The sequence below is a fragment of the Pyrgilauda ruficollis genome, unplaced genomic scaffold (assembly GCF_017590135.1).
Source record: "Pyrgilauda ruficollis isolate IOZ18807 unplaced genomic scaffold, ASM1759013v1 scaffold2, whole genome shotgun sequence".
In the NCBI taxonomy this organism is placed as follows: domain Eukaryota; kingdom Metazoa; phylum Chordata; class Aves; order Passeriformes; family Passeridae; genus Pyrgilauda; species Pyrgilauda ruficollis.
The window spans coordinates 4,189,766-4,250,713 of NW_024519206.1; the positions used below are offsets into that span (position 1 = coordinate 4,189,766).

At 35.7% G+C, this 60,948-nt stretch overlaps 1 protein-coding gene across 1 annotated transcript; it reads right to left on the minus strand.

Annotated features, from left to right (window-relative positions):
* Positions 1–715: 715 nt before the first annotated feature.
* On the minus strand, positions 716–59,827 carry COL28A1 (collagen type XXVIII alpha 1 chain). Its single transcript, XM_041466834.1, has 36 exons — positions 59,717–59,827; positions 58,874–59,029; positions 57,847–58,406; positions 57,171–57,191; positions 56,475–56,522; positions 55,228–55,281; positions 54,692–54,733; positions 54,009–54,035; positions 52,863–52,907; positions 50,225–50,269; positions 49,877–49,930; positions 41,572–41,640; positions 40,065–40,133; positions 38,951–39,019; positions 37,958–38,026; positions 37,156–37,224; positions 36,567–36,635; positions 35,177–35,245; positions 34,152–34,223; positions 32,202–32,270; positions 31,569–31,640; positions 30,892–30,960; positions 27,992–28,060; positions 24,115–24,186; positions 22,556–22,624; positions 15,475–15,543; positions 13,266–13,334; positions 9,753–9,821; positions 7,719–7,799; positions 7,593–7,628; positions 7,386–7,422; positions 6,534–7,088; positions 5,128–5,327; positions 2,880–3,096; positions 2,253–2,429; positions 716–1,603 (listed from the first exon to the last, which is right to left on the minus strand). The coding sequence occupies exons 2-35, from the start codon at positions 59,004–59,006 to the stop codon at positions 2,260–2,262; spliced, it is 3,507 nt and encodes a 1,168-aa protein (XP_041322768.1). The 5' UTR covers positions 59,007–59,029; positions 59,717–59,827; the 3' UTR covers positions 716–1,603; positions 2,253–2,259.
* Between the last annotated feature and the right edge of the window lie 1,121 nt (positions 59,828–60,948).

The following is a 60,948-nucleotide window of genomic DNA, read 5'->3' on the forward strand; positions in this document are numbered from 1 at the left end:
CTATTTGTACTTACTAAAGCTTCTCAGCTTTACCAGAAAGGTTTTCAAAAACTTTATAGAAGATATTGCAAACCCATAACCTACATCTTCATATTTATTCCCAAACTCATTATCCCTAGTATTTCTTAGACAGATGTACTTCTTTGTCTGGAGATCTGGAGCTGAACACAGAGCTGATTCCACCCTTGAAGCAACTGCCCAAGCAAGCATAATTAGAACAGTTTTGAAAGATCTTGCAGATTCCTAGTTTTTCTTGCAATTCCAGTGTGCTTTGCTGCTTTGAGTTTCCAGGTGCAGCTAAATGTAAAATGTTCCTGGTAGAAGTGGATCTTCATAGCATGCATAGTACAAGGTAATATCTTTCAGTTTTACTGTTCCATGTCAGACAGAAATTAATTGTGCCCTTGGAGGTTATTTGAATGATCACCTTGTTATTGTATAATCATAATTTTAGTTTTGACTATAAGAACAGGATGTTTTCTGGGGCTGCTCTCATTTTTTTTTAATTTCTAACTTGAAATTTATTTACATGGCCAGATTTTTGGGAGAAAAATTAAAAACTTTAAACTCTACTTCAAGCACAGCTTTCCACAAAATTAGGTTTGCATCCTATTTGTTGCAAAACAAGTTCATTTTGCAAAGTACATCCTGTAATTTATTTACAAATTGTGCAAGTAAGTGTTTGAACATATCAAGAGTTGTTTGTACTGCCTGTGCAGATTCTATTCTTCTGTTTACAAAGAAATAATGATGCTTGACTCTTTACCAGGTATTACTTCCCAATTTAATCACATTTGTTACTTTCAGTTTTAACAATGCACTCATACAGGGTTATGGCTAAAAGTAGAAACATTAATACACATCTTTCAGTGTTTTTCCCCTTTTTATTTTAGTAGCATATATTAGAGAATTAGAGGGAAATAACTCTTTTTTTTTTTTTTTAAACCCAGAGGCCCTGAGAAATTGAAATGTACTGACTAGCCTAAAGGACATGAAGAACCCAGTTTTTAATGTAATTCTGAATGAAAGTCCAACCTTTATAATTGAAACTATTATAATGATGTTAATCCAAGTGTGCTTTAATAATGGAAAAAACCCTCTCTTATTACCCATAGCTGTGTTACTTACATTCCAAAGAAGAACTCTAATCAATGGAAATCTTTATTTGTGTCTCTAAATGCTGTATTAAGAGTGCTAATTTCGGGAACTACTTACTATTGTTTAAATCTAGAGCATATTTTACTCTTCCATGAGACTAAGAGACCTTGGTCATTAAAAACCAAGTATAAACACTTTTGATATTTTACTCCTAAAAATAGAATCTCATTAGTCCCATGTGCAGTAGTATCAAATTACTACTAAATTTGGAGGGAAAAGGTATCTCCCTGTGTGTGTGTATGTGTGACTTCAAGTTATTGCTATGGTGTTGCAGTTAACATACATTATGCAGGAATCTGGTTAATGTGCAGAGAGTAGTGGGTAAAGCAATAAAGCACAGCAGTAATAATTTCAAGCTAACACATTATTTTGGATTCTTCTCAGTCAGTTCTTCCTCAGTACACATGAACTTCCAGCTTCAAGAGCTCCCAACAGAAGTAATTTTCTAGAATAAATAAGAAATTGTTTCATTTTCCTGAAAAGTTTTGAAAAACACGCTCTGTAGCTCAATAAAATTTTCCTATACTGAAAGTTGAAATAGAGTATTTAATGTAAGTTATTTGGGATAAGTTATATGGCTTTTGTAAAGGCAGTTATGCACTACTGATAAGAAAACTCTCTGAAGGCCATGCCTTGCTCACCAAGCATAGGTATCAAAGATAGCCAGTACAGTCTGACATGATTACCAAAATGTAAGGTCCCTCCCCAAAGGAAAATCATAGATTTGAGAAGGACAGCCTTGTAAGTTGTGAAAAGAATAAAACTAAAAAATGGGATAAAGAGTCAGTGGAGAGATGTCACTGAAAGATGGATGCCACAGTCTGTCCTACTCAAGATAAGCGATCTAGAGAAGTGAGTAAACAGGGAGGTAACAAAGTTGGAGCTGGTGACAGTACTGTGTTCCTCTAAAGCAGTTAAGTACCAGTAGTAAAGTAGTAAAGAAAAGGAGTGACTGCAAGAAATGGCAGAAGGGCCTTGTGATATTGACTGCATAGGCTATGAGTTGAAAAGGAAAACTGAGTTTTAATTAATATAAAACAAAACATAAGCAGGAAAAGAGGTGGTTGAGGGAGGACTGGAAGGAGACAACTTACTTATTCATCAATCAACACAGGTTTCTCGACATTCTTTTTCCGTTTCAAATCTATTGTTGTTACCATTACAACCTCCATACCAGAACTGGCCACAAGAATTTCCACTCTTGTCATAAAACCATTTCACCACATAGTTCCAACAATCCCCTGGTTTCATAGGTTCCAAGCACCTTGGATCTGAAAGTGCATCAGTAAAAGTTAGCTTTTTTTTTGGATTCTGGGAATAAGTTATGTTATCTTAGAAGTACCTCCTTCAGTAAGAAAAGCACCCCTTTTGTTTTCTTTCTTGTAGTGCCTGGCCAAATTCCACTTCCATTAATGACTTACCTGAACAGGCCTAAAAAAATGAAGGATTAGTTGGAAGTAAGACTGCCTAAATCCTGATGCAAGAATCAAGCTGCTATTTAAATACCTAAGCAGCGAGTTGGTACACATGCATATCATCTGAGCCCAAAAATCTGTCTCTGACTGTGTGTGATGTCTGTAGACAGAGCACCCAGAAATACAAAAAGTAAAATCTAAATTATATTGGAAGACGGAGTGAGGGTTTGCTTATCTTTCTTTTTTTTTTTTTTTTTCTGGTACAGACTTGCTACCCAGAACCTGCAGACAGTATTTATTACTCACTTTTAGGGCTTCTTGCTATCTCCGTTTGCCATGGAGCTGGCTGGTGACGTTCAGTAGCAGTTCCACCAACGAAAGGATTGACAACTGGACTCGGGGGTCTGATTTCAGATATGTTATAAACTGGGGGAAGTGTCGATTCTCTGTGAGCAGAGGTGGTCACACTGTGGTCCTGAGCAGATGGCAGAGGTTCAGTGTATGTGGACTGCGTTGGACTATGCTGCAAAAGGAGTCAAAATCTTAAAATTCTGTCTGGGCATGGATGCTATGACAAAAACAAATTGATAGAATTATGCAGGAAACTTTTGCTAAACAGTGTGTGAAAAAACACTATTAAAAGCAGATTGGTTACTGTAATTATTTGGTATGGAGTAATAATTTCCTGACCATGAGAGCATGATGAAAAGGCAAATTAATGCCTCTGATTTAGCCACTAAGCTGAATTCATTCAATTTAAGCTAAATTCCGGTCACTACTTAGTCTGCAATACAAATAGAACAAAAAATGGGAGCAATTTTTGGGTAAATCACTGCTGCTTAACATCTAGTACACTCACTGGGCATGATCTGACATCTTCAATCTATTCTATTTCTGGTTAACAGCCAGTTGCTAATCATTAGAATTTTAGAATTTACCTTGATAGAAGTGTTAAACAGTCAACCCTGCTCTTCAAATTGCAACTATTATCTAAAGATCTGCCGAATATTTTAGTATATTCAAGAAGATTTGCAAGGTCCTTAGTACAGTATAGGAAAAACAACTGCCTTAATCAGACATTGACTGAGAACAGAAAGGAATTTGATGCTATTCAATATCTTCCCATTTACAGACCACCACTGACAAAGTCAATTTAAGAAAACTCTTCAGAGTGGTTGGAACTCAGTCTAGGTGAAATGTAAAGGTGCAGACAATTCATCCATCCAGTCCTTTGAATTTTGCATTTCTTCTCTAGGTCTGCAAAAAGACTGTGTTTATTTATGATAGTAATTCAACAGTTTGAAGATTTATCCATAACAACAGCCAGCCAGAACCAAGTGTGTGAGCATCTAATACTATCTCACATATCTATGAACCTACCTAAGAATCCTTTCTGATTCTAATCACATGTTTTATAAAATCAGCAATATCTATGTTTTCATTTATTTTTCTTAATAATATGTCAATAATATAGAATGTCAAAACTGATCCTCAGTGTCTCACAGATCTGTCTAGATATATTATAAGACCAAAACCTAAATTAATCACACTTAACAAAGGAGCTCTTATTCTTGGAAATTAACCTAGGTTTTGAAAGTGAATTATTCAATTATGAATGATATTATATAAACAATACTACAAGGATTAATAGTAGGTAATCCATTGGCTCCTCCACAGTAAGTCAGTAATATTTATTGATCTGTAATCTGTATTCAGTTAATATTTGAATACCAGTATCATGGTCTGCTATATCTATTCCATGCAGCTACAGAGGTTTGTACATCATATATTTCAACCAGTTTATCCATCTGGTTATAAGGACAAGCAAAGCTCATCTTGTAAAGCTCCAAGTTTTTATTGATTATTTTAGGTAAAGCAATGCCCTAAAGAGTTGGCAAATATCCTAATCTGTTGCTCCAACAGTGGCTGAAAAACACTGGAGATCTAATAAGGAAGCTAAGGTGATCCACACCTGCAGAAAATGTCACATATTGCATCAAAGCTCTCCCTGTCCTGTCTGTCTGTGCAGCAGCACTGTTTTGGAGGGAAGAACCTCAGTGCAGGTCAGGAGAAATTTAAATCTGGAGAACAAAGAGTAACAAATAAGGAGTCCTAGAAGTACAGCCCAATGTGGAAAGTGAAAGAACACCAAAGGCTTAATAACTTGGAAATATGGCTGGGAACAACCTGGAAAGTGAGTGACCATGACAAGAAGCAATGTACTAACAATCAGCTTGCACATAAATAAATGTCTTATCTACTGTACACCTGCCACAATAGAAATGTAAGAGTTTTAACTCACTTCTAAAATTAATAAGACCTACAAAAAAAACGTAGTATTTATTGCAACCAAGAGGCAGCATTGCCCTATTTCTTTTGTAAACATTTGTTCTCAACAAATAGGTTCACTCTAACTTGAAAAGATTTTTTCAAACACTTTGGTCTAGTCAAATAACATGTTATTTTCAGATTAATATGTGAATAAATGGTTAAATAAAGAGGGCAAAATATTCAAATAAAGACATATATTTAAAAAACATTTGACAACTCTTACTTGGTTACTCATGGGGTTGCTATCTCCTTCTGTAGGAAGCATATCAATCTCTGAAGTGGTCACTTTAGGTAGCAGGCTATTAGCATCCTTCCTGGCAATTTCAGATTCCAGACTTGGAGAAGGAGATAAAATATTGTATTTTCTGGTGTACGCTGCAGACTCATTCTCACAGATTTTGGTGATCAGTTTATTTTCAAGAACTGAAAAGATTAATGAAATAATGACATTTTTAAAGGGTATGAAAAGAAGTCACAATGATTCAGAACAAGATTTTACTGCAGTATTAGCTCTAAACTTTTAATTACAGTGACTTGTGAAAGACCATCTTTTGTAGTTATATCAAAATGCAAATGATAAGTAATAAAGTAACACAGTCTCTGAACTATTTTATTTTAGTGCCATGTTGTTCTTTTTAAGACAAAACAGATAAATATATCAAGTCTCTCTAGGAAATAAAAGTCATAGCAGAAAAGAGAATAACAGTCAAAAAATGAGGGTGAAGGAAAGGAAGTATTTACACATGAGAAAGAAAAAGAAAGACTGGGCAACAGTTTTCTACTTATTTGTAAAACCAAAAACACCAGTGACTGGGAATATTTTTATGTTGAATGCTGGAGTCTGAGTCAAAGCCTTAAATTTAATTGCAGTGGGAACCAGACCTTAGCTTGGATTTTTCTTAATGCCTTCAATCCAGACTTAACTTCATTCACAATTCAGCATAGCAAAATAAGTTTATGCTCACAAAAAGTATAGGCTGGTCTACATTTAGTCTAGATCAATGTACCTTTTTTTTTTTTTTAATGGGTCATTATAGATTTCCTCTGGATTTTCTCCTGATTTCACCCATAGCCACAGATATTTTTCAAGCAACATACATTGAAATATACCATGTCTATCACATCCCATTCCCTTTGTTTGTGGCTTCACCATTTTCCCCCTGAAACTAGGGTGAAAGCAAAGGTTTCCTTATGGCTTTCAGGGAAAAAAAAAAGAAAGAGTCCTTGCAAGAGAAAGTGGAGGGATTCCAAGAAGGGAAAGACCCAAAAGAAAGAGAGAGAGAGAGTTTGAGATGTTACATCAAAGTGGAAGGAAACCTGCATCTCTCCAGGATGAAACTATGGCCAAGAACAAAAGGACTCTGAAGCAAAGCTGATGCAATCTCTCACAAAAGAAGAGTATCCCAAAGAAGACCTGGGCTTAGAAAACTGATGTTCATTGTGGTTTATTGCTTCTGCAAGAGGTAGAAAATTTGGCCAAGGTTTCATTTGACCGAAGATGATGCGAAACAAGAGTGAGCTTTATCTAAAAGAGAAATAAAAGGTGCCACTCAGCAGGCTGCCTTGCCTGGCCATGGGAGAGGCCCAACATGCTTTCCAGTTTCCTCTTTCTGAAATAGTTTCTTTTACCTGAAAGTGTTACGAAGTCGTCTATCTGGTAAACATGCTCTTCATCAGGGTCTGTTGCAATGAGCTGCATTTCTTTCAGGATGTCATCATAATGAGGATCAGTCCTTTGTACAACCCCAATGACAAATATCTCAATATTTGTAGCATGGGCCTCTCTCACAATAGTGTCCAGCCGTACTTTATCCCGACTGTCCGCCTGTCCATCCGTTATTACAACAGCCACCTTCCTTACTGCCGGGCGCGCTGCCTGGAATAAGTGGATGGCTTCTTGGATAGCAGAAGCGGTGTACGTGCCTTCTCCTAAGTAGGGCATCTTGTCAACAGCTGATTTCAGGTGCTCTTTGTTTGTGTATTGCTTCAGAGAAGACACCAGGTCCACTCTGTGGCTGAAGTTGATAATGCCAATGCGGCTTGTAGCTTGGCTGGCCGAAATCTTGTCAATGAATGTTTTCATAAAAGTTTTGATAATATTGAAGTTATCTGGTCCAACACTTTCTGAGCTGTCAATGACGAATATTAGTTCCAGTGGCGTTGTTCTACATTTGATACCACAACCTAGGATAATCATTTCAGACATTTTATTAGAAACCACCTTCAAAAAATGAATTTAACTCATATATCAGATTTAGTCAGTTAAAACTCAATTAATGAATTAATTTCTAGTTACTGGTACTGATCACAGAGACAGAGCTGGACCAAATTACTTCAGGTATAGTACTGGCAACATAGTGAACATTGTTTTCATATCAGTGGTATCCTGACACACAAACATGCAGAGGAAAATCCATTCAGTCAATATAAATTCACAGTGTTTTATAAGAACTAGGTTTTTTCCCATACTGGAATGCTTACCACATATTTCATTGATAAGTCTGATAACATCTTCTCTCTGAAAAAGAGTTGTGTGTTCTAGTGTTAAGAATGCTGAAATATTTATTAATTTACAAAAATGCAGGCAGTGCAATATCTCATAAACAGCCTTGTGTAAGATCACATAACCTTTAAATAATTTTCCCAGATAAACTGCTATTGCTTCAAATAATATATTTACCTACTTACCGAAAGACCAGGTTCACCTTTTCTTCCTCCAGATCCCTGGAAATGTGTAGAATGATATACTTAACAAAAGCCAAATTTGTCCAGTTTCTACTCTGTAAATTTAAGTAACATGAAAATGTGTTTTACCTTTGGCCCTGGAGGTCCTGGGTCTCCAATCTCTCCTTTGGCACCTTTACTCCCTGTATCACCTTTATCTCCATAGTCTCCCTAAGTTAAAACCACTGTATTAAATACAGTCATAGCTCCAGTTTTGTTGATTGTCAGAGCTGGAAGTAAGGTTCAATGAGCTTTAAAGATAAATTTTCTGGCTCTTTTGGTTTTTTTTAAAATTAATAATTTCTGTTGTATGTATTATAAGGAGAATATCTGAAAGCAAGCTCCCAGAGAAAGCAAAATGGGCAGTAAAAGCATCTTTAAGACATTTCTATGCAAAATTACCTTCGTTCTGGAGGGGGAGTAAAGACATCTGTATGCAAATTGCAAGAATATATAATGTTTGCTGTGCTTCAATTTTCTTGAACTCTGAAACAATGTTTATACTGGACTTATGCTAATTTATATTTAAGGAGAGATAACCACCTCAGACCAGTCACTGTGCTGAAACTCACACCAGCTCTGCATAAAAGCCAAATGAAAACCTGTGAGCCTTCAAAGGACAATGAAGAGGTGTGCTTGGACTGTTAAATCCATGGGAAAATACAATGTTCCACATTTAGAAGCAAATTTGCAAATTTTCCCTCAACTGACTAGACCTTTTTTGACTTCCAAAAAAAAAGTGAGTTCTACATTATGAGACAATTTTCACATAATGCAGGTATGAAACATCATAAATAAGACTCAGGGTCTAAATTAGACTTTTTTTCAAGAAGAAGATTGTGCAGGACAGATTTTTTACTTTTCTCTGGAAATTATAACCAGCTTACATTCCACTTGAAATTTTAAAGCTTATAAATTTATCTAGATTACTGTCCATTTTGATGTTATCCCTATTGCCCAGCCAATGGAATCATAGGGGTAACTCCTGTGTTACAGCCTTCACTGGTGATTGTTACCAATTTCAAAGAACCCTTTTGACTTTATCAATCTGATCTTATTCAAACTGGTGTAAATTTGGAAATTGTAAATAGTTCCTCCACAGCATTAAGAAAACCAGTTTCAACTAAGTAAGGTCTTGGAAGAGAGTTCTTACTCTATTCCACAAAATCATAATATCCAACAAAGGACATTAGTTTCCATTACCAATCCATTAATTGAATCTAACATCACTGAAGTTAACGTCAACATTAATAATAACAGAAAAGCAAATATTATTTGCTGGCTGTGGTGGTGTTACTACTTTCTTACACTTAAATATACTAAAACCTGATCTTTTTGGTACATATACAAAATTCCTGCTGAACTAAACCATTCCTTATCATGTGTGTCAAGTCTGCTATATTAATAGCAAACAGAAAAGTGAGTGTTTGGAGAGATTTACCTTGGGTCACAAAGATTAGTCAATATACAAGATGAATATGACGATCAGTGAAAATATTCCAATTATTATTATTATAATATTGTGGCATTTGGAATGTGAGAGAAATAGAACTAGGAGGCAGGAATTTGAATCTGTGTGAAAGAGCTTGATATTCACATGAAAACTCCCAAGCAGTTAGATGTGAACAGCTAAGTGTAGGAAATTCTCACAATTTTTATAACAAGCAGGAAGTTATTCAGTAAGGAAAGATTCAAGCTTGGGCTTCAACCATTGTAGAAAAAAACAAGCCAAGTAAAGCAAAGCCCTCAAATGACACTAATCATAAAGCAATTACTTTTTTTTTTTTTTTTTTTTTTTTTTTGTCAGAGCCTGGCAAATAAAAGGACATTTTGTAATACCTGAAAAATATGAAAAATATGAAAAATAAATTAATACATAATTTTAATAACTTAGAATTATTCTCCTGCTAATGGGTATGACCACATTCCAGATCCTACTTTGTAATCTGATCCTTAATGACCATTAGGATTTTCACAGACTTCAAAGCTGACAATTAGTAGGTACTCACCATGCTAGCTCTATAAGGTAATGTCTTCTGCTTCTCTTCAAAGACCTGTCACACCAAATAACCAATAAAGGAAGAAAACCCTCTTATCTTTCCTTACTGCAAACCTAGGATTTACCTTTCTTCCAGGAAGGCCATTTCCTACTGATCCCTTTGGTCCAGGAAGACCTTTACTTCCTTTTTCTCCCTGAACAAAATATGAAACTTAAGTTAAAGGAAAATTAATGTAAAATCTATGCTGTTTCTATTCACTTTTACACATTTGTACTATGCAATGAAGCACAAAATTTTCAAGACAAAAATGGTCTAAGGTTGGAGAAATAAGCAATTGGGTATTATTCAGAACATACATGAGAATCTTATAATGCATATAATGAAGAATTTATTCCTGATTAATTTAATAAAAATTTGTCATTCCACTGGAAGAGATGAAAGATAAAAGTAATTAGGTAGTATTAGTATTAGGTAGATGCTGGAGACTGAAAAACAGTGGATAGCTGATCCACCAGGGGGATTTCCTGTAAATAGGAAATACTCCTAAGCTGATGGGATGCAGAAGGCAATTTATTTCACACTGTTATAGGAACTCACAGTAGCTATTTAATCTAATTTCCTTTAAGTCACTTTTTAGCAGGATTGTGTTTCTTGGGGCCCTCATTTAGGTATTAATGCAAATGGCTTTTAAACACAGTGAAACAGTGTGCCAGTTTGTTTCAAGGCTTGCTGTTCAGCCCTGGGACAGTCTCTGATTAACTCCTCTGCAGGTCTGCAGAGCACATACATATGAACTAAAATCAGGATATACTGTGTATTCCAGTAGTCCTTCACTAGTAATAAATGTCAGACCAAACAAAATGGTGCCATTTTTAACTGCCCATTTGACATTGTTATAATGGTGTTGAGGCAATAAAAACTGAATGGGACCTATTGTTCTAAGTAAACTCATACCCATACAGCTGACATTTCTCACAAGCACACATGTGAGTTTCATCCTTTAAAACATCAACCACAGAACCAAATCCTCCTTCCTCTACTTGTGCAACAAGTATCAATCAGCATTAAAAAGGTTTAGCATAGATTCCATAACAGTACACTTAGTAAAATCCAAGATGTGTGCTGTATTAATTTAAAAATATTTATGGCTTTGACAGTTTAATTCATGTACATAATAAATTCAAACCTGACCACCAGTATTACCAAAAGGAACTGAGAGTAGATCTAAGAATGTCTAGACTGTGGTTTTGAAAGGGAACCAAGCATAAAAAAAATCTGTGAATATAACTATCAACATAAAGTAACTTGAAAAGCAACTCATTTTTGGCATTCCATTCTTACCATACGCAGACCGAGATCTCTCTCTTTATATAAAAAAAATACTTGGAGTGATATTGGTAGCTAATGTGCAGGAATAGAGTAACTTTAATCTTATGAAGAGTGGCCAAAAAGAATGAAGTTTGATACGTGAAGAAATAGGAGGACAAAATAGACAAAAGTCAACAAGCATTAGTGTGTGGAGGAAACTGGCATTACCAGAGCAAGCCAGTTGCAAAAGTTGCTCAGAAACAAGCTGTTCCTAAGAATTATATAAAAATAATTATGATTTTTAAAAGCAATTGTTAAGGGAAGAAAATAGAAATGGCAAGACCAATCATACCTACACAAGCCATGGAATACTACAGAAGCAACAGCAGCTGAGTTTGATCCACCATATCATTACAGTTTTGTTTTCAAACCCAAAGACATTTCATAACCAGGACACCTTACTTTCCAGCATCCCTAAATTTCACAGCCTTGTATTGAAATGTGCCTCTGTTTGACGGTGTGTCAGTGAACTGTGTTCTTCCACTGGAAAGCTTCCATAATGAAACTGAGTTCTCTACACTAGTAAAACATGCTTTAGGTATTTTTCCATAGCAATGCCAACGTTCAGACATACATCTGTGTGTATCTAAAGACATATAGAGAGAGAGAGATGGGGAAGAGAGAGTGTGTGAGAGAGAGAGAGAGAGGAATGGGGGGAGGGAGAGGGAGAGAGAGAGGTGTAATATATTACACTGAATATATTTTGGGTAACCCTTATCTTCTCACAGGAACAGAAAATTATTGTATAATCTGCATCTTTTTTAATGTATCATCAGATGCGCTTGATTGCTGAAACATTTTTGTCCAGAATGGCAATTGTGCTTTTATAATTAACCTCACATACCCATAGAATCAACAAAGATATATCTCAAGTATTAGATTCTGGAAACTCAGCAGAAATTGTTATTAAAGGCAGACAGAAAAGAGTTTTCCTGTACCGTAAAGTGATACAAAGATGGCAAGAATTTTTCTCGGTTTCAGAAGAATAGAGCAAAGAGCCCATGGAGATTCAGCAAACAGGAAGAAAAGAAAATAAGGAGTTTCCTATGTCCTCACATTAAAATGTGTATTAGCTTTTGATTACTGATAACAATTTATACAGAGCCAAATTGCAAACAGATCAGAAACAAAGGTCTAGACAGTCATGACTCTTAACCATCTGGAGATCTCTGTCTAGCAAGTCTGGAAACAGGATAAATCAGAAATTATAAAAGGGAGTTATATAATAAGGGAAAAGAAAGAACATAATAAAGTAGATTTTTATGCTATGAAATACCTCAGTGAAAAAAAAAGAAGAACCCTCTGCAGAATAAAACCAGAAATGATGGAACGCAAATATAAAAATAGAAGACATTGAAGATGTAATCAAAGCAAGTTGTGAACAAAATAAATTCTGAAGGAATCTCTGCTTTTCTGGTAAAGCTTGTATGATATAATTCCATGATGGACCAAAGAAAGATTCTTCTCTGAATCATTTTGCAAACAATATACATTTTCATAAATGTGTTTGTTTCAGAATGTCACTGTTTTCCAATGAAGACCTGTTTGCCTGTGAATTCTCTGATGTTTTTAGTATCTACAGCCAAAATCACAGTATGAAGGGGCACCTTTTCTAACCAAATTAGAACAATACTCCTGAGCACAATATCTAGGGAAATATTCAATCATATGCTCAATTTTAAGCACACTGATTTAAGGAAAATAGGAGAAACTTGAGTCGTTCTCCACTGGAGCCTCCAGTTTTAATAAATTTTTCCATGCATATATGACAAGGCAATTTAACAACTGAATGCTCAGAATATGTTGTCACGTTTGTGTTTCTCCTTTTAAGGAGAGAACTCATGGCTGGAACTGGGTGACTAAAAACCCAATTAAGAGTATGTGGGAGACTGTCTAAATTCATTTACATTCCTACATGCGTTTAACTTACTTTGACACTGCCTTTTACAAATTACTGCCTTTTACAAGTGCAACCCAGAGAAAACTATGGATCTAAGCAAATCAACAAGATGTGTCAGAGATAAGCCTTTTGTCTCCAGGTTAAATATATTTTTAATTACAAGAACAATAGGAGAGCAATTGGATGAAAACAATACTGAAAATCCAGCAAATAAAGTAAATATTGCATATTTTATGAATATACAAATTAAATGTAAAATTAATATTTGCACGAGTTCACTGATTTTGTGACAAAGATGGAAAGAAGACATTGAATCTCTTTGAGAAACAGTTTGAGAAATTGAACAGATATCACATTAACCTGGATTACCTTGTCTCCTTGTATACTGATGCCAGGGGGGCCAGGTAGACCAGGCAAGCCTTTACGTCCCATAATACCCTGGAAGAGTCAGTAAAGGAAAAAAAGAATGATTAGGAGGTAAATTTCTGCTAACACTAGGGAAATAATCCCAAAGTCACTGCAAGCAAAAGAAGTAAAACCAGGTCAAAGATTCTAGGTTTGATTCTTCTTTGGTTTATCATTTCTCACTGCGAGTCTTAGTAATTACCCTTGGCAAATTCTCAGGAAAGCAAAGGAACAATTAATTTGAAAATAATCAAAGAATAAAATTTACTCATAGCATAGAGTGATATTCTCCTCATTTTTCCCTACACAGAAGACAGCAGAAACCATACTTACAGAACAGCTTCATGCAACCACAAAAGAGAGGCACAACAGCAGAGGCACAAAGGACCAGAGCTGTAAAGCCTACTGTAAGTCAATCTGCCAGGTATTTTAGCTAGTTCTTTGGCACTGTGGGCATATGCCAAGCTCCTGAGGTGCCACAGTCTCTAGGAGCTCCAGTCATTCAGAAAATCCTAAGTGGGAAGGGATGAGAGAAAAGCCAAAGCAGCGTCTGCTGATTTGTATCAATACAGTCAAAGCCAGGTAGGGCCCTTATGTTTGCACGCAGGCTAATCTAACATTTCAAAGTGACCAAGTGAAGTGTATCTTTCTGATTACATCAAAACTAAATTATTGATTATCCTTTTTTAAAAAATTCATTTTTAATTGAAAAACTTTTCAAAATTTGATAAAGCTTCATAAAGGCTTCTGTCAAACTCAGGTTTGACTTTTGATTACTGTCTTATCATAAATAATCACTGTGTTCCAGTACAGTAAGTATAAATCATTCAGTGGTATGTATATTACCTAGATTTTGTAAATGTTGAATATTTAGGTAGAAATACAAGAAAATGTGGTCATCATGAAATATAAATTTATAGTTCTAAATATTTAACTTCTAGATGTTAGTGATGTTTGAAAAGTCATCATTATCATCTCCGGAGACATAAAGTTTGTCACAAGTTTTCACAAAATCTCTTGCAAAAAATACTCTTCATATATATAAATACATATCTATATATATATATATTTATGTATGGATCATCTCAACCACAAAGCCTTCTCTTTGCCCAGCTGAACAATCCCAGTTCTCTCAGCCTTTCCTCATAGGAGAGGGACTACATACACTTCCTCACTCTTGAAAACAAAATATTGTTTCCCCACAGAGAACACATCTTTCCTTCTCACAGGCTTTGTGGAAACAGCACATAGTGTCACACTAGGATTTTGACATTCAGTCCAAACTTACTCTTTTCAAACAGGCTGTGCCAGGATGATTTACCAAAGCACTGAAATTTTTGCAGCTTTCAGAAAGCAAGATAAAATCAGACCCATCCTGGAAAAATATTCATGCCCTGTCGTTCATTGCACATCTGGTGTTGGTAATAGCAATGTTTCTTCATTCCCATACTAGTTTATACAAAATGGCACTGGAGGGTTCTGTTACTCTCTGCTATTATGTAAAAAGTTACAAAGGCGTATCTTTAAACTATCAGAAAGTGGAAAAATACACACAATGTTTCTCCTCACTGCCTTTGTAAAAATAATCGATGGATAAACCTGTAATAAAGAAATCCAGGCAAGTACTGATTTTTTTTTTTCTTATCAGTATGTAATTTTTTAATTATAAATCACTTTAGTGAATGGAGAAAAAATTGCTTAGATGTTGCATGCTGGTTGCTTATAGAATTAACTTTTTTTTTAATATTTCTTTCCTAATGGTTTTAATGACAAAATCTATTTGATTTAATTTGATTGAGCAAAAATTGCAAACATGAAATTCACATTTAATGTATTTTCCAGCACAAAAGAATATCTTGGAAACAGGATAGATACAAGCAGAAGAAATGCATCATTTAGCTAATTTACCAGCCTGATAGCTCTGTTCAGTCTCCAGATGTAATCTTATAAAGTTTAGCTGAAAATGCAATTTTCATCCCATTAGTATTCTTCCTAATCCAGTTGGTAGAAGTGTATGGTTAGTGACCACGTTTACATGCTTGATTTCCCCTATTTCTCCTGCACCAAAGTAAATCAGTAACTGATGAAGATTGTTTGGTGCCTGAGAGATCAGGGTCTGGCTGCCAGCATCAACAAAAGAGCACAAAAAACTTCAACATGGCATCATACCAACCTTGGGACCCATGTGTCCCCATCCTGGAGGCCCCGGTGGCCCAGGATCGCCTTTAATTCCACGTTCTCCCTGAAAATAGTCACAGAATGTCAGTCATCACCTAGCAAATGTTACATCTTCCATCCACTTATGAAGCAGTCAAACTACTGAGTTTAAAAAACAAGCCAAATAAATGCTACATAAATAAACAGCTGCTTTGTACATAGGTATTAAAAAAAAAAAGCCCAAAGTACAGGCACCCACATCATTTAAGCTCTAGGTGAAAAACATTATTTCCCTAGCAAACATCCATGTGATCAAAATCACCAACTGAGTTAGGACTCTACTTTGCAGGCTTATCAGCTCCAAAAAAAACAAAAGTTTTCCCATCACATTTTGGAATCACCAGTGTTTTCCCATCACATTTTGCACGGTCTTACCAGGATGGACAGGGAGCTTACTAGTGGAACTGTGACCATGATGCTCTTAACTGATACTGTGCTTGTTCTGACACTAGAGAAATTCATCATCCAGAACTGTCAAATTTAGGCATTTATGTAAACTAAATGAATTTTAATAGCATCAATATAGATTAATAAAAAGAACAGCACCCTTTCTTTTTTCAAAAAAGCCCCAATGTACATAGATTTACCTTGATTTCTGGATGAGATAAGGCTTAAGTGATATACTCTGCCTGTGCTTCTGCTTGTCTGTGTTCATTCTCTTTTTTAGTTCCAGTATATTTGGAACTCATCAGTTGATTTCATACAAATGGATCAGAAATGTACAGGCCTTCATATTAATTTTCAACAGTTTTGGTGATAGTTGGAGGCTAGGCAATGGAGACAACTTTTTGACATTGTCGATTTATGCTTCTACTGAAGAAAAAAGAAAATGCAGAGGGGACTCATCCCTCAACCATCAGGCAGAGAAAAGGCAGCAGCCTTCTGGTGAGGAGAAAATGAGGGTAACAGAGAGCCTGGTCCTGCCCCTCATGCTGCAGACAAGCCCAGCAAAGGAGGTGGGGAGTCAGGGGACATCAGTGATAAAGAGCATTCACAGGGCAGTTTTGTTTTCCTCAGACAGTGATTTTATGAGTGAGGGAATAGGCATACATTCAACACATGATTACTAGAAAAGTCTCATCCATTCCTTGGAAAAAAAAAAAAAAAGTAGTCTATAACTAATAAGTTAGAGATGCAGAACATTCAACACATGATTACTAGAAAAGTCCCATCCATTCCTTGGGAAAAAAAAAAAAAAAAAAAAAATAAAGTAGTCTATAACTAACAAGTTAGAGATGCAGAATATTCTGATTTGTGTTTAGCTTGATATTCCTAAACATACTCCTCTATAGGCAAGCAGGGAATAGAGACATGCACTGAAAGGTTGTTGATCATCCAATATATTAAAAACAAAGCAGAAGAAATTGTATTTCTTGACAAAATTAAAAAGAAATCATTACACAAACTCTTAATTGTACTTATTTTTGCACTTGGAAAAGCTGTAGAAAGGGCTGTGCCTGCAGAGGGAGCATTCGATCTAGGACAGAAGTGCAAGTATAAATCACAAATCACAGATGTCACTTGAGTGGTGGTAGGTGAATGAAACAACATATCAAACAGATTAAAAGGAAAAAAAAACAAACAGAATCTTCTACCGATTTTCTTTACATTTTGGGAAGAATGTGTGCAGTCATTATAGTGACTGCTTTTAAGTAGAATTCCCAAGGTTCATTCTTTAGTTATGCAAACCTAGCAGGGCCCAAACTATGCTCAGGTATGAGGGACTTGGAGAGGTGGGAACTCTGATTACAAAGGCTAAGGCTCAGATTAAGTTTATAATGCTCTTTGTGACATAACATTTAGCTTTGGAATTCCTTTCCTGTTTCATCCAAAGCATTAGAGGCTGGCCAGTTTGAGTCAGGACATAGGCATGGTATATGGAGGCTCTTAGCTCTAAATTGCTGTGTCAGCGTGATTGGGTAAAACTAAGTGCCATGTTCAGCTGGGAGGAAATTTTTCCCTCAGATGACCTAAGGCATTTTTATCAGACCTTCCTTGCCAATGCAAAGAGCCAAGACATTGGCAATGTATCCATTTTTCTGTCTAGTACCTTCTAGTACCAGAGGAACACTTATTTGTGCTCAGTGTCCCCACAATCCCAACACAATTTTAAGCTGTTTGTAGGCCAACTCTTCATGAGCAGAAGTTGTGCAGAGCAGCCAGAGCTTTCCCTGTCCAAGCCTCCCTCTGAAATCTGCCAGAGATGTCAGAGCTAAGAGATATAGATATATATCTCTTTATTAAAAGGTACTTTTTAAGGAGATCCTGGAATACTGTGGCCTGTGAAACAGCCTGTGAGCTGCTGTAGTGGAAACTGAATAGGAGGTTACCAAATATAAATGATTCCTTATGGCCCAGTACCCAGTACACCTAAAACCTGCTCTTAGACCAGCCCTGACCAAAACCAGCCTAAGGGTGACCTGAAGTCATCTGCCTCTTCCTCCCATGGGTAACACAGTTTTCCACAGGGTCGTTGCAGGTGAAGGATTGAATTTTAGCCTCACATGCTTAGTTAATACCAGATGTCTCATTGAAAAGCTCTTTTGTAGAGCTTTATAGTAATCCTCACAGTTTCTGTATTTCTTGGTTTAAAGAAAAAGACTTATTTTGCTTTATGAGTTGTGAAGTGGAGCAGTTCTTTTTCCTAAGGTGTCATACTTAACTGTCCTACAGGGAATTCATTTCAAAAGCGATTAATACTGTTCTTTGATGAGGTCTAATTTATTTCCTGTATTGCACTTGTAGACAAGCTTGGCACCATCAGTAAAACAGTAAACTAGAAAAACACTGCTGAAGCAAGAAATAAAGAGCTGAGTCAAGACACTGTAAAGTGCAGGATTCCAATGTCTATTCTGTACCTTCTATTCAAGAAAAACAAAAAACCAAACATTAAATGGCCTAATGGTCAACTGAAAAGTAAATCTTGGATTTCCCAATATATATACCTCATTTACTGTGAAGGATGTGTGTTTGATACTGAAACATACAGCAGACACTGCAATACTCTCTTTAGTGAGAGTTAATGGATATAACAGTATTTGTAAGAACAACATGTTTTTAAAAAAAAAGGTATTACATCTCTATTTTCCACATTTTAGTTCAAATATGCAAACCCCAAGCTGCAAAAGTTGTTTATACTGCAACTGGATCCACCCCAAATGTTCATACACGAGGGACTTTGCTAAGGATTTCAATGATCTTTCTGCTATCCAGTAACTTGCTTTATTTCTAATGCTGGGCTCTTGCTCTTCAATGTCTGTAATTCACCTCCTAGCTGGGAACAGTGCTTTTAAATCAAATTTTTATTATATTCTGACATTATGTGCTTCTGTTTTAATGCTACAGAACATAGGGCTCTGCCAAGACTGAATGCATCCCACATGTTTCAGTTTTGTTTTCATGTGAATTTGACCTCTGATACATAAAATTCCTGTCTAGCAGTGTGCACATATGTGAGCCATTTCTGAAAGCAGAGAGAACAGAGCTTTGATTCAGATGAGTGGAACATTCCTATATAATGATCCTCAAAGGAATTTCAAATTAACTAGTGTGTAAATTTATGAGCCTCTTTTATCAAATAAATGTTCATTTTTTATATGCAGAGATTGTTGCTGCTTTTTTTTTTTTTTTCGGTTGTATAACAGGTAGTCAGTGCATTTACATTTCATTTGAAAAAACATAATATTTTCCATTTTATGAACTAAGTTCTAGGGGAATTCTTTCAATTCAAGTGAATTCTTTTTCCTTGTGGCACTTTTGCTACCAAGATGTTATGCAAAGATTAAAACATCAGACTGTAATATGGGCAAATAATCAGGGAATGAGAAGAGACCTTTATGTACTTAGTTTCTTTTTTTCCAGTGCACTCTTTACTATATCTGGTGTGAATAAAGAGAAGTAAATCAGACATGTTACATCTTGTTGGATAATGCTTGCTTTGGTGCAGCACTCATACACTGCAAAAGCTACAGCTGCTCACTCTGCACAGAACAACAAACATTTCATTCAACATGACTAACACACCAATCTAAGGGCATCATCAAAAAGAAGCCTACCTATTTCAAAGTAAAAAAATACAAATTAAATTTTTTACCAGATGTTTCTAACTCTTGAATTTTTTATTATCCTGACAGAGTGTTAGATAAGCATTACTCTGGGCAGGCAGGTTTGGTGGGCAATATCACACTTTAACACAAATAAAACATGTAGATCCATGAAAATTTTTCATAAAGAATTTGGTGCAAGCATGATTTGCCCTAATTGTGTTGTGTTACTTGCAAAGACAGCTACTCTGCAGGGTTCTGTTTTTCAGTAACTTGGACCTTATATTCAAACTACTGAATTCTGACAATTTTTGGGCCAATGGAAATGACTTGATGGAAATAATATACCTTTAATTTACATGGTAACCCTGATCTGACCTGGAATAGTCAGGAAACACAAGAATAGTGAGAACTATTTATCAGTTTGCTTTGGCCTAAGATGAGGATAAGAAAATCTATTACTAGATATTCAATTGTACTATTAGTAATATTAATTATAATGAAATTATTAGTACTTCATCCTGGTCCCAGCTACTTCACCTTGGCTTAATCAAATCTGGGTCACAGTACCACAGGCCTTTTGCCAAATTTATTATTAATTTATAATTTCCACTAACAAAACACAGATCATATCCCCCCACAAAAAGATGCTACCAACAAACTCCCTTTACTAGCACCATGAATAGAAATTCATTCCACACATCTTGAGGAATGGTAATAGTTTTTATGCTGTTCTTGGCTGGAGAAGGGACCAACAAATAAGGATTTGATGTCTTTATTAAGGAATATGAACAACTCTCTTCAACTGGCAATGATTAACGTTACTTAGAGCCAAGTTCATCAAGTCTGAATGTCAGCCTGGCAGTACCACAGTAATCCCTAAACCACTGAACGTCACCCACTGCCAGATCCAGACACCTCTTAAACACCTCTGGGAATGGTGACTCCATCACCTCCCCGGGCTATTCCAGTATTTGACCACCCTAGCAGTGAAAAACTTTTTCTAATATCTAATCTGGATCTCACTGTCTCAGCCTAAGGCCATATTACAGCTAACCTATGATTTAATTAAATATATATGCTATTTTATCACAAGACTTACAGTGATTTAAAAATAACTCTGATAAAAAAGACTGCCATGTTCACCACTGCAAAAAGTTGGCATATTTACTTTTACTTTACATCTTTTACCCCTTCATCCCCAATGCATTTAATGATTCCATATTGTACTTCCATCACTCATGATCTAGGTTGGAACTTCTCTGATAATTATACAGCTAAAGAGTTTCTTGCCCCAGCAATTACATGAACTCATGGTTGTAAGAATAGAATGGACTTATGACTCACTTTTGAATCTCTGATATAAAACAGGCACCATGATTTTTCTACGTATATTTCTGCATAGCTGTATATTTGTGATACTTTTCAGAAACACAGACACAAACACTGATTTTAAAATTTCCAGTTGTGAGAAATTTCACTGCAATTATTCTAGTGGTTTCCTTTCACTTAAAAAAAGGAAATTATTTATTTCCATTTTGGATTTAACAAAAATTTATTTCTATTACTCCCCTCTATTCCCACTAAAGTTGTGATATACACTTCTGGACTTCATAATCCTTCAGCCATGGCATCATAGTGGGAGATCATCTTTTTTGATAATGTGACTTTCCAATTCCTTTTCATTAGGAATCACTACTTTCCAGAATTATGCATTTAGGAAGGAAGGAACAATTCAGATGTAATGATACCCCTAGACATCCTGAAGTCATAAGTTAAATCTTTATCAATACCTGCCTTGATAATTTCATATAAGATTCTAGGATTTTAATGAAATGTTCTTCTGTAGTATCAAGAATCATGTATTATAAGACTACATTATAGCAAGACTGATATTTCTGTTTGGAAAGATAGTCTCACACAGAAAAACATAATTAATTTAGCCATATACATTTTTTGTAAATTTTTATTGAATAACATAATTGAAATAACTTTTAGTTCTTGCATTACTTGATGTGAAATGCCTTATATTGATAGGCAATAATTCAAAAGAGAAACATAAAGCCAGGTTTCCCAGATCCCAATGGCATTGGGACCATCCTGTGGTAATTCTAAAATCAAGTCATTCTAAGAATGAATGTCCTTCAATTTTTCCTTTATTGTGGATGTTTTTGAGAGGTTATTGCAGTTTATTTTAAATGTAAATTCTCCTGTTCAGAGAACTGAAGTTGAAAGTTCCTTCTGTTTGGCAAAAAACTTGTTTGGGCAATATTTCTTTTGCTTCCTTCTCCACTTCACATATGCAAAGAGGATATCATTAATAACACCACTCTGGGATATTTTAAAGCAATTTGTTGTATGATTCTAGTCTTAAGTCTCTTTTTTCAACTTTTTATAACATAACAATTACTATGTGACTTTTTAGGTGACTGCTTATAGTTTCATACGACTTTAGCTATTCTGTGTCTTATGGAAAACCTTGGAAGTGTTTCAGTGTTGTACTTCAAATCCCTTTATCAGTTTTTTTGTTTGTTTGGGATTTTTTGTGAGTTTTGCCTCTAAACAAATAAATTATTTTAGATAAAGGTTTATACTCTTAGGAATCCAGCTTAAAAGATATCTCAGTAGTTCCATATAACCCTTAACTCATTTTTTGGCCTCATCCCTCATATTTCTGCCAGAGAAAGAAGGGCACAATTATTAGGCAATACTGTGCTTGTGTTGGATCCTGACTTCCACCAGCATCTAGAAGCATCCTGGGCTTTGGATGTATGGAAAACCTCTAGATTTGTATCCTGTCTGAGGATAAAGTGAGAACTAGTTTTTGTCACATCAGAAAAGTCTATAACAAGCATTTCTTCTAACAGAAATGAAAAGTGGGAGATGAGAATGTAGCATTTTGTCGTATATTTGTCGTTCTTATCCAATGCATTTTTTGGAAGATGTCTGCTTTGTTTACAAGTCAGGTGCATTGGTCTACCATTGGACAAATACCTTTGGTCCAGCATCTCCCACGCCTTTTGGTCCCTCTGGTCCTTCAGGGCCTGCTGGTCCTGGAGGTCCCTGGTACAGCAGAGAAATAAAGCATGTCAGTAGTTTTCTTAAGGTCCTCATGTTTTTCAACAAAGAAGAGAATTTCTTCACATTTTTGATGTGTAGTGAGCAACAGCCATCCTGAGTTCCAGATGGAAACCTAAAAAGACTCAGATTGGTGGAAAAAAGTACAACTCTTGACTTAAGAACATTGTTCTCAGCTCAGAGAAAACAGTTAAAAAGCAGACATTGCTCTGTGATTCATATGCTGCAAGCATTAGACAACTGAAATCCCAGAGCTATCCCATCTAAATGTAGGGGTTAGGTAACCCTAACATATTTGTGTGTACTTGTGTTTGGTAGCCTGTTCTCCTGAACTCCCTGCTCAATTCATCTGTCCTTTCACCTGCCTTTCATACTGCCGGAGGCATTTCCAGGCTCCCTTTCAGCATTTATAGGGCAGATGGCTTTGACACATCCTGCTACTTAGCCACACAAACCTTGTCCATATCTGACAGTGCTTTATGAAGCTGGCTTTCCAGCTCATGAGACACAGAATGGCAGGAGAAAGATGTTAACATGAGACAGCACAACAGAACCTTTGCACATTACACAACATGAAACATGTCAGGTACATGGCATTACACCAGGACTGCTGGGTGAATGCCTTATGTAATAATTCTGATCCCAAAGGACCTTCTCAGCATCACTTTGAATGATAGGAAATTTGAGCTCAATAGGAATTTAGAAGCACTCAGGTCCCACCTCAGTGCATTTGGGAGTGCTTTGGAGGGTTGTAGTTTGAAATAAAGCTGGATTAGACACATAAAAAAATAGTGCTAGTGGAAGTTTGACATGTGGTGGTTGAGGGACGGCAAGAGTATTTCCACTTTCTGCTGGAAAAGAGAGAGGCTGGTCAAACATGTCTATGTGGTTTTGGGTGACTGAAATTTAGGATGATATGTCCTTGTAATGGAATGTGCCAGCTAGAACACTCAGATATTAATTCTATCTGAAGCCAACCATCAGAAAAGCAAGAGGTGAAAAATCTTCAAATTAGAGGATTTAACTGTCCAGTATGAAAACCAGCTGAAAATCCAAGGAACTGGAACTGCAAAATTTGGTCAAGCATATGGTATTAGAAATCTTGATCAGAGAAGAGTAAAGAAAAGGGAAGCAAAAAAAAAATAAAAACACCTCAAAACAGTGATTATATTTAAACACGTATGAGCAGCCATAAAGATTTTTATGGAATTACATGGTATCCTTTTCATGACAATGAAATGAGAATCATTTATATCCAGTTCCAACTGCTTGTACAACTGATACTGTATATAGTAAAAGGCTTAAAAATAGCCATGATACATTTAAATTAGCTAAAGGATGATTAACTGCACTTAGTTAGGTAACTAAATCTAAGCAACTAAATATTGTGTTATCACACAGTAATTTTTTGGGGTTTTTTTTGTTTGTTGGTTTGGTGTTTTCAACACAAAGTACAGAATTACAACTCTACTTACAGCTTCACCTTTGTCACCTTTGTCAGCTTTTGCTCCTTGGGGTCCAGGTGGTCCAGGTGGTCCTTGCTTCCCCTAAAGGGGAATAGGAAGTCAGAAATCGTGCCACTACCTGGACTATCGCAGTGTAAAGAATATTAACAAGCATGTAAGGAAGCTATTTAAAATCTTTTTGGAAATATAGAAGAGCAGTTACCAGCTCTTAAAATTCATTCACAAGGTTCAGAAATTGCTATGCTTTTTTTTTTTATTATGGTTTCAATTGAATTAATTAAGATTTTAGAAGAATAAGAATTCTTATTAGGAAATTGTTAATTTCTGGATTTGCTGTTGCAAAGAGAAATTTCCAGAGCATTGACTTTGTATTCAGCCCATACAAAGTTAAGTTTATTTCCAAAAACAAACTTTTGTCAGTTTAGGGGTAAGTTTGAGCAATAAGAACTGAATTCAGAATACTTAAACATGATATGCCAGCCTAAAGTCATATGTGCACATTTTGCGCTTCCAAGTAAACACATTGGTTCTCTCATACAGTAAAGCAGAACTTCATTCTACAAGGGAAAGTAGGAAAAGAAAGAAATATAACAGTTATAAGAAAAAGAACAGTCTAAAATGCTCTCTTATCAAGAAACAATCACTCCTTCTGTTGACCCTTCCACTGACTCCCACTAAAGGTTTGTCCATCTGCAAAACATCAATGATTCCTTTCATGGCCAGACAAGAAGCAAATAGCAAACTTTTCCTCTTTCCTCACTCCAGTGAGAGTTTTCCTGACATTTGATGAAAAAATTAGCTGAGCTTGAAATAGACTGTTCACAGAACCCAGAAAGAAAACATGTTGCTTTGAAGCATCTCTGAGGGTATGCTGTTGGTCTGTACTGTAGGTGCTCACATGACAGCACCAGCAATGGGAAATCCTCATGGATGCGTGTAGGTCCCACATGCACCTCCCTCCCGAGCATGGCATGGATATTGTGGCTGTGCAGAGAGAACTGCACACCCTTCGCTCTGTCCCACAGAACCAAGAAATGTTAATGCACTCTATGAAAATGTGTGGTAGAGTGCTGTCAACAACTTCTTGAGTGTTTAATGTACATAGGTATAACATATCCTCAAGAATAATTACATACAAATATATTAATATTTCCCTGTCTACTCCAGTAAAAGGAAATAACAAGGAAAATGAAAATACAAGGGACAGAAAACTGTTGTTTCATTGTGCATTGTACCTGTAAATTTCTACAATAATATAATACTTCAAGAAATCAAGAAGAGAGTCCAGTTAGCAGCTCAGACCTCAGCACCTGCTCTGTCTGAATACAATGTCCATGTCTGGACAACAAACCAGCTTGCATTTTAGTTGGATACACAACTAAAACAAACTTTTGGCCAAAATCTCTTGTCCCTTGAATGTCTCTACCATAGACACTAATAGCGTATTCTTATTAACCAATTTAGTCCTATCAGAAAAATGGAAGAGATGCTTTGGGTCTCCTAAAGTTATACGTCATAGGTTTAGGCTAGGAGGTAGGTAAATGAAGAAAGACAAGGTAGACTCAATATTCTGGGTAAGATGAAACCCTGAAATTACTTTAGATTGAATGTGGATAGCAATCCAAGCATGCCTTATGCCCGAGTAAATTTTATGTAATAGGTCACTCCTGTATGAATCACATCCATTCTTGAATACAATGGGACAGTTTCACTGAGAGACTTTAAACTGACCCTGATCACCAGATTCAAACTGTGTCAGCTCTCAAAAATGTCTCTTCATGTCTCCTAATTTTCAAATTATGGAATTTATGAATTTTGATCCACCTCTGTAAAAATTTAAACAACCAGGCATGCTTCTAGATCATAAATAGCTTTATAATGGAAAGTCAATTTCAGCTCTTCCTGATTCTTAATATCCATAGATCTTAAACTGTGGATAAAATGGGAAATGTTTCAGAAATGTTTAATAACATTTTTATTTAACAAGAAAGGAAAACATAAATCATGGGTTCATATCTGCTTTTACTTCTAATCTTGCTACAGTAAAAAACAGCCAAACAGATGTTTTCATTTAATCCCAGCAGGCTGCTGTAAATACCAAATACATATTAACACATTCTCTTCTGGGAGAATTGGGATTTTGTCATGTGTCTGGATTTGCTATTAGTAGCATAACCATAAATACTATAAATCTACTTAGGTCAAATCTACAGCCAAATCTTATATAAGAAACAGTTCTCCAGTCCAGATTATTTTGTTGGGGCTATTTAAACAGTCACAGAAGAGATGGCCTAGGAGCAAATCTGGGATTACTGCTTTCCACAGTTTTGTGGTGTCTGGAAGACTCACTCAAAGTCAGTGCACTGGTAAGGGAGCAAATGCCCCAAAGCCACAGATGGTCTGCTGAATTAATTCATCTGCTTTTCAAGCCTTTCCAGGGCAGGTTCTAAAGTGTAGAAGTGTGGTAAAATGGATGGTGGGTGCTGCTACCTTCCCGAAAGCGTCTTCTGGGAAAGCCACACGGGCAAGTACAGTCACTCAATCCACACTCACACCACAGAGAGGTCAGCAAAGAAAGATGGAAAGGGTCTCTGCATGGAGCTCCAGTGAGGTTCATTGTAGAGTCACGCCAAAGGATTCCAGGGACAAAAGGCAAACAAACAGTTCAGGGTCCTGGGTTAAGGATGGGGTCACAGCCAATCATTTGGGGGCACAGGGGTAGTACAAAGGGCAGGGCAAAAGGGGAAAACCTATGGGGAAAGGGCAGATTAACATAATACTGCAGAGCATCATGGGAGAAGCCCCTTTCAACTCACCCTAAGGAGAGGCATTCTCGAAGGCAGTGATAAATTCTTCCAGGGCAATATCCTAGAAATTTCCCTAATAGGCTCAAAGGCCTCCACACTAAAGCAGTTTTCCAGAGTAATATTATAAAAATAGTTGCTTCTACACCCTTTCAAAACAACAACAAAAAGTGTATATAAACATAAATCTTGCATCCATGGTGATTAAAAAGAAATTAAAACAGCTATTATAATCAAAACCTAATTGATTAAGGATATGACTGCTCAATTAAGTCATGTTCATCACTCCTTTTTATAAGAATAATAGAGTGAAGTAATTTCTATATTATGGACAAAGGAAATGTAGAGTTTTCAAAAAATCAGAAATAAAAGTTTCTGAATGGTTCAATGTGCTATTCAGCATCCTCTGGTAGAGGTAGTGGTAGAACTGTGTCAAGCCAGGAGTAAATACCACCACTGGTATTCCTAAAACATTATCATGCAAAAGCTATTGAATTAAGTGGCTTTATTTTGAGCTATATGTTGTTAGATGGACGTACAGTAATTGATTTCTGAATTTGGGTCTGTTGTCTAGATTTCCATAAAGTGAAGTGATGGAATTGAGCAGAATATTTTATGTACAGACATGGTAAAGTAGAAAGGAAAAAAAAAAGATGTTTCTGAAGAAGGTTCCCAATTTTAGTCTGGGAAGATCATAAGAATGGTAGCTTTCCTTGAAATAATCCCTTATCAGAAAATCTTGAAGAAAGTTGCAGCCCAGATCACAAGTGACAGAAGTACAATATGATATAAAGTGTGTTGGAGGGGAAGAAGTGAATTTGAAGAACTGCATTCCTAATGAAGACTTCCTATGGGAAGTTTGCAGGGTGAGGTACACTGGACTAGTTATTTATACAATTTTGTGTTTCTTCTTTGTAAACATAATACATTTCTTTTAAAAATAGACATAACCTGGAATGATGGAAAAGATGAAGAATTAGTGATTTCCTTTACTTAAAAGGTTCAAGTGGTGTCTATATTTTCACAGTTTTGCATATGTCTCACGCTTATTTATTTTCTATCTTTTGTCTAAAAACTCCTACCATTGGTCCCATTATTGAATTTCCAGGAATTCCAGGATCTCCCGGTAGTCCCTTGTATCCTGGATCCCCCTATCCAAAAAGAAACAAATTCAAAATTATATCACAAATTCAAAATTATATTAACTATATTCAGTTTTAACTTCAAAAGTTTTACAGAAAAGAACAAGTGTTCGGTTCTTACAGTGACAATTTTTGGGCTAGGTAACATGAAACCAGTACTTCTAGAGGAAGATTTCACTACCTTCATTCTGACCTCTCTCATACTTCTGCTTCTCCCCAGCTGTGTAAAAGGGTTCGTTCTACCTTGACAAATAACTTGATGGCTTTAGTTTTCAGATGAAGGTTGAATGTCACCATTCACTTTGAGAGGCCAGATGCACCTGTGGCTCCTGCCTGCTTTTGCCCTGCAGGCTGCATAACCTTGTTTCTGTCAGAGCACATAGGGAACAGCAAGGAAATTCAAAGACAAGTGCTGAGACAGAGTATGTTTAGAAAGCCTATAGATTCAATGGCACAGCACTTCAAAATTGCAAGTTCCATTGTCTGAAGTCTCAGGGAGAAACTCAAGTTTTCCACAAATATTACACAGCACAACTCTTTGGTAGCAGCTCTGTCAGTGGCTTTCCGGGAAAGCAATCAGGCTTAGAATTCACATTCCTTATGTTAACCCTTCATGGAGCAAAATTTGCCTCCTTCTTGTATTTAAACTTTGGCAAGAGATGCTTCACTTTACGTTAAGGAACTTACTAAGAAAATCTAAATTTGTAACGAAACATTTGCAATTTCTCAGTAAGAAGAACATGCAGTATTTCAGGAAACATTCACTAGGGAATGCAATTAAATGCTCTCTCAAAACCACTGAGCAGCTGTAACCATGACAAAGAAATATTAGAAAAAACAGCTTTCTAATGTCACTGTCCCCATATTAGTAACAGCATAATGATTGTTAAGGGAAATAAAACTCCAGTCCTCAAATGTGGGTGTAGCTTAAAAGAAATAAACTCCCAATGGACACAACCATGGCTGCCCAGGAGGTAAGACCTCTAGCAATCACTAATCACCATCTCACATACTTAAAGATGTCCCAAAAAGACCTCAGACTCACAGAAATAACTCCAAGCTTTGAGAAACATTCTCTGCATTAGAAATTTATCATGTCTGTCTTCTCAATTGCAGACACCAGGATGTTTTAGGAACAAAATTAGTAATTATCATTCTACTTTACGTAGCTGAAAGATAAAACAGACCTGTGTAGCCTGTTACATTATTGATCAACTGTCCAAAACATAGCAGATATTTGTTTAAATCAAAGAAGTTATGATGGAACTGAAGAGACAAAGTTTTGTATATTTTTAAAAAATGAACTTGCATATTGTAATTACCCAAATACTTGGGGGTTTTCCACCAGCTACTGCCCATATAAGCCCTGCTCTAAAATTTAGTAAAGAATTTCAAAAGACTCCTACAGACTTCATTGGATTTTGGATAATGACCCATCTCCTATGAAAGTTGTATGAACTGTACTGAAGAGATATAAAATCATGGGGAAAAAGGCAAGGAACTCAACAAAATTATTTTTCAGCATGAATTTATTAATGAACAACCTTGACTCCCTTACTTGTCTATTTAAAAATGTCACAGTAACTGGAAAAACACAAAGAAGATTTATTTGATTTACTAAAACTTGCCCTCATACAAGTTGTGCCTTTTAGCATGTCACCTGTATTCTCCTCATATAAAGTTTGTTACGTTATTATGGTTTGAAACCAATATAGGAGATATGGGCATCTCACAATCTTCTTTTTTTCCTCTATGTGTTTCCATTTTTACTCTAGGTATACCCTGACCATTTTGCATTTTTGTTTTTCTTTCTCCTCCATGCACAAACAAGTCCAAAACACATCATATCCCTCTGTGATGTCCTATTGCCAGACTGTATATGTCATATATATTGTATATATTCCTTTATACCCTCCTGCACTGTCATACCCTCCTGTACTTGTGGAGGGGGCGCATATATTTTTAAGGAAGAAGGAAAATGGGGGTGAAATTGCTTCAGAATGATACGATATGCATTAGTGATTCCCTCACTCTAAAAACAGCAAAGTGAAAAGTAACAACTAAAGTTGAAATTACCTAACATATTATAACAAGAATAATTTAAGTAACAAGAGTACTCCATTATTTAAATATCACTGAATTTTATAAGAATAATTTAAGTAACAGAAGTACTTTATTATTTAAACATCAGTAAGTTTCAAATACTTTTAAAACCTTCCAAGTTAGCTTTTTTTTTTTTTTTTTTGTTTAATCTACCTATTTTACTCAGCAGGACAAGTCCCACTTATTTCAAGTACATTTTTCCCATAGAGAAAATGAGATGGATGTAGCCCTAGCTATCTTCTACATGACATTTCATTTCAAGTAGAACATACAGACCAGCTGTTCATTTGGAAATGACATACAAACACTCATCTCAAAAAAAATCAGCATATAACACCCTAGAACTATACATAAACTTATTCTTGCAGGGGTTTAATGCCATATTTTAAGAAGCAAAAAGCATAGCAAATTTGGAAAAAAAAAAAACTTCAAACTAAATAATTTCACAGGAGGGACCTAACCAAAACAGAAATCTAATAAGTTTTTGGGTTTTTTTAAACAAATGGCTTCAGGAGGAAATAATTATGTACCAAGTTCAGCATGCTAGTAAAGGTCCTGACCTCCAACACTGTCTGTTAATCTTTAACACTTTTTAGTCTTTATTTCTGAAATTCAGTATTTTTCTTCTTACCTCAAGGAATTTTAAGTTCTTTAAACAGATTCTTTTAATTTTGACAGAAATGCACACTAGAAATTTCCAATCACTGGTCTCTAGGAAATATCTATCAGATAGTCACCTTTGGTCCAGGAGGTCCCCAAACAGATGCTCCAGGTACACCAGGGGGTCCTGTCTCTCCACGATCACCCTGTTACAAAATGGAATAATTAGACTTAAACAGACAGTTTGACTTTCTGAACTAAAAATATCTACAGTATAGATCCACCAGCAAAACAAGTAATATTGTAAAAAAATATCTAAATCAACATATTGTTCTTATGAAAGCTGGTCTAAGTTTAATGTTTTAAATAACTATTGACTGTTAAATAACTGTGTATTTGACTTTTCTTCATTTTAATTAATTTTTTTGTCTGGCTTACAATCCAATGGAATAAGCAGAACACATATTATTTCAATATCCTTATAATTCATTCACAGCAATACTTACAAAATATTGTAACAGGAAGTTAATGATTCAAAGTAAAAATTGTGAAAATACTCATGGTTAGATTCACTCGGACAACTTTAGTCTAGCTTATCAGTGCTCATGCATAACTATAAGTAATTATATCTTTCACTATTCTTTTTCTCCTTGAGACTACTGTGTCATTTAGGATAGATGATAGAAATATTTCTGCTTTCCCTTTGTTAAGTCTCTAAGCATCAGATGCTTGAGAAATTTTTACACTACATAAGCTTCATAGATTTTTTAAATAAAATAGAAAGAGAAGGGTTACCATGGAAGAACAAGCTTACTTTTGGTCCAGCTTGGCCTTGTAGTCCTGTAGGACCAATCATTCCTTTGGATCCTTTTTCTCCAGGGTCACCCTGAAGAAAACAAACTTTTTTTTCAATCACAGCAAAGATTCATTCACAGCTGCAGCTACACAAATAGCCCAAACCACAACAATAATTATTAATCCATAGAGACATTTAGATGTTCCACTCTAACTGAAATCCTGCTCATTCCTAGAATGTGACCCAAATTTCCTAAATTATATGAAATGGCAGATAAAAGTTGCCTCTCTACTAATGCATCTTTCTAGACTTTTAATTTCATATTAAGATATCTAACTATTCTCCTAATTTCTCTTAGCTTCTCTCTATCAACACATTAAGCTAATCTGTCACTTCTGAACTTTAATGAAAATTCTGTACTGAATTTTTAGGAAATCTCTACCACCCTATTAACTTCAGGCTCCGCGTTTAGAGTCTGATTTTGCTGCACTTGTTCAGGCTACAGAACACATTGCTCTCTCTCTTCAATCCTTTTAAATCATCAACTAAAATAGAGTTGATACTTATAATACAATGAATGAAAAAGTAGCTCAGAATCCAAACTCTTACAAAAGTCCGTAGTATTTCCCCAGCATGCATATCAAGTCATACCTTTTGACCCAAAAGTCCTTTGCCAGGGGGTCCTTCTGGGCCTCTTGGACCTTCATCTCCCTTTTCCCCCTAACAGAGAATAAATGATTAATTACTTTTCATGTAGTTAATTTTACGGATAGAGTTATGAGAAACAGTGCTGTCATAAATACTTTCCCCCAAAATGTCAGTAAATATCTGGTTTTTTTTTTTTTCCTACAAAGAATAAAGTATTCTGTCTCTTAAAGCCTTGCAATCTCCTCCATTCATATTCCTTATTTTCACAGACATTTGTAATAGTGCCATTTGCAACTGCATCAATTTTTTGTAGGAAGGATTCCATGCATATACTTATAAGAGGAAGAGAAATGCTTGCAAACTTAACAAAAAATATCTTGATGGACCAATTCTGAGAAGTAATTTTAGACCAATATATAGCCAGTGGTCAATCCAGGCTGAAAATATTTGCCAGGAACATTAAATAACTCAAAAATAGCCCACACAAAACATTCTATTAAGGAACATTATCTACAAAATATTTATGCATAATACAAGCCAGATTAGTGTATCAGGACACCTGTAGGTAATTTAGAGAGTGAAAGGTAGATTAAAATGAGGTTAAAATCCATTTCTGATTTGAATTGTTGATGGAAGTGACACTACAGAGCCTGTTGTTGATAGGCATCAGTCTGGATCCCACTATAGTGAGACATTGTCACACCAGCAAACAACTGCTGTAATACCACCATGCTACTTACTGCAGGCATCCAGCTGTTCTGTGCACTGCCCTGAATACCCAGGGTAGCTGCTCAGTACTACTACTTTTACCTTCAGTGGCTTACAACAGGGAAAGTGGCAGCACAGAATTAATCATCAGAGTAAAGGCAATATGCAAGAGAAAAAACCAAAAACCCAGCATGACCATCTGTAACTTTAACCCAACATTTACTCTTAATGCTGATGCACTTCTGATACACTCGAATCTTACTTTTTGAGCAGTGGATGATAGAAATTTTAAAAATATAATTAAGTAGCAACAGAAATGCTACATATCTTCTCACAGTGGAAGGCTTACTGCTTCAGGCTGGAGCTCATCTGACTGGTAGTTCTACTTTTAGGTGACAAAAATGTGAAGTTGCCGTCTAAATAGATATTTGCTACTATTCAAATATTTTCTGATTTAAAGTCCACAGTCAAAAACGCTGATTTGCTTACTCCAAATTATGTTTAGTTTATCAGTTCTACATATCAGCCAGCTGCTACCCTCTTGTAAGAGCTGCACAGTAGCTGTCTGGAGGCACCTGGATTCTCAGCAGCAGTTAAAAATGCAAAGCACTGACTTTTGCTTACTCACAGTTCATTAATTTTGGAAAGAGTACAATTAAAAGCTTTCATTTAATTTGCTGTAAATTTACTATTTTGGGCACTCTGCTTTGCACCCCTCTAAATTACTGTCCACCATTTTGAATACATGCTTCTTTTTCCAAATGTGGTGGAGTTTCTCCTAGATCCTCAGAGTTTCCCTTGAGAACAAACAGCCCTGTGTTCAGCTGTTTGTGCGGATTCCTGCACCACAGCTGACAGCTGCAGCCACAGCTCAGCACCCTGTGAGATGCCTTCAGTCCCACTGATGCAGCATTACTTCTCAGTGTCAGGAAAGACCTGAACAGGCCACGAGGAACAGGCTAAAGACATGAGCTATCTGCTCTCCAAGAAGATTGTGACATGTAACAGTAGCCAACTGCCCACAAAAGCCAGGGCTGCTTGCCTGCAGCTCAGTTGCTCATTCAGGTGGTAACCACTGTTAGCAGAGTTTGTTGGACACATCTCACCCAGTCCCTCATCCCTGGCAAAAGTATTGGCATATGCTTTCCTCAAGGGTGAGCTCCACTGCAAACCTGCAAATAATCTGTTCTTCCTTCATCACCCTTTTTGTACACCTTTTACATGTGGTAAAATATATTTCCTTACCTTTCTGCCTATCAATCCTTTCTCTCCCTTCACCCCCTTCTCTCCTGGCGTTCCTGGTAAACCTGTATCGCCCTTAAAGAAGAAAAAATTGTTATGTCTGCCTATTTAAAAAAAATCATTTATTCTTTAAAATGGATCCAACAGTTTGTGAAAATATTAATTAAGGATAAACAATATTTTTCCTCAAATAAAGGTTGTTATTTCCAGTAAGTTAAATACTCTATAGAGACACTAATTTTTAATACCCATAAAGTAAGTATTTGAAATTTCTCTCCAAGTTCCCCACCTACTTCTTAAATCTTCAACCTGTATTAAATAAATTTGTATTTATTCAGTGAATAAAACCATGACTGAATGCTATTTGTTATTCTGTGCACAATAATAATGTTATATGAATGTAATTTACTTGCTAAGTCAAACATCTGGGACTTAAAGTATGGTCAACCAAAAATGTCCAGTAATTGACTGGACACTAAACCCTCATCATTTGTACAAAGACCAAGGCATTACTTTTAACATTTATCAGAGTTGAAAAAATTCATAGGAAGCAGTCCTGCCAAGCATTTCTTTCATGATCCAAGAAAAAAATAATTAAAAACAAGATGTCTGTGCCACCTTACCTGATTTTGGAAGCCCCACTTAAGTCATTCAAGGTATGGTTAACAGTCTTCAAAAACTTCAAAGCCAATGCTTTAAGTTTTTTACATCTCTTACAACACACAGGCAGTAAAACTGACAAGGCTGTTGTCACACAGACTGGCTTTTTTTTTCCCATCAGAAAAAATAGGGGGAGAGAATTAGCAACCTTTCTAACAGGCACTGGAAAGGCCTCACTAGTTTAAGAAAGATTAGGGGAAAACTTTGTTCCAGTTATGGTAGTGGCAATGCTTTTATGACACTCACTGAAATTCCTTCTTATTTTGACCACAGTTAATTTATACCAAAAAATCTACTCAGTTTATCAGCAATTAGTGGAAGAATTAAAAGACCATATAAAGAACAATTAAAAATAAAAGCAGGCTCACTTTAAGCCCTGTTGTACTATTTCCTGGACGTCCTGGTTCTCCTTTTTGTCCACGTTCACCTGGTTCACCCTAGCAACAAAAAGTCTTTAGTTTAATAGAGAAACAGTTTAGCTTCATTGACTACTTGCACAATTTAATTAGCTGCTTACACATAGAGGTGGATCTGATGGCATTCCACAATTCTGTGATCCTAAGTGGTCAAGTTTTCAACTGGGAAATTATGTTTTTTAAAATCCCCTGTAACTTGTAGGACTGCATCTATTTTATTTAACCCTGCAGTGGGCACAAAGTCGAAGTGAATCACTGCAACTTTATTCCTTATGCTTCAATACATTTTATTTTTTACTTTAGAGGACTATATCAAAAACTCTTTGGTCCCTAAATAAAAAATGAGTCCAAATAAAGAAAAATCAGAGGTCCTGCTTAAAAGAAAGTTTTAGCCTCATAATTCTTTCTTCCTGTTAAATAGATAGGAATTCCATTTTTCAATTTTGCTTCATCACCTGAAGTGAACTGGCCTACCACATAACATGTTTCGCAGGTACCTATTTTTCTCTACATTAATATTAAATATTGCTGCTTTAACTGCTGCTTACATGCCAAAATTATACCCAGAAGAGAATCACTGGTTTTCTCATGCTTTTTCTACAGTGACTATTATCTTCCTTTCATAAATCAAGGTTTATTACCTATATTAAAATAATATATTATTATATTATTTATTACTAAGCACACTTCTAATTTACAGTTCATCAGTTCATTCCACTTGGTCTTGTAATATTTCAGCAATTCTTCTTTCCTCATCTGATAGTGTTCACCTGACATTGTACCACTAGAGGTCTGGGCTTTGACAGCAGTAATTGTTTTCCTCACTTTTGTGTTCTCTTCCTACTTTCCCTCCTTTCGCAGTGCAGGGTCACCTAAGTACACTTCAGCTCTTTTTTCTGTCCCAGTCCTTCTGTCTTTGGTTTTGGTTCTTTCTCACGATGACCATAGAAGGCTGAAGGTCTGGTAGGATTAGCCTGAAATCTCAAAATCATCACTGAGCTAAAGCTAAACTGTTTGGTAAAATTATTTACTTGAACACAGCATATATTTGGCACCAAACTCATTGGACACAAAGATGTCTGAAAGATCCTCTGCTTAAAAATATGTGTTCCTTTAGAAAGAGAAATTCATATTCACAAAGGCTAAGCAGGCAGAAGCCACACGTTCCATTTGGGGAAGATCTTGATAACATGGATGGCTTTCCCTCTAAGATTCAAAAGGATTTATTATCTCCCATAAAGTTACATTTTCTTATCATCAAATGCATTTTTAAAAAGCCTGGAAAAGATACTTACTGTTTTGTGACAGTGCTGCTTTTAAAAAACAATGTCTGAACCATTACCTTTGGTCCTGGCCAACCATAACCTTCAGAGCCTTTTGGCCCAGGGATTCCTGGGGGACCCTGTACACCCTATAAAGCAAAACAAGTGAGTTTTAGTGCATTACACTCTTCAGCATCTGAAAATCACCACATGTCCATCTTTCAGTTAATAACAATTTTATCTTATCTTTATAAGAAATCTTCCTTCCAAAATTAACACAACCCAGAAGATCTTTTGGGATGTTTCCATTTATTCAACTGATAAAGGGTGTGTTCAAGTTTCAAAGAGCTTTACATTCAGAATTGGTAGGTACTTAGCCTTGTAAAATTCTTATGTATATCACCACCAAAGCAATGCTATCTGATTTACCTCCTATGCAAATTATTATGCAGATTAAACCAAATTTACATTTGCTTGATTCTAAGACCATTCAAATCAGTCAAAATCAGTTGTGTTCACAAGCTTTGCTTAAAAACTAGTTTGATACTTTTGAAATTGAAAAATCACTATGAGATTTTTAATATCTTTATATTAAAATTAGAGCTTTGTTAAAATATAAAATGAAAACTTTATTCAAATGCTCATTACATGTCCAAAACATAGACTTACCTGGCTTCCCTGAAGACCTGCTCCTGGTGGTCCTGGTGGGCCCTGTGGTCCTACCTGGCCTTGGTCACCCTACAGAAAAGATATTCCCAAGAACTAAATTGTGATAGTCCATGCTATCTGATTAACATATTTAAACTAAACACAGAGTAGCAGTCCTCAAGCTGTATTATCTTGAAGTCCGCTGCTTCTATCTGAATTAAATGTGCTCGGAATATCTGGATCTCTGCCTATGAAAACTGATCTAACAAAAATAATGCCCCTTCTTCCTTACAAACTTTACCTTGTTTATAATATTAGATGATCACACCTGTAATTTTATTATTAGAAGGATCCATAGCTCATCTTTACATACTGAGATTGATTTTAAAGATTTTCTTGCACAGAAATATAGGCAGTTTCTTGCACAACACTCAGAAGAAAAACTCACAAATGTAAACACAGCAGCTGCAGAGTATATCAAAAACTTAAAAACATCAGCGTGTTTCTTTGCCTGTTCCAGGCCCATTAGATTAGATGACTCAAGGATTTTTCAATTTAATATTTATTTTAAAATTAAAATATTTTAACTAGAATATTTATGAAATTATTTTAGGAGGAAAAAAAAGTACATTTCTTCCCTCATATTCCCAGCTGCATAGAATACAGTCCTTAGTGCTCCAAGTTAACATTAACAGGCTCAGCTACTTGTATTGATGGAGCTGCATGGAACAGTGCAACACAGCTGCTCATATTCAGGTAAAATATATTTATATATAAATATAATTCATTATAGATACAATTATAAATATACTCTATGCCTCACCTTGTCACCTTTGACTTGTTCACCTTTCGGTCCAGAAGGACCACGGACACCGGGAGAGCCTTTTTCACCCTAGAAATTGATGACAGTTTTGAAACTTGTATTTAGGAACTTATAAAGAACACCATCTTAGACAAAGTGGTCATCACAATGTGGATAATGAGGAGAAAAGTATTCCTTTACAAACAAACTAGAAAAATAATCAATGGAATTACCAAATTAGAGAAAATAAATCGGTTACAATTCATAACATACTTCATCTGCATTCGTGTTTTTGAACATAGGACTTCAAAAGGAGAAAATTAAATACTAGGAGGAAGGAAAACATTTTGGAAACATGATAATATGCACCCTAGTTGGAGAGATCAGTTCAGAACTGAGTGCAAGGTTGTGACTGATGCCTTTTCCATAAAAGGAAGAAAAATCTTTGCTTAGTAATTCAAGGCTCTACAGAATCTTGAAGCCACTAAAACAGAGGGATGTATTTTGATGGGAAACCCAGTTATGATTTATTAATAAATGTTTTATTGTTTGTACATATTTTTTTTAAAAAGTTGACATGTATTAATCTAGCAAATGCCCTAAATGAGATAACTGTCCACAGAGACTCATAAAACTCATCTTTCAGTTTCCCAAATGGTAAGGCAAAATGAAAGCAGTTGTTGAATATCTTCTTCCAATACAGAACATAAATAGCTCAGTAGTTTCTTGGAAGACAATTTATCTCACTAATGCTATCAAAAGAAGTTCTCTTATTAAACACATAAATAAGAGAATCATTAACTTACTACTGGTAGAGGGGACTGTACCATTTTTTTTGTAATTACCTGGATAGAATTTCTGAAATCAGTGGGATATTCTGGGAGCACAGTTCAGAAATCCGAGATCCATCATCCAGAATTTTATACTGATGGAACTATCAGTGGCCTTAAATAACTTAGACACTACTTCAAATTTAGTCCACAATGTTAAAGAAAGTAATTTCCATAAAACTACCTTGTCTCCTTGAATGCCCTGTCCTGTTGAACCTTTTTCACCTGGTGAACCAGGAGGGCCAGGTGGTCCCTGAAAGAAAAAAAAAATATATTCAAACTATACCAGCAATTAAATTCTTAATAGAAATTTTGTGTAATTTACTAGTACAGGATCTTGGAACACTTACAACACTGGTAAGTCAAAATGCTTCCACAATATCTGACTGAGCCCAAGCAATTAAAATTAACTGTAGCAACCATTAGTTGGATTATTTGGAATAGAATAGACCAATGTTGAATTAATGTGAATTACACAATTAATGTCTAAAGACTGTACTCTTACAACTCGAATCTGTAGATTTTTTAATAAAATAATTAGTATTACAGTGAAATGTATTCCCTATAATTTCACATGACTTCATGCTTTTCACAATAAAAATCATCAATTTGAACATATTTTTTATACATAATGACAGGTTATATAGGCAACACTAGATAATGTTAATTTTGATTTAAACAAACACAGAAATAAGTGTTTTTCTAACACTTTCTGTCCTCTTGCAAAACTCAGCTAACTTTCAATTTTTAAAGCTAGGAAGTATTTTTTAAGGATGATGATTAAACAAAAAGTTTCCACATATTTTTGTGAGAAAAATAGTCTTTCACAAATACAAAGTAGCTTTCAAAAATACTAGAATTAATCTAACACCCATCTACATTTGTGACTTCATAGGAACAAGAAAACCATACATTTTATACATTTCAGAAAGAAAAAGCAGCCATTGAGCATTAAATCAAGAGCTTGCCAAAGTCTGTAATTCAGAAAATAAAGATATAATTAAAAGCATGTAATTTGGGTCCTTTTTTAGACAATTTTTAAAGATTATCATCAACTTAAACAAGTAGGAGTACATATGTATACAAAAGCTCTTTCCAAAAGTGTCTTGGATGTGGTTTTATTCTGCTTGGATAAGCCACTACGAGCAACTACTGATGCATTGGGCTGGGATAGCTTGAGCTGCTCCAGACTAGGTACAAGGTGATTATGGAATCAGGAGCCAATACAGCTACTGACAATCAATTACACTCACTATTTTGTTGCATTTAAATTCCCAATGCATGTATCACTGACTTACAGGTAATCCTGGCTCACCAATTCCAGGAGGTCCTCGCAATCCAATTCTACCTTCTCGACCTTCAGCACCCTTGTGAAAAAGAAAATTAGAAAGTTCAGGCCTAATTCAGCTTGGTACTTTTGAAGAGCACAACTTTTACATATAGATGATTTAATGGCATCACCACAAAGGCTTGAAATCTAATGTGCAACTTCTCCTAAAGGAAAAAAACCCATACATGATGTTTTAGAAACATTTGAAAGTACCTTTCTATTAATACTTGAAACACTAGATTGCATTCCAGCACTCAAGACATAGGGGTAACTGCTTAAAATTGCAAAGCCTAAGAGATGACAGGGATGAGGGAGTTAACTCAGACTAAATTTGGCTGCAGTACCAAAGCAGGAATGCTCAGGTGTGAGGGATGCTCACTGTAGCCTCTATCAAGGTACTTGAATTGAAGCCAGCTTCAGTGGAATATGGGGTTGCATGGGAACTCCAGGAGCTGTACAGTTTCTACATCTTCTATTTAGAAGGTGTCATAATCTGCACAACTTCTCCAGTTTACTGATGACTGTGTGCTTCAAGGATAAGGGCACAGAGGATTTTTATTTTTCTATGAAAGAAAAAGAGACAGGGGATGCTATTTCTTCTCCATAAACTATTTCCCTTCTGGAAGGACCAAGTGTTGTTCCTTTTACATGGCAAAATACTGGTTTCTGAGCTCATAAACCCTCTATGTGTTCTGGGGTCTCCCCTACTGCACAGGAAATATGCAGGAATTCAATGAATGTACAAATTAGAGCACTAAAAGCAAAAAAGGATAAGTGTGTTAGATGGTGGCTTTTGGACCCAAAACATAGGGAAAACATGGCAGAAAGCTACACCAGAGACTCGGCACCAGAACTAGAGTGAGGTCTAGTTCTGCCCAATTTACATTTCTTGTCTGACTCTGAGATGCAGGTCTCTGACAAAACTCTTGTAAACAAAGGAGTCATGTTTCCTATGCAGATGCTTTTGTAGTTTCCCACGAGATCTGTCTGGTCAGCATAGGCAGACATGATTTTCCAAGATTGGATTCCACCTTCTAGTCTTTTGCAATAAAATGAGATGGAGGAATGAAATGCTGCATGAGAGAATCTTGTAAGAATATCTGTTCCCTAGTGAATGACAAGGCAAATCTCTCACTTGGCCACATATCACAGTGACTGAGATGCATTTCTATACCTTGAAGTGTGGATTACTTATTAGTGCAAGCATCTGCTAGTGATGCAGATTTATTAAAATTATCTCACACAGTTAACCCCCATTTAAATAGCATTATTTATTACTTCTATCAATAGGATCATCACAAAATTCAAGAGTTGCTGGAAAAGCAGGTCTTTTATCTCTATCCTATGTGAATACAAAAGCCTGTCATTCAGTTTTACATTTAGGTGACAAAAGTTTGACTTGATAAAACTGTAGATGAGAAATTTAATTTTAAAAAATGACTACCATAGCTTTAACAAACATATTTCTGAGTTACCTTGGGTCCTGGCTCTCCAATGCCAGGGGATCCTGCAGGACCATAGGGACCTGGAGGGCCTTGTTCTCCCTAGAGAGAAAAATTGGAAAGAAACTATTAGTATGAATAGAAGTTTAAGCAAATTCTGACAGAGTGTATTTCCAAAGCCTCATTTAGGGCTAGAGAAATACATTTTTAAAGTAATAAACAAAACAAAACAATCTAAATTTGTCTTGAAGAAATATGTTTAGATTAGAAGCAGGGCCAATATCCTGACCATACAAGATATAATAACTTTATAAAGCCACTCTTTCATATGCATCATGAAAGATAAAAAAAAAAAAAAAAAACAACCCTTTTTTTTTGTCCTATCTTTGGTCCTGACTTCATCCAATATTTTCATGCTTCCACAGACTTTTCTTGACAGAAAGATGGCTATTTGGAAATGAAGCAGTGCTTAAGCTTCCGACATTGCACTCCAGGTTCTTGTCATTACAATAAATGCAAATACAGCATGAGTGTTGTTCCTACTGCCATCTTTGACTGCAGCTCCTTCTTCTCATTCTCTCTTCTGTATACTGTGTTCCTAACAAAGTCAACACAGCCACATAGTTATTAATTTTTTTTTTTTACCAAAATGTGTTTGCTTTGTGGGAAGGTGTTAAGTTTTTGGGATTGAAACTTTTATTTACTTATAAATGTTTTATGCTGAGCACTGCAACATTTCAATGAGAATTTTGCACTTGAGAAGTCAATAGAAGTGTAAAAAATTACATTTCCTCACAAAATCAATCAGTTTTTAATCAAAGAATGAAGCTAAGATGCAGAAATGGCAAGATATAGAAGAGGTAAATAAACAGACTATTCTTGAAGCTTAATTTCTGATAACTATGCACTTGTAGTGCCACTGCTGCAGCTTTAGATCTAGAATAACATGGAACTTGATGCCCAGACTAAAATTCATTCCACTACAGAACAGTATAATAACTTGGAAATAGCTAGGAAATTTAAAACTTACTCAAAATGCAAGATTTGGTGGCACATGTTCATAATCTAATAAATTGATACAGCACTAGGAGAAGTTATGTCTTAAAAGGCACAAACAAAACTGCCATCACTCAGTGGAACAGCATATCTCCACACAGGACACTGATAGGGCATTAACAACATTGCTATTGTGTTCATGTGGATTCTGTGCATGCAACTATTGCAAAAATACAGAAGACAGCTAAAAGGTTGACTGTCTTCCTAGGTAGAACTTATTGCTTGTGTTTCCTAATAATAGTTTCATGAAACCTTTGGACCAGAGTCACAATTCAGCTAATCTGTATACAGATTATCATAAAAATGCAATTTTTACTGATATAAAGCCAATTGAAAATTTACCAGTTTTCCTCATACCTGTGTTTTTCCTGATGTGTTTGTCTGAAACTGATCAAACAACAACAACAACAACAACAATTCCTCAAAGATATTCCCATGTGTGCTTCCTACAGCCTGGTGCCTATGTAGCTTTGCCTTTCACCCCACAGGCTTCCTTGCCTCAGCACCAACTTGGGCTTCAGTACCTTTCCACTTGACAAGACACATTAACAGGTTCAGCCCCACGCAGCTTCAGGGCCTGAAGCCAGTTTAGGACGGACAGGGATGGATCTACCCACTGCAAGAGGCGCCAGAGAGAGAAAGGAGCAGGCACAGGCAGTATGCTAAGGATCAGCTGCTCCAGTTCACAATCCCTGTTTCTTCAATGGAGAAGGCAGACTGAAATTTCTGTCATCCTAGGATGTATGAGCATGGTCCACAGAATGAATCAAGAAAATATGTGAAGTTGAAAATATATTTTTAAAAATATCCATCAGGTAAAAAAAAAAAATACTTCAGCTGTATACAGCACCACTATGTCCTGGGCACAGCAAATGCCACTCAGCACATTGCCTCCAGCTGCTAAAACAAAACCTCTGAAATGGTGTAGGAACTTGTTGCATGCTGAAAAATGGTATTTGATAAATACAGGCTCATCTCTCAGCTGAAACAATAAGCCAACCCCCTCTATTGTGCTTGGAAAGTGCTCTCAAATTTTTTTTCCTGTCACCCAAAAGGACGTTGTATTTCCTGTCTATGCTGACAGTTCTTGACAGATTTTCCCAAGGACAATAACTCTGAGGGATGTTTCCTATCACAAATAATTCACTTCTTTGCAAGTTCATCCACATGATAGAGCCATGCCTTGAATGCAGATGGGAGTCCTGCTGAAGTTAATATTTTTCCAAAAGCTCGATTTTTTAACTGTGATAAAAATATTACAGAGTTTTCCTTCCAATAACTGGTGTCATGTGTCTTGCAAGAGCTGTTGCTGTAGGTATGGTACTGGCAGGCGCTGGGGTAGGGAGAGTAAGAAGTCTTGTGATAGAAGTCTGTAGGGTAGTATGAAAATGTTGTTCTGTGAAACACTTTTTTATGGATAGAAGAGGATGCCTGAATATTAATGGAGAAAGAAACTCAACCTTTTAGCAAACAACATGCAAAACTTGGAAACTTAAATGATTTAGTGTGTTTTAAAGACTGAATGTTTCAAACTTCAAATGGCTATTAATAAAATCTGGATTTTATCTTCTGTGGTCTTGGTGCAACAGGTAACATGGAATTTATGAAAACCATGAAGTTCTGGCAATAATATCATGTTATGTCTACATGTAAAAAGAAAAGTCTGCTCTTCCAAAAAGCCTTTTGGTAATAATTGTCTTTGTTTAATGCTTTGCTCACATTCTTTTTTCTCCCCTTATTGTGATTTTCCTTTAGGTGGCGTGTAGTATCAGCTTGAGCAATGGGAAGTAAAATTACACTTGACCTGAGCTTAATACTTCTACACATTGAAATTGTACCTAACAGTCTACCCCAAAAAACTCACCATCTGCCTCCCCCCAACTGTTCATTATGTTAGGATGAGTTCCAGTTAGCGCCAATATAAATAATTTCTTTCCTTTTCAGAAAGCCCATACATACTGTAAGGAACACAAACACACTGTATTTCAGTCAACAATGTGATAATGATTAAGCAACAGTAAAAAAAAAAAAAACAACTTTCAAACTTAGTGATTTTATCTTTAAAGTAAACATTGGCAAAAACAATGCAAATAGATTTAAATATTTTAACAGATATTATTGATGTTTTGTATTTCTTAGTTGAGATATCTAGAAACTAAACTTGTTCATAGGAAAATTGGACTTTTTCCCAGTCTTCTGGGAAAGCTGTAACTTGCCACATAAGTGAGGAAAGAATTCATATGTCATCAGAGAAGAAGCAGATCCCTTAGCAGCTTGTTCTGGGAAATGTATTCAGGAAAATATGCAAAGATGAAATTTTACAGAATTGTCCCAGGATGATTTTATGGGAAAAACTGCTTTGAATATCCACATTCAAACTTAACCTTTTCCTTAGAAGTTTGACTAGAGGTCTGTTCATAAAACTTTATCCTTTAATTGGAAATCTTACTACGCAAATCAAATTTTCCAGACAGGTTCCTTACTACAGCAGTGGATTTTCAGAACATCATTCTCAGTCTTTCCATGAATATATTGTGATTTCTAGAAACATGCACTTTATATCTAGTAGCTGGTTCAAGAGTTTAAATAAACCGAAGGTCAATTCTGAAACAATAACCATAAGTACTCCCTGCTCATCACTTTTTTATGAGTGGAACACAGGTCACAACTGGATTTCATACCTCAATTTTATAGTCTGTAACCATGTAATTTGGTTTGTAATTTATTCACTGAAATTTGTGAATAATCACTATTATTGTCCTCACTAAAAAAAAATCTTCAAAAATTACCTTGAATTTACTCTTATGGAACCTTACTGGTGCTATAGCATAGAATGTATTGTTGTTGGCTTGGGTTTTTAAAAATAAATATTAGTTAAGCATCTGAAAATAAATTAAAAACAGACAAAAAATGTCAACTTGTCTGAGTAAATCAATAGATATATGCATGACTAAAATAATTTTTTTAACCAACACTGAGAATACTAGGGGACCCCAATTTAGCTTTGCAAAAATACTATATTGATAACTAGAACTCTGTTTTCCATAAAAAATCATGGTGATTCTGTTTCCTTCCTGGAGAGGAAAACATGATGAATTAAGTCCTTTTGTCTTAGAATGTTGGATTTTTCTGGGTTTGTATTGCTATTGAAGGGCAAAGCTGTATTTTAATAAGAACACAACAATATGTTGGTAAATCCAGCAAAAGACATGAAGTAACCAGTTCAGGTGCTTTTTAATTGCATTAACCAACTGAGTTAAGAGATAAGTAGAACCTAAGCAGGAAAATTACAGAAATAAGACTACTGGGAAAGTCAGACAACAGATAGGATTCTCACTGGATAATGTTTGTGGTTATTACTCCTTATGATGGACTGTATTCCATTACTATATTAGAGCAGAACCAAGCGTAGCATGGCTTTTCTCTTTGCCAACTTCCTGGGTTTTTTTATTTTTAGTATTTTACTAAGTGAGATAGTGTATTCTGTGTTTTGGAAATTGTTGAATCATCCAGAAAAATTGTATCGTGGGCCACCCTTGAATTCTTAGTGAGACAAGGAACACAAATCTGAGTTCCTTGCTTGTATAAGCTGCAACATGACAAGAGTTGAGTGTCTTTACCTTAGATCCAGGGTTATAAATTAGTGTTCTGCAAATTCAATTAATTATCTCTGTGTGATTTTTTTCCTATTGGTTTTCATTGTAATTCTCTGTAAGTTTTATAGCTGAAGGAAGTACTTTGATCCAAATTTTTATGTTACAATATAGATAATATATGATGGCTGATGAAGTTGAAGAGTGCCTTAAAGTGAAGCAAATGTCTAAGAAAATAAAAAGCACAGGTGTGAATAGTATTTCTTTTGGTATTTGGAGTTAGTGAGACAGATAAAACAGCATAGAATTTGGTTTTAAAAATAGTTTTCATTGATAAATTTAACATCTTTGTATGAAACTTGTCAATGGGCAATAGAAAGTCAGTAAACCAGGAAACAAGCAGAAGAATCTTTGTTCTTTGCTCAGGATTTGCTCTCGAAACAGGACCAAGTTGTCTAGTCCAGAAGACAGGAGATACACAATGAAAATTGCCAGTTCCCAATTCCTAACTCTGTTTGAGTGAAGTGTCCTGTAACCCTCTAATATTTTTCTCTTAAAGTAATTAAATACTGTGTTGTAAGTTTACTGTTAACATTTGAACTGTGAACAGTTTAGTATTGGTTAAATGGAAATGTATTTAGTCAGGTAAATTAGTAATAACAATAATAATAATAATTATAATAATAGTAACAATAATAATAATTTTATGGTTTTTAAAATAAAAATGGAGCTCAAATGTCTCATTTTAAATGCCTCAACCTCTTTATGGATAATGTTTTTATATGGTAATAAGATTATTTAGGTGGTTTTGAGATGTTAGAACTTTGCAGAATTGCAAATAAGAGAAAAATGTTAAAAATTTGCATCATGGCAAAACCTGGTTCTGGTTAATGCCACACTGAGCTGCCTTCTGGGCAGGATACAGGTTGTTCAACATATTCACACATGGTTTGAAAAGAAGGTGGAAGTAAAGTGATGAAATTTGCTTGTATATTAAAGAAGTTATTAAAGGTAAGGATTGATTATGAAGTGCATTAGAAAGACTAAGTGGTTAAGGATGTAATTCAGCTCCATATGATAGTTCCTAAACTTTCATGTCTACATGGAAACAGGCTGGCTGAGTTCCTGTCAGTGGAAAGCTGTTCAGTGCAGGCAGTGTGACTTAGAGAGCTTCAACTCACTACTGACAACACAATAAAGCAGTATCATTAGAAGGAAAGTATTGTGCAGTCAGTGAAACTTCACATTGAGAGATTAGCCAGCAGCTTGAGAACAAGAAAACTCACATGAATAACAGAAGTAAAGAATGAGAAGTTCCTTTAAATAATTTCTTGGATAATGGTTCTGGACACCATGCTACCTTGCTTCAGACAAGTGGAATTGAATCAGTTGAAGGTGCAATGCCATCAAGCCTCTTCTGCTGGTGGCTTCCAGAGCCAGTGGCACCCAGACAGCACCCAGATGACACTGTCCCCACCTGTGTCTGCCACCTGGCACTGCTAAGTGAGAGGACTCATTCGTGCCCATAATCCGCATTACAGAGGTGTGGGATGCACTGAGCCAGCCAGCTGCATGAGTGGACTGTACACTCTGCAACTGAGACCCAAGCTATCTGTAGGCTGAGCTTGATCTGGAGTTTGTATTTTGAGGAACTGAATCTATTCTTTCAAACCTCAACATGGCCCAGTAACAAAGAATAAAAGTTCAGCAGCAGTGTTCTCTGTTATGTCACACCAGTACCAATGCCACCAAGAGGATGTCACAAGTTCAATTCAAAAGGCAGAAAGTATTAGAATGGAAAGGTCAAGGAACTGCACTAAGAATAGACTCATTTATTTTATCCAAGGCTATTATAAATACCTGCCACTTTTCAGAGATATTGTACTATGTGTCATGAAAACTAATTTTAAAAGAGCATTTTAATAATCCTTCTGTGAGGACAAAAAATATTGGAAAGACTGCTATATGGCTGAACCAAAAAAGGCCTTGACCTTTACTAGCTGAATGGCTGTTTATTTATATGAAAACAACCACTGATTATCTGTACTGATCATTACAACATTTTTCACTCATCTCAAATAAGCTCCAAAATGCCAAAGGTTAGCTTTGGCATTAGGTATGGACAAGAGAAAACCCTTAAACATACATATGATTCTTCTATACTATTTAAGTATAATTATCTAAATGTATTAGCTAAACTTGTCTGGCAGTATTTTTTATTATTATAGATGTTTGAGCATAGAAAAATCTTGACTACAGACTTTAAACAGCAGGCTGGGGAGCTGAAAGCTGATAAGAGAGGGAAGTTTCTCATTCTTACTGAAAATCTGCAGCTAAAGCCTAACAACAGACCATAAATATTGTATCCATGTAGATGGATTCTAGAGAAAGATGTATGTATTTTACAGCCATGAAAATATGTGAAGGGACTGACAAGAGAACATACAAGATTCAACAAATATGGTTTTGTATATAATAGAAGTATCTGGTTCTACTGTCTTGGACTCATCAGTGTGAAACGACAGATAAAAAAATTACTGTCATTTGCTGTGCTGAAGTTAGAGAGAGACATGATTTTTCCACCACATGGATGAATAGTTTCTTTCAAACTTCATCCTATTTCTTTTTCCACTTCTGAAGTACTCTGCAGCAACTTTCCCAATCAAACTTTTTTTGAGAAATGAAGAAATGAGAAGTATGAAAAAGCATTTGTCAGGAGGAGGAAAATCATGATAGATGGCAATATTCCAAACTTCTTATAATAAATGTTTCCCATATCTAAATTTATTTATGTGAATTTTCTAATTAAATTGTTGCCTAAGAAACAAAACACAAGTGTTTATGTAGTACATCTTTTACAAAGCAGCTTTATATGAATTAATTTGTCTTGTGCAACTTAGATTGTTAGCCAGGTGATCAATGATCCTGTCGTAGAAAGTCTGTATCAAAGTGATAAGTGGAAGATCTTTCTGTACTAAACATTGATGTTAATAACTCTCCCATGGGCAAGAAAACCATATTCACATAAAGCAATTTCCCAAAGTTTTGCAAATCAGAAAATTTCCTAAATTAATCACACACTTTATCCAACTGATTTTGCTTGACATGGTGTAGTCATTAACTCTAAATTATCTATTTTAAATATCACTAAGGCATTAATTATCATAAAATCTCATACCTCAACCAACTTCAAAGTTGTCCTGAGATTTTTCAGCACATGAGCAATTAAAAATTATTATCAATAATCAGTCTGAAGGTTTTAACCTTCATCTAGAAATACTTAAAAATCTTTAAACACAGGCATTGTAGGCAAAAACATTCTAGAAAGAAAGCTTCCCAAGTGATGGTGAAAGTCAAGACATATTCAGGTGGTTGAAATTCTGACATAAGTGCTGTGGCTCTAGGGAGGTCTTTGGTTGCATCCTATTGTGGATGTTCTTGGAGAAATGTTCTTGCAAAATGTTCTTGGAGACCCAGATAAGAAATTGGGCGCATGTGCACCTTTATCAAGCCTTCACCACATGATGGTGCACCACTCATGTGGGGACATTATTGCTGGGCAAATAACACCACTAGCAAAAAAGCTACTGACAAAAAAGGACAGTAGACTACAAAGGTTCTACAGAATTTCTACATCCTCTCTCCCTATATAAATAACATATTCAATGACACATACAACTACATCTTACCTTGCTTCCTTGAATGCCTTTCAGGCCTTGCTCTCCTGGATCTCCCCTGATACCCTACGAAAAAGTCAAAGCAAAGAATGAGCTGCTTTGGAAGACACGTATAAATGTTAGGGGTTTATTTCCCCTGTATGGGGTACATTATCATCAGCACAATTCCAAGCTCTAAAGGACAAGAGTTTTCTGCATCATACCCTGTGAAGTACCCAATACATTGAATATTGTTAATATTTAAAAACCAGTGCCAGCAGAAAAACGTGTCTGTTTTTCACAGAATTAACAGGTTGTATACAGAAGAAACTTACAGAATATAACACTTACTTTTTATTTGGTAGCTTTTAGTTCCCTTACCTGAGGTCCCCGAGGTCCTGTAGGGCCCACAGAGCCCTGCAAACCCTGAGGAAAAATTAGATTCAATTATCAGATTAAAAGGAAATTTCAATCTGCTTTCAAATGCCAAGCACTTGACATGTACATGTAATGGCTTTCTGGAGACTTTATCCTCTCACCAGACTACTGCTACTCTCATACTGTGTTCAGTAATTGCCTGTTACATTCCACCCTCAGTATTTGGTTGAAACACTTTTCATATACAACAAGCGTAGTGAATGTCTAATTAACATCTTAGTTATTTGATTAAGAAACCTTTATTTGATACAGTTTTTAAAATTTAATTCTTAGAAGCATATTAGATACAGAATTCTTAATAAAAATGCTGCAATGTCTATATCAGAATAACTTCAGGTAACTTTGTCTCACTAACTCAAACTGCTTATGAAACAGATTAATCACTTGCCTGGCAGAATCACACTAATAGTTCACAAAATCCATTGAAAATGCATCCAAAAAGTTTTAAATGCCATTTTAATACATTTAAAATGCTTTTTTAAATTCCACTAGGTGTGATTTCTCCATTTAATGGGTTCTTACCAGTCACCACCACTGCAGATTATTCAAAAATCTTTCGCTTCACTGTTTTTTTTTAGTCATCATGCTGTATATTCTACAGAATTTCACTTCCACTTGAGTCAATACTCAGTTATACTTTATTTTTAAAGCAAAAATAGTTTTGAGCAAATTTACTGTTTTTAAATTTTTCTTTTAATTAGTAAAATCTCTAGGGGCAGAGGCACTGGCAGACTACTGCATTTTTCAAGACGTGTCATATTTTGAACTTCTAATAGCCTTGACAAATTTAGCAGTGATACCTATGCAGACACTCCATCAGCTGCTCCCCCTAGAGATTCAGAGTAAGAAATTTTAAACAATTCTCCCTGGCATTTGCTTCCAGGCCAAGCATCAGCCACCAGAGAGAGATAAGCCCACTCAGCTCCAGCCCATTTCCAGCCTGACTACACAAGCAATGGATGGCACAAACAGCGATTTGCTGACACAATGATGGCTACTTTGGGTGGCATACAAACGTATGACTTGACTCAGTCCTGATTTCAAAGCCAAACAGAAACTGTCTGAATTTCAAGCCTGAACAGCACTTGAAAAAGGTCTGATATGCAGCACTAAAACTACTGGATTCAGTCTGATTAGTGAGATTGAAAAGTGGTAGTGGATAAATGCAACATTTTCAAATTGGACTCCCAATCATGCTTCAATATCCAGCACTCCAGTCAAAGATTAACCTCAGAATACTGAATTTGCTTCTCATACAATTGGCTATATGTGTTCTGTGTCTGATTTTGTCTAGCCTAGAATACTGTCTTTAAAAATAAAGCCATAACTTTGTTCTGTCTTCAGGATTTGTGAATGCGAAGGTGGGAATTCTGGAACTGACTGATCCCCATCAGAGGACAAAGTTTTTTCATCACTGTTCTCAATAGAAATTAAGCAAGCAGATTTTTGGCAGCTCTGGCATGCTTTCTATATCCAGATTTCTTGGCTGCTTTGATTAGGTTCTTTGCTAGCTTCTGAACAGCTTCCTCTTACCTTAGTAGATGTTTCACATAATGTCATGCTATTTCTTACATGCCTGGATAAAAAAGGTATGATCTTTCTTTATTCCTCTGAGAGATACAGATTTCGATCTTTCTTTATCCCTCTGAGAGATACAGATTTCTCCTTTTCCATTGATATGTCAGACTTTTCTGATTCACTGAAGTCTGAAATTTGCCACAATTTTGAACCACAGTATCCCACAAGATATTATCATTTAGATTTAGATTTTCATTATTGTATAATGCCTTTTTTTCTTTGCAATAAATACTTCTGGAATGAATATTTATTAACTCCTATTTGAAATTAATCATAAAATAGCAGCTTCCAGGAAATCAAAAACTTTTCAAGATGGTCTTTGGTAAAGGTAAACATAATATGGGTGGTAAAACTGAAGAAATGTGCTTTAATAGGATAGGTGCATTCTAATTGATAGTGAGCTATTTGAACTATAAATCAGTGGTTTGCATGAGTCATACAAACCCGCTTGTATGAACTCAAGATACATGATTATCTCACTTAGTCCATTATCCTTCCATCTTTCAGAATGTAGATAAACCAGGTAAAAATCTGTATTCACTTGCAACACTACTGCACTCCAGGTTAAAAGGAAAGGAAGACTGGATAGAAGTGTGAATTCAGATCAGCACAGATGGGTTCGTAGACCTAAAAGTTGTTTACGTCGGGTAAGAACCTGCTTTTATTGCAATATAACTATACACTCAAATTGAAATTAAGCTTTTAAAGAAATAAACTGGTTGCTCTTTGCAAGATGCCCAGTCCTGTGTAAGCAAGGCTTGGCAGTGGTCAGGGCAGCTTCTGTTTTAGGTAAGGATCTGCATTTCTTAGGCAAAATGGAAAAAAAGAATGTGGTGAACAGTTGGTTCAGTTCTTATAAATCATTCTTCTACTATGAATGTATCTCTACCACCAGGGAATTATAAGGTATTCCAAATTTACTCCAGCTGTTTTTATGAGTATGTTCCATGATTTTCTGGTATCTTCATCAACATGAAACAGTTCAATTAAAAATTATACTTACTATTTCTCCTTTTGGTCCTGGAGCTCCACATTCTCCTCTTTCACCCTTTATAAGAAATCAAAGGGTTCACAGCTAAACAAGATGATTTGATTATGCTATGTGCATTAAAGATTCTGCAAGCAGTAGCACAAGAGGTTTAGTTGACTCTGAGGACCTGGAAGCGCATCATTATATATGGTCTGTAGAAGATAAGATCTACTCTATTCAAGATAGGTTGTTCCTGAAAATGCCTGCAAAACATCCAACTTATATCAGAGGATAACACATTTAATATCTAATAAGTTTTGCTGCAGTTTTCCACTTTGCTGCACTGTCTCCAGAAATCCTTTCCATGCTGATTTTATTACTGTGATGTCTGAGATTTTCCTGAGTAACAATTGTGAGATTGCACATATGGAATGAAGAAACAAGTCTTTCACTGATGATTTAACATATCTATAGACACATGAAAAGTAGACCTATCAGTCTACTGTTCCCATTTTCATGAAATCTTATCACAAAATTGACTGAAGAATTTTTCTAATGAATACAAAGATTTATAGAGGAACTGCTTTTATTAACAATGTGGAGATATAAGTGTCAAATCAAAAAAAGTCAAAATGGAACAATCTCTGCTTCATTCTTCACTATGATGGTCCACTTTGCAATTCATCTCTAGAATCCTGCAAGTCACTGAAATGCATAGTTTTTTTATCTTCTTGGAGAGACTATATTGAAAATTTTCTTGATCGAGCATTCGCCCTTGCAAATTATAAATAGGTTAAAAGTAAACTACCTTGTGGTAAGTTTTTTCAAAAGCTGATGGTTGTCACATTGTGTTTGCAGTAAGCATTTTCTCTTTCTTTCCACTTAACCTCTTATTCAACCCACAACTTCCTTTTCCTTCCAAAAACTGTTTTTCTGGTTGTTGACACTTTTCTTTTTTTATGTTTAGATTACAGTCTCTGATTTTGTGGGGTTTTTTTGTTTTATTTTCAGCATTCCAGTCTGTAAGCATTTACATAAATTTTGAATTTACTTCTGGGGATTGCATCAGGAGCTTTCATGACAAAAAGACAAGACAAGTTCTTTTTTCCATTCTTTCACATACACTGTCAGCAAATGACAATGTATTTTCAGACTACTTCTATTCTACAAAAAACTTACCTTGTCTCCCTTGTAACCAGGAGTTCCCTATTCAAAAATTGAAAAAAGAAAAAAAATCATAAAAGAGAAAGCAAAGGCCTAACATACTGCTAATTAAGTAGAAAAAGCCCCAATATCCCCCCATAGTAAAGAACTATGTTTCAGAAATTTAACTATTCACAACAATAAAATAACTCTCTGAAATTGTTTAACATATAATTCTCTGCAAATTTCATGCGCATTTTTACTCATATATTAACTGTAAATATGTCACTTAGTTTGTCCCCTCCTAGCAGATACATGCTGCCATTTAAATGGGACTTTTCAACTGAGTTATTCTTATGCAGGGAATAGTGTTAATCTTTCTCCAGTGAATCAACAAAAAGTCTGAGAATTATCAGGTGTTAGAAGCCACCAAAGAACCATGCAGTATTTTTATCAGGTCAGTCTTTGGGATAAGTCTAATGCAAGCCAATTCAAAATCACACAGCTTCAGAAGTTCCTTCTCCCAGTAGCATCTCATCTCTATATTTAAGCACATGGTTAGACTGTTTCTTTCAGTATACATACTTCTGTAAACCAGGCCTAAGGGTAGGTGCTTTAAATAATTGAATAAAGTGGACACATAAAAAATGGAAATGACATTATTAGTTCAGAAAATGTGAAAAGACAAAATATGAGTTAGCGCTGTAGTAGTCACATACCTCTTCCCCTTTCTCTCCATGATCTCCTTTTTGAGCATCACCCTATTGGAAACAAAGGAATACAACTGAAATATGTATTGCACTAAAACTAGGAACACTGTTAAACAAGCAAGACTGGTTTTTTCCTATTTAGTAACGTTCACACGTCTTCCTTCCACAATCAAAGATACATATTTCCTGATCATTAACATAGAAAACTGAACTATTGCCATGAGATGACTGAAATTTTAGTTATTAGAGTGAACCACTCTGATCAAGGGATCTGTGTACTGTTAGAAAGCTCTCAGGAACCTAAAGAGCCTTCAACTATTTTCAGAGACCTCTGCTGCCAGAGAAAAACTAGAATGATAGGCAGTGTTAACTTGACAGCAGTTTAGTTTTAAATTTTCATCTCACACTTCTAAAGCACCTAACTATAAACTAGCAAACCTCAACATTTAGAACTTATTTTAACATACTTTTCCATTGCTATATTCACATCTATGGTTTGAATAACTGGATAGAAATTTGCTTTATTTCTTTTAAATTCACATTACCTTGTTTCCTTTTGGTCCTGGGTCACCTTTCTCCCCTTTGCTGCCATCACTGCCCTGAAACATGGCAGGAAAATGTTATTATCATTGTAAGGATAAAGTTCTTTAGCTTCTCTAAGACTATGTTTTAGTCCAAAATCATCCTGGAATAAGTTTTGGTAGAAACCCCCACTGATTCAAGTATGGTACATGTGACACAATATTCATTTAGCTAAACCTACTCTGGTATTATAAGGTATCTACCAATATATTTTTAAACAATATTCAATGATAAATTAATTTTCTACAGAGCATCTGAAAAATCTAATCAGGAAGGCATTACAGAAAACAAACAGTTCTTCCTTCCCATTTCTCAATTAACTACCACTATCTCATCTTGTCTGCTTAGAAAAAAAAAAACTGTACAGAACAGTTTAGGGTCAATATTCAGCAGACCTAAGGAAAAAGTTACTCCACCATTTTTTGTTACTCTTTGGAGGATCGTGATGGTTGGGACTAGAAAGTTTGGTGTATACACATCTGCATAACAGGTTACATCTAATAATTTTGCATAAAATAATTTAAAAATTCTTGGATCTAAAATTTTAAATTGCAAACAGAGGTTCTGGTGCACATTATCCAGATGCGCATTATCCACAAAGATTGAATGACAGGCCCTGGTGTCATAACCTGCTATGGTATGGTTGACCCATTAGAGAACAGGGAGAAAGACAAAAACCTCTGAATGTACCTTGCTTGTCTCTGGGGGAAATATTAAAGATAGAAAAAGGGTCAGAGAGGTCACCCACTGTCTGAACTCACACTTTTCTGTTCCTTACTAGAGCCAAGAAATATGTGCTGAAGTGCTCCAAGAGAAAAGAGACTTTTCAGACTTTTGAACCTTTACCCCTTACAAAAATAGAAGTTGGTGTGGGTGAAAACCTTTGTCTAATGGGCCTTTCCTTCCCCATTGCAAGACTCAAGAATAACTTTTTTATTTGGGCTCCCAAATCACCTATTTATCCACAGTGTTTTATCACCCAATAATAGAAATATATTTTCAAGATATATCTGCCTATGGATAGATCATTTTTTCTGACCTCTTTTAACAGTGGCCTTTCACTACCAACATAATATGCTAAAAATCAATCTTTTTGCAGTACATGCACAGCTAATGTCTTGTTCATGCAGTAACCAATTAATGTACTGTGCAGTTTTGATCTTGATTAAAATTCAAATTCTTGAGCCTACTCAAATAAATGCATACTTACTTTGTCTCCTTTTACTCCCTTTTCACACTCACAGGTCTTCCGCACACACTACAAGGTTAATGGAAAGATAAAGGAGAATGGTTTACAAATATATTATTTCAAAATTTTAAAGCAAAAAATTTTGGTTTTGCCTAGTCACAGATGAAATAACATAATAGTGGAATAATAGAAAATAAATTATATTCTAATATATTTATTTCTCATATAATAAACATTAAACTTCCATATAGAGCAACCAAAATCCGTTACTTGATTTATTTATAACAAAAATTAATCTCTTACTGTAGTGACTGTAGTCGCTGTAATAATTACAAATGTTTAAGACAGCATATACATAGTAAAGAGTACTGTGAAATCTTACAGAAATTTCGAACCATTTTAACATTGCTATTGTTTTCTAAGGAGACCACAAATGAATTAGTATATCTTGCATTAAGCCTATTCCACTCTTGTAGGAAGAGTTCTTTATGTCTTAATGTTGATACTACTCACTAATGAGCTAACATCGTAGATTTCTCAGGACAAAAAGGACAGAAGAAATGCAGAAAAGTTAAAATAAAAGTAATCACAGTCAGAAAATTTAACCAGAGATGGAAAGTTGATTAATCTTAAAGTATTGATATGTTATAGAAGAAGCAGACTTTGGGAAGTCTAGCGTCAATAAGAGTAATCAAACACAAAGCCCAAAAACCCTACCTGCTCCTGTAGCAAGGCTTCCTGCAAATAAAATAGAATAACAATATTACTTTCATATAGATATGATTTAATTTAACACAGTACAAATTTTTCCTCTCTAGTTTATAGACTCCCCAAGGTGAATGGTAGAGATGGTGAATACCTTCATCCTTCATTCCTTCCTCAAAGGGAAGAGAACCAGTCTGTGGAACTACTCATACAGAGAAGAGTTCTTGGTTGGAAGAGAGCGTTATTCCAAGTGACACACAGTGATTAGACAAGACATGAGAATTAATGGGATAGCTAAACAGTATTAAGGCACAGTGCTAACAACAGGGACTATGAAAAGACTTCCTAGTCAGAGACCTTCTTTTGGAAGGCCCTACAAACAATATATGTAGGGGAAGGACTCAATGGTTATGCGTGAGATCAAGGTACCTTCTAAAGTATTTTCATATGCTCAGAAACACACTCTGTGTGCTGGGATATGAGATCAGAACAGCTGAGCTACTATTATCCAAGCACACAACTTCTTGGAGAGTGGGTGGCAAAAGGAAGCTCCATCTGCCCTGACCCCTGCTGCAGCAGAGAAGGCACCACAAAACCCTCTGCACTGTCTTCAGGGATGACCTAATCAAAATTAAATGAAATCTGCCAAGGATAGACACATGACAAGATTAACATCAGCATAACGTACCAGTTCCAATGCTACATCAGCTACCAGATTCTGATCATCCAGGCACAGGACACGTTTAGAGGACGAATCACCAAATATCATGCGCAATTTTTCTTCTTGGACTGCTTTCTTAGAAAGGCCAATGGTAACAAAATGTATCCCAAGACTCCTAGCTGTTTTGGCTATACCCTGGACATTAGGGCTGTTGGGATGATCCACACCATCAGTCATCAAAAAAGCCACTTTCACACTTCTCTTACGACTTTCAGTTTTGAACAGATGAGTGGCATTTGAAACTGCATAATAGGAATAAGTGCCCTGGCCAATAAAGCCCAGAGAATTGATTTTCTCCTTAAAATTCTGGACATTTTTCCAGGCTGTAAAGGGATGATCAATGATGACTGTGCTGCTGAACTGCATACTTGCTAGTTTGACACTATACATGTGGGACTTAACTGGCTTCATCTGGAAAATGCTGTCAGTCATGTTTTGCACAAAATCCTTCTGTAAATCAAACAATTGATTTTTGGCACTTTCTGAACTGTCTATGATAAAGACTATATCAATGCGACACGTATCACCTGTAAGGGAACAAGAAAGTTAAATCTGTGAATGATGGGAACACCTGCACAACAGATTTCAGATAATTCTCTGCAAAAAATAATTTTCCCAAAGATTCCTCTGTCTTCCCAGTAAAAATTCTAAGGGTAAATTCCATTGTAAAAATCCAAGAAATCCTAATGAAAACTGTCAAGTTAGGGTATTGATGGGATTGTTTTAGTATTTTAGTTGATTTTGTATAGAAAATCTACCATATGCAATTTCAAACAAAAAATCAGGTTTCTTATAATTTCCCTTAAGAGATATGCATGTCCATGAAAACCATTGATCAAACTGGAATCCATGTCCAAGTAGTCAAAAAGTATTTTTCAGCCCTCATAATCAAAACAAATCACATTTTACATATTCCCATGAAAGTTATCAATTACTAAATAATTATGGTAAAATGTACGGATGCAACACAGAAATTTTAAGAAAATGGTTTCACCTTCATCTATTGGCACAGGAGAGTAAATATTCTTTCCTCTTTTTCTGTTTTGCCCATGTGCTATCTGGTTTGTTACCACAGCCAGAAGTATAAAGCAAAAGAAAAAACATTTTTTCCTCATAGTGGCTTTCATCCCAAATAGACAACTTTTTTTTCCTGTTAAAAGCAAAAAGCCACCTGTGAATACCTCATTAATAGAAGCAAATAAATAAATACAGATACTTTAAATACATATTTGTGGGAACCATGCTTCTAGAGAAAATATACAAAAAACACTTATAAAAAGTCATTGTGTAGGTAGTTTAAGCACAGTAATCAGCTATACTTCAACTGTAGCTCACATGGATAGTATAATCTGTTTATTATAGATGAAATATGGGTATTGCACTGCCTTTTCTTTCTTAACAAAAAGCCTGAAACATGAGTATGAACAACTTATTCTTCTAAGACACAGTGGTTTAATAATGAAATTCAATACAATAATATATTATTAATATTACATGGAAGTTACAGAATATGTGCAGTATTTTTCATAAGGATTATATTCTATTATAATGACAATATACTGATAAAATTAAAATTAGAATATTTAATATTTAAATGAGTGATTCAACATATTTTTACAGAACACTGAACTAAATTAAATACTGAATTAAAACTAATTTACACAAAAAATACTGTGGTTTACAGAAATTAATTTTAAATATCATTAATAGCAAAGACAATATGTTAAATGTAAAAATCCTCCCTAAATCTTCTTTTCAAGCCCATCAAGCAGTTACCTATACAGAAAGCAAAAGTGCAGACCTCTAAAAGTAGAGAGGAAATAACAAAGTCTCTTACCTTTGAAGGTATCCAGAAAGTAAATTGTGGTTTAAAAAAGTTTTCAGTGTAGAAAATATGCCTTGTAGGTCATACTGGAAAATACAATTTGTTAACCAAAATAAAGCAATCTACAAATAAATAGCCTATCCACTTGTAAATTATCTTTTATTGCTGCTGTTTAGTTGGCCAAAGTTTAAATGAAGATAGTTGGGCACTTGGCCAGTGCTGAGCCAGAGACTGAGCCATTTCATTAAAGGGACAATGTCAGTCTGGGAGCACAAGCGTTTTCCCACTTTAAGTAACTGCACTTTTACATTTAAAAAACCCACTTTTAGACAACCTACATCTTTACCCTTCACTCTGCCAGTCACATGTCTTCAGCTTGTCTGTGTTAATGTTGCAGCACTGGCTAGATCAGAAATGTGAGAGGAGTACATCACTTGCAGGCTAGAATTGAAGTCTGACCTGATGGTTTGAGAGTCTGCCAGGACTGCAGGACACAGAGGTGGCAACTGAATTAGCAATTACAATAATAAAAGACAACTTTAAAAAAAATAAAAAGAAAAAAAATTTCTTGAGCTGGTTTCCTCAGAAATTTATCTTGCTTTTTTAATCCTCTGAGGGTTCAGACACAGACAGGATATCTAAAAGGTGGTCATGCAGGCAGCTTTCAGAATGTTGCATGGAAATTATATTTGCTCTATCTACTGGCAGGCTTCAGAGTAAAATTGTGTTATCACAGTGTTAAGTACAAAAATGGGGTGAGAGAAAGCATGCCAATGACAAGTCTCAAGGAATCATAACATGCCCCAAGGGAGTTAAGTGCAAATGCCCAGCAGAAGGTAGCAGATGTCCTCTAGACAGGCACTGCCTACCAGGCAAGACACCCCTCAGCACCCTGGTCACAGAACAGAATCACAGAATATCCTGAGTTAGGGACCCACAAGAATGTAGCCCAAGCCCAGGCCCTCACAGGCCAACATAAAAAATCACACCATGTGCCAAAGGAGTTGTCCAAATGTTTCTTGAACCCTTACAGGCTTGGGGTGGGACCACTTTCCTGAGGAGCCTGTTCCAGTGCCTGTTCCTGGGGCCAGGACACACAGTCCTCATGCTCACCTTGCCATCAACCAGGACCTTCCCAGCCTCTTGTTCCCCAGACTGTCTTTACATGCAAGGTTATCCTGCCTGAGGTGCTGAATCTGGGACTTCACGTTAAACTTTATACAAATGGTGATTGCTGAGTCCTC

Bases quoted from the DNA above. Each gene is read 5' to 3' on its own strand.
- COL28A1 (XM_041466834.1), bottom strand. From the start codon at position 59,006: ATGAAAGCCACTATGAGGAAAAAATGTTTTTTCTTTTGCTTTATACTT. The intron at 7,423-7,592 runs GTAAGTAGGTAA...ACTCTTTTTCAG, and splicing joins AAGGTGAACCTGGTCTTTCG to AGAGAAGATGTTATCAGACT. The intron at 7,089-7,385 runs GTAAGCATTCCA...TGATTATCCTAG, and splicing joins ACTTATCAATGAAATATGTG to GTTGTGGTATCAAATGTAGA.